Here is a 55,197-nt window from a genome sequence, read left to right as displayed (position 1 = left end):
GACGTACTTCTTCCTCCTATATATACCTACGTACCCCCAAACTATCAGATACGGAGCCAAAACCCTAATTCCACCGCTGTAACTTTTTGTACCCGTGAGATCCCATCTTGGGCCTTTTCCGGAGCTCCGCTAGAGGGGGCATCGATCACGGAGGGCTTCTATATCAACACCATAGCCTCTCCGATGAAGTGTGAGTAGTTTACTTCAGACCTTCGGGTCCATAGTTATTAGCTAGATGGCTCCTTCTCTCTTTTTGGATCTCAATACAAAGTCCCCCCTCTCTTGTGGAGATCTATTCGATGTAATCTTCTTTTGAAGTGTGTTTGTTGAGACCAATGAATTGTGGGTTTATGATCAAGTTTATCTATGAACAATATTTGAATCTTCTTTGAATTCTTTTATGTATGATTGGTTGTCTTTGCAAGTCTCTTCGAATTATCAATTTGGTTTGGCCTACTAGATTGATCTTTCTTGCAATGGGAGAAGTGCTTAGTTTTGGGTTCAATCTTGCGGTGTCCTTTCCCAGTGACAGTAGGGGCAGCAAGGCACGTATTGTATTGTTGCCATCGAGGATAACAAGATGGGGTTTATTTCATATTGCATGAGTTTATCCCTCTACATCATGTCATCTTGCTTAAAGCGTTACTCTGTTCATTTTAACTTAATACTCTAGATGCATACTGGATAGCGGTCGATGTGTGGAGTAATAGTAGCAGATGCGGGCAGGAGTCGGTCTACTTGTCTCGGACGTGATGCCTATATACATGATCATACCTAGATATTCTCATAACTATGCTCAATTCTGTCAATTGCTCAACAGTAATTTGTTTACCCACCGTAATACTTATGCTCTCGAGAGAAGCCACTAGTGAAACCTATGACCCCCGGGTCTATTTTCCATCATATTAATCTTCCGTCAACAAGCTATTTCCTTTTTCGTTTATTTTGCTTTCTTTACTTTGCATCTTTATCATAAAAATACCAAAAATATTATCTTATCATATCTATCAGATCTCACTTTCGTAAGTGATCGTGAAGGGATTGACAACCCCTTTATTGCGTTGGTTGCGAGGATTTTATTTGTTTGTGTAGGTGTGAGGGACTCGTGCGTGGCCTCCTACTGGATTGACACATTGGTTCTCAAAAACTGAGGGAAATACTTACGCTACTTTGCTGCATCACTCTTTCCTCTTCAAGGGAAAACCAACGCAGTGCTCAAGAGGTAGCACTGGCCCATGTCATTGCAATCACGCTTGAGCCGCCCCAGCTTCTGTTTTAGAGGTTTAAAATGGCTATTTTTCTTCAACATTAAGACCGCGGAGCCGGCATCCATCTTATCAGATGAATGTATTATCTCCTTTACCCAGTGCACCCAATGGGTCGTGGATTCACCTTCCTCTTGCTTGCAATTAGTCAAGTCCATAATCGACATGGGTTGCTTGCATGTATCTTTGAAGTTCTTAATAAACCGGGCCTTTAACTCTGCCCATGAGCCGATGGAGTTGGGTGGCAACCCCTTCAACCAAGTGCGAGCTGTCCCATCCAACATCATGGTAAAGTACTTGGCCATCTCTGCGTCACTGACCTTCAACAATTCCATGGCCATCTCATAACTTTCGATCCATGCCTCGGGTTGTAAGTCAGTCGTATAATTAGGCACCTTCCGAGGCTCCTTGAAATCCTTTGGTAAACGCTCATTACGTAGAGCCGGCACCAAGCAAGGGACACCTCCTGTCCTTGTGGCCACACTTGCTTCAACAGAGGTCGTTGGATAAACCGGAAAAGCTTGGTGAGCCGCCTGCTCAGCTGCCTATTGAACCGCCCGCTCAGCCTCTTGGCGAATCCTCTCCTGGTCAGCCAAGTTAAGAGCTCCATCACGCGCCGGGTCATGCTTGCGCGGCTGGTTATAGCATTGGGCGTTGCTTGACACGGTCGTTGAATTCATATGCCTGCTATAGCTTGGGCTCCGGCTTGGGCGAGGGGTTGAATAAATTCTGTCTCGACTATAAGAGTATGATTCCTGCTATGCCAGAGCCGTCTGAAGAAGTTCTCTAACCCTTCGCGTTTCGATCACCGTCGGAGAGTCGCCTTCCATGGGGAGAGCCGCCAAACGCGCCGATGCAGCGATCAGATTATCCAGAGGGCTAGGGAAGTGACCCGGTGGTATCGGTGTATAATGAGGCAGAGCAGTATTCACACCAGGGGGTTCCATAGCCCACGGCTGACCCGGCGCCCCAGCCTCGGGTGTTGCAATCCGGTTTGCCTCCAGCGGGTTACTAGGACCGGCTCCGGGTGTGTGGAAGAGGTTCCTAGGATCGTAAGTCAGGGGCAGACGTGATTGAGTCTTCTGGTGCCTCCTCCTCATGACCTTGTTTGATTCATTCAGATTCATTGAGAGCTGAAAAGCCTCTGATTGAAGCTGTTGAGCCCAAGCATCCAAAGCCGCCCGCTCTGTAGCCATCCTAACGTCCTCCGCCGCCAAGTTTTTCTTGGCTTGAGCTACCTCCCCACGTAACCGTGCCACCTCCGCATCATGCTGAGCCTTATCCGCCGGTTCAACCACGACAGTTAATAGGGCCGCCATTCTATCCATGAGATCCATCAACACTTGAGTCGGTGGGCGCGCGGGGTCTCCTGACCCGGCCGCTGCCGTCCCGGTGGTTATTGTTGTCGCAGTCGTAGAGTTTTGACCGGTCTGCGTACCAGTCATGAAGATCCCCGCTTTGTTCGGCGGCTCAAAGGGGTCCGGAATACTGCTGCCATCGGAACAGTCCCCAAGCCCGCCATCTTGTAGTTGATACAATGAATCCGTCTCATCTGTGGACGACTCACCGTCACAATAGATGGCCGTCTCACCGCCATCCACAGATCCTTCAAAGAACTCCCCTCCATGGATGCAACCCACGAAGGCATGCTTCACGGCGGGTCTCGCACACTGAGCCGTCTCGATGAGGTCGGTGCAGATGTCCGGCTCAGGGCCCGGCTCGCCGGTCCGGCCGATGAAGACGTGGATTCCGTCGAAGGGGACCCGGTATTCGTACTCAATTGAGATGGCGTCGGGGCCCCAGCCTGCGTCGTCGATGTAGAGTTTGCCGCGACGACTCTTGGTCATCCAGCCCACCGCGTATCCCTTGAGCCCTTCGAAACTACCCTTCAAGAACTCAAATCCACCGTGCGCTGGCCCCATGATGGACGCCAACTGTCGTGGAATTGTCACGGCAGATGTCCTGCTGAAAGGACTTAGTCGTGGAGCCATCGCAACTAGGAAGTTTAAAGGGGTTAATTGGGACAAAGGACACGAGAGGTTTTTATACTGGTTCGGCCCCTTGCGGTGAAGGTAAAGCCTAGTCCAGTTGATGTGGTATTGCTAGGTTTCGATGACCAAGGAGTGAAATACGCCAGCTTGGCTCTCGATCTGTTGTTTCTTGCCCTAAGCCGCCGCCGGGTCGTCCTCTTATATACACGGGTTAACGTCCTGCGGCCTACAGAGTCCCGGCGGGCTCATACAACGTGTCCGGCTCGGTGACAACTCTTACATGCCTTATCTTACAAGTCTTATTCATACATGGCGGTTTACGCTTACGGGCCTTAAGTCGCCTCTGGGCTTTGAGCTTACTACAAGCTTTATCATAAACCGTCACCTTGTATACTCTTTAGGCTTTCTTTGAAGTAACCCGCCATTGAGATTGACCCGACCCCTCCTGGGCAGGTCACACCTGGTAGTCATATCCCAACAGAATGGGAGGCCGTCGTCGACATTTCCTCCTCCAGTGGCACACAATGCATTCAGTCTCGACGTTTGGTCTTTGTCGGCTGAAGCCACGATGACAATTTTTTCCGTGAAAAGAAAAGAAAAGATTGTCAATAAACGTCAAAACCGATTTAGGTAGCCCATACATACTTTTAGGCCCAGCCTGCGAAGCCTGTAAGCTCACTCGGCCCATTAATGTGGGCCACCAACTTATTGGTCCAGAAATAACTTGTTTGCCCCGGTCGTCTTCTCCCTCGGCGGTGCCACCAAACCGGGCGAGCGAGCGAGCGGAGGAGGGGGGTTCAGATCAGCTCATCGCTCCCTCCCTTTCTTCCCCCGATCCAGCTGCTCCCGATCGAGATCTGCCCGGCGGGCGATGAGAGCATGACCCCCGCGCAGGACCCCTTCTACATCGTCAAGGACGAGATCCAGGATTCCGTGAGTGACCTCCCTCCCCATTTCCCCGCTCCTACACCCACCTGATTTCATATTTAATTTGTTTCTAGTTTCTACATTTCGCTATTCACGAATCTGAGATGTTACGCTCTAGCCATGATCTGCGATTCTTCTGGCTCCTACGAGGTCCGGTAATGTGGGCTACCTGTATTGGGGCTTTGTGTGTTCGGATCCCAGGTGCATGCGTTTATAGCTTGGATCCATTGCAGGACTTAATGAATAATATTGACGGTGTAAATCTGAGATGGGGAACCAAACATTTTGGGTGTGTGCTACCTGCTGCTTAGTTTACGTGCATCTTGTGCATGTTTGGTGTCCTGCAGAGAAGCTTGCCTATGATGTCTGATTGCTGCATATATGCATACATCCAGAGTTGTTTGTCCATTGGGTTTTGAATTTTTGTTGACAATAATGTTTCCGTTCCCTTCATGTAAAATGATTCTCAAGAATTCCTAGAACCAGTCCCTTTCTTTTATTCGGTGATGTCTATAACAACTTGTTTCCTTGCCCCATTGTCGTACAGATTGACAAAGTACAAGATACTTTTAATCAATGGAAGCAAGCACCTGAAAATACAGGAGAGTATGTTCATCTTACCAGAGAACTGCTAACCACCTGTGAGAGCGTCCAATGGCAGGTACACTAGCTTACAACCATATCTATGGCAAGATTCTAATCCTCTGTCCGGGATGCACTGAATCCCATGTTAGGAATATTCTTATTGTATTTGTCGTATTTTGGGCAATGATATCGTATCGATAAGGTTAAGAGTTGGTCGTTATACAAATCATGTGCTCTTCCTTTTGTCGTATTTACCGTGTTCCATTTCTGAGCTGTTTTCTGCTTTTAATGTTGCAATTAAGGTGGATGAGTTAGAGAAGGCAATTTCTGTCGCTGAGAGAGATCCAGCTTACTATGGACTTAACGAGGTTGAAATTGGGAAACGGAGGAACTGGACTAGCACCGCCCGCAACCAGGTATGTTATTACATAATATTTGCTAATGTTACTGCTAACATGAATGATTAAGCTACAACCCGAAGTTCAGTAGCAAATTTAGTATGATATAGTATGTAACAAACTTGAAATTGTTCTAGGTGGTAGCCATACGGAGGAATGTTGAAGCTGGAAAGCACAAGACTGCCTTTGGACGTTCAGTCAATCCTTCCGAACTAGGCAGATCCAAGCAGCACATTGCTCAGGATAACGATGACTTCATTGCTTCAGAATCTGATCAACAGATGCTCCTGATGAAGTAACTTCTATACAAACTTAGCTTGTCTCGTAAGATTTATGTTTGCCCGTATATCTATTGAGAACGAAGAAATTAAGATTTAAAGATAAGAACCTAAGACTTAAAGATGAATTGAATTTCTTCCTCACAGAATCATGATGTTGTAAGTAGAAGCTCTGCATTTTATGTAATGCTACCTTCCAGAGGATAATTCTAGTTTTTTTGTACTTATATGAGCTGCTCTTAAACTACCATTGATAAATGGTTGTACTTCTGCAATAGGCGTCAGGATGATGAGTTGGATGCGCTTAGTGCTAGTGTCCAGCGAATTGGAGGTGTAGGTCTCACAATACACGAAGAGCTTGTTGGACAGGTATTCACTAGCATTAAGAAATATGGGATGATTTAGATTTCCTTTGTTGGTTGCTTTCTTTTCCTATATTCATGAAGAGCCCGGTTAACTATATTGTGCCATAAGATGTCATGTCTTTCTCGCTTCGGTACTTATCTCCTTTTTTTACATTCATCAGGAAAAACTTCTAGGTGAACTAAGCCTCGACATGGAAACTACCTCCAACCGGCTCGATTTTGTGCAGGTATGCCTTATATCTTTTACAGAAATGTAGGGAAAGGCTGCGTACTATAGACCCAAAGTGGTCGGACCCTTCCCCGGACCCTGCGCAAGCGGGAGCTACATGCACCGGGCTGCCCTTTTTTATGCCTTATATCTCTTAGTGTAGCCCAGGACACGTTGTTTGGAACTCCGTGCATGTTTTTGCAACATATTACTGCAGCAAGCACAAATAATATATATCACCTAGTTTCTTTCTTCTGGATTCCAACGGACTGAAACTTCTCCACCGTTTTTGATTCGCAGAAAAGAGTGGCTATGGTTCTGAAGAAGGCCAGCTTGAAAGGGCAGATCATGATGATAGCTTTCTTGGTGGTTCTTTTCATCATCCTTTTCGTTTTGGTATTCTTGACTTGAGAGATGGAGTTTAAGTTGCATGAGTGTTTGCCATCAGGTGTAGAGTGCATAGCACATAAGTATAATTGATTCATGTAATTGTGTCTGGCCGTTATAGTTTTGTTCTTTGGGGATCTGCCTCTGCCAAGTAATATCAAAGTCATTTTTCGTGTAATATGGCGAATTTCAGTTGCATCTATAACAATCTCTACTCCTAATGGAGCAGTTGGTAGCCTCGTACGGTTTATTTTCGTCCCACCTTCCATGGGTTTTTGGTACCTCCTCTCACCTTCGCTGTTTTTTTTTGTCCCCTCTCTCCACCTTATTGGTTTATTTTCGCGTCACTCTCTAACACAACGAAAAAATCTGAGCAGATCAGAACTTTTCATAGTGGCGCAAGTTATTTAGTAATGTAGAATCAATCACGAACAATCTTTAAAAATAAAATCTAAATTAATTAACCTTACCTTAAATCACTCAATCACATTAATTAGAAAGCAAATATTTGATTTTTAGAAAAATCGTTCAATCACATTAACCTTATCTTAACTCACAGATGATGATCAATCTCCAAAAAAAGGAAACAATACATAGAGGGAGCAGTAAATAAACTTCCTTTTTTATGACATATATGATCTTTTCTTTCCTTTCCGTTGTCGAGTGTTCTTGATTCTTGAGACCGATACTTGGGCTGCGTCACTGGGTCGCGACGGTGCCGGAGGACGAGGACGGCGAGGCCAGGTGCCGCGGTACCGCGTTGGTCTGGCCGGTGAAGGGGGCGAAGAAGGGCGGCTTCCCACCTTCCATGGTTTTTTTGGTACCTTCTCCCACCTTCGTTGGTTTTTTTTGTAGATTTTTTTTGTCCCCTCCCTCCATCTCATTGGTTTATTTTCGCGTCACCCTCTCACACAACGAAAGAAATCTGAACAGATCAGAACTTTCCATACTGGCGCAAGTTATTTAGTAATGTAGAATCAATCACGAACAATCTCTAAAAATAAAATCTAAATTAATTAACCTTACCTTAAATCACTCAATCACGTTAATTAGAAAGCAAATATTTGATTTTTAGAAAAATCGCTCAATCACATTAACCTTAACTCACGGATGGTAATCAATCTTCAAACAAAGGAAGCAATACATAGAGGGGGCAGTAAATAAACTCCCTTTTCTTATGACATGTATATGATCTTCCTTCCCTCTCCATTGTCGAGCGTTCTTGATTCTCGAGACCGATGCTTGGGCTGCGTGACTGGGTCGCGACGGTGCCGGAGGACGAGGACGGCGAGGCCGGGTGCCACGGCACCGTGTTGGCCGCGGCCGGTGAAGGGGCGAAGAAGGGCGACTTTCTTGGCCGTGGCCCTCGGAGTTGGTGCGGTGGAAGCGGCACTTGAAGGACCCGGCGTGAGTGGCCGGCGTGCAGACGCACTTGGAAGCAGGCCCGTGGCCCGCGCTGGACGGCGCCGATGCCGACCCGGTCCACCTCCTTCGCGTATTCTTGGAGCTGTGGCTGGCCGATTTACATGAAATTAATTCCCTCAATTGTGGTGGCAAATATAATACATATAATCCATATTGTTATGCACTAGTGTGTGTATGAAATAGATGGATTATGGTCCTGTATCCAATAAGCTGGATATGTGTGTGTGTTAGAGAAAGAGAGAGGGAGAGGGGGAGAGAGTGAGGAAGAGTGTGTGTGTGAGGATTTGATGGTAAAAAAGGTCGCCAATGTAACTTGATATGTATGAGAATATTAATATTGAACTTTTTAAGTTAATTGGCCCCGTTGCAATGCACGGGTGTTTTATGTGTTGTTCTCCACTATATTCAATACAGAAACTCGCCGAAACAGAACAGATAGATAAAGGAATGGAGGTACCGCCCATCCGACACTTCATGTTCGATCCTGATACAATTGAAAATCCGACGGATGTGCTGCACTATATGCTATGCATGGATGGCTGGACGTATAGCGTCATATGAAAATCGCACACATACAAAGGCTTTTTCGTGTTGGGTTTGTGCTAATCTTTCCCACATCTGTTAATTCCTTCCTCTTCCTCCCCTTGCCGTGTCACCATATTTGGCATATCTTCTCTCGTGGACCTCGTTAACCCCTCATCCATCGTTATTGATTGTGCCATTCCCACCTTTGTCGTCATCAACTTCACCTCCTTGATATTCACCTCTCCTTTATCATCCTCCCGCCTTCTCCTTCCCTGGTTGACCTACTTTCGTCCCATCTGCTATCCGTAGCAATTGGGGAGCATGTTCTAATGCCCTCGAACATGATTTTTTGAAGAGAAAAATGAAATCACCACGGATGCCCATAGGAGACACACAATTTAAGAGTAGCTGTAGAGCCGTAACCAAGAATGAAAACTCTCATTTGAGAATAGAATACATTGCTTTTTCATCTTGTGTTAGTACTGCATATAACTTACAGACGTGAAGAAGTTCTCAACATAAAGAAAGGGAAGATGATTTTGGAAGCTATTACTCTGTTAGTGCTTTACAACTGCAAAATATTGAAAGGTACAATGGAGATGTTCGGTGACTAAAGCAGCCAAATGTGATGCTTAACCATAACATGGGATTCTATGTTGCACTTCATTTTTTTAAGGTAGACTTGATCTCCCATAAGAACCGTGTTATACCCATATCGAATGCCCTCTAAATGTATTTGACTCTGGCTAACAGGTTGACATCGTAACCAACTTGCGACCATTGATCTCCTATGCTAGGGATAAAGGTTACGAGATCAATCATACTACTGGTGACGGTCATCGAAGCACCATTGTGATACGCCTCACATGTTTGACAAACCCCTCAAAAACTCCTCGGTAGCCTTCTTAACGCTTCATCTACATGGAATTTCAAGAAGGACACTTATGGAGCGCTCTAGTGTGGGGTGGGGTGGGGGGGATTGAGAATTTAAAACTACAAGGTGTACTGACGTAGTCTTCTTCTTGCACACCTCTTGCAACTTACGCGGATAAAGAAGAACAAAACAACAAAATATCGATGAACTTTGAAATATACATTCATAGGCCCCCTCCCTTCTTTTCACCAAGAAGGCATTTTATGGGAAGTGACTCTTCAAAGCCCCCATATTCAGAGGTTTTTTCATAATAAAAGAAAAACTTCAATGATATATCTGATATTTTTAAAGGCAAATTCAGACTATCTGACGCGGCTTGGGTCGACATACGCCATCCACCCTCCCAGCTTGAGCCAGGCCTTAAAAATTTTTTTGGGAGAGAAAGCAGAGTAACCTTTTTTTTTCTAGGGAACGCACATTGGGCCGGAACCCACACGTAGAGCAGAGAAACGGGCCAGGCCTCATTAGCCCTAGCAAGATCCGCAAGGGGCATTTCCGTCCGACCGAACAAAACCCTCACCCCGGGGTCCCTCTTTATATAAGCTCTCCTAGGGTTTACGTGCCCTCCTCCTCCACACACACCACCCTCCCCCATCCGCCGCCGCCTCCACCTCTACAGGTAAACTGCGCCGCCTCCTCCCTTTCCCTCGTCTCTGCTCCCTTCTCACCGTCGACGGCGGCGGGCATTTCGTTGCCGCCAGGCTCTGCCGCCGCCGTTTCCAAGTCGTGAACTCGTGGTCGTTTCGTTGCGCTCTTGCGCTCTTGCGCTGCCTGGATCTGATGGGTTCCTGATTTGTTATCCACAGGGGAAGGAAGGGAAGATGTCGCACCGTAAGTTCGAGCACCCGAGGCACGGATCCCTCGGTTTCCTCCCCAGGAAGCGGTGCTCGCGCCACCGCGGAAAGGGTATGCCTGCTTGCTATAGTTACTCTCCACCTGCAGATGATAGCCGTGATATGCTCTGTTAGTATGTTTAGTCGATCAAGTGAGGCGAGCCGGCTTGTGAGTATATACTGTTTGGGTGCGTCGCTTTTTGTTGAAACCTGCTTGGGTTAGTGACCTTTTCGTGTGCAGTAGTAGACTCGTAACTAGGAATCCACGCCATAATTTGGCTTCCTTAGATTGCCTCCTGACCTAGTCCTCAGTTGGAGTTTTCAATTAGTTCCTGTGCAACCTGTAATCCTTGATTTGCACGTCTCAATGGTTGTTTTGTTGTTACTGTGATGCTGTTTTTCATGTCTATGTAAGGAACACAGCCAGTAAACTATTGTTGATAACATTTATAATAGATTACACTTGCATGTGTGCACCAGTTTTCAGTCAATTTTTGCTAGTCTTGAGAGATGCCAAACACTTGATGCACTTTCAGCAAATGTATACTTTAGTAAATTGCTTACTTTCAAATTCGTAGTGTTTTTAGCTTTTCCTGTGATTACATCAGTGGCATGTGGAACACTGCCTGTTTGATATTTTAATGCTGCTTCCAGTCATTGCGAAAATTTGACATTCCATTGATCTTGGTATGTCAATCTAATATTTGCCTGTTTAATTGCAGTGAAGGCCTTCCCCAGAGATGACCAATCCAAGAAATGCCACCTCACTGCCTTCCTTGGCTACAAATCTGGGATGACTCACATTGTGCGTGAGGTCGAGAAGCCTGGTTCCAGTATGTTTACTAACTCTCTGTCTATGTTCATATTCTTGTTTTACTCAATTGATTCCTTCCCACCATTATTGCTGTTGCAATGCCCTCTATCGTTACAGAAGTTGAATCATGAATCTGTTGACTCTATTTGAATTTGTAAATGGCTGTTGCATATGTGTGATAACACTCCATTTGATATTCCACAGAGCTGCACAAGAAGGAGACATGTGAGGCTGTCACCATTGTTGAGACACCCCCGATTGTTATTGTTGGACTTGTTGCCTATGTGAAGACTCCTCGTGGCCTTCGTACTCTCAACTCAGTCTGGGCACAGCATCTCAGCGAAGATGTCAGGAGGAGGTTCTACAAGAACTGGTGCAAGAGCAAGAAGAAGGCCTTCACCAAGTATGCTCTGAAGTATGACAGTGATGCTGGCAAAAAAGAAATCCATATGCAGCTTGAGAAGATGAAGAAGTATGCTACTGTTGTCCGTGTTATCGCCCATACCCAGGTCAGAAATTGTCTTGGTACTTTCTATCTTTTGCCCTTGTTGTTCACAGTAATGTTACTCATGTTGCTTTTCATGTGATTCAGATCAGGAAGATGAAGGGATTGAAGCAGAAGAAGGCTCACCTCATGGAGATCCAGATCAATGGTGGCACCATCGCCGATAAGGTTGACTATGGTTACAGCTTCTTTGAGAAGGAAGTCCCTATTGATGCTGTGTTTCAAAAGGATGAGATGATTGACATCATTGGAGTTACCAAGGGTAAGGGTTACGAAGGTGTTGTGACACGTTGGGGTGTCACCCGTCTTCCCCGCAAGACCCACAGAGGTCTTCGCAAGGTTGCCTGTATTGGTGCCTGGCATCCTGCTAGGGTGTCCTACACTGTTGCTCGTGCTGGTCAGAATGGTTACCACCACCGAACTGAGATGAACAAGAAGGTCTACAAGATTGGCAAGGTTGGACAGGAAACTCATGATGCCTCTACCGAGTTCGACAGGTGTGTTTTTGTTTTGTTAGTGTTAGTTTGTCATCTATGTACTTTCTGGTCTGAATTGTATCTGGTGATGATCCATTTGCACTGGTTTGATCTTACAGGACTGAGAAGGACATCACTCCCATGGGTGGCTTCCCTCACTATGGTGTGGTGAAGGCTGACTACCTGATGATCAAGGGATGCTGTGTCGGCCCCAAGAAGCGGGTGGTGACCCTCCGCCAGTCCCTGCTGAAGCAGACCTCTCGTCTGGCCCTGGAGGAGATCAAGCTCAAGTTCGTCGACACCTCTTCCAAGTTTGGGCACGGTCGCTTCCAGACCACGGACGAGAAGCAGAGGTTCTACGGCAAGCTCAAGGCTTGAGCTGCTGCCCCGCATCATCAGTTATATCATTTTGTCAAAACGAACATGTGATACTTGGTTACTTCCCCTGCCTAAGTTTTGTACTAGCTGATGTTTTCAGAATCTGGCTCATCTATGAATTCTTCGTGTCATGTGCTACTGTTATTGTGATTTAGCTGTTGAAACCTATTTAGAGTCGTACCTGGTTGCAAATTTTCTGAAATGAGTCTGCTTGCCTAAAAGGTTGTTATCTTGTTTTCTGCGAGCTTTGAAGGAATGTGTACAAGCCATTTTCATTGTTACCGTACCGACTGTTAAAATTAGGTCAGCTTGTTCGAGTGACCACATGAAGGAAAACGATTCACATCGGTCGATTGTAGCGCCGGTCGCTTGCTCGTCCTCATCTCTTGGTCGCACGCTCGTCGCCATCCTCACTCAGCTCCTCTGCTTGGATGCTTGTTTCTTGGCGAGCTCCCTACTGGCCACCTCCAACCCATCCTCTCTTGGCTTGTCTCGTTTCTTGGCGAGCTCCTCCCCTGTCCCCCCTTTGCTAACTCACGCTTGCTTCGCCATCCTCTCTGGCTCGTCTCGTTTCTTGGCGAGCCCTGCCCCTATTTTTGAACTCACGTTTGTCACCATTCTCTCTCGGCTCCTCACCGTTGATCTCTGCCATGAGTGCCTCCATGCCTGCTGAAGTGTGCATACTCACCGTTGATCTCCGCCATGAGTGCCTCCATGCCGGCCGGGGTGTGCACTTGCACCATGCTAAGCTACGGTCCACCATTGCTAGAACCAGCAAGTGGCGGAGCTTGTCACCAAAAGATGGGCAGGCCAAAGAGAAGAAAGCAGCCTACAGACTAGCCAGTGGAACCAGCGATGGCGAAAGTTGCAACCGGCGCCTGCATAAGCTATGATAGTGCCTGGTGAGGAGGAAGGGAAAACTGCAATCAACTCTCGTGGTAGCTACAATGTGCATCCTCACTGCTGATCTCCGCCACGAGTGCCTCCATGCCCGCCGGGGTGTGCAGCTGCACCATCCTAAGCTACTGTCCACCACTGCTGAAACCAGCGATGAAGAAAGCTGCAACCGGCGCCTGCATAAGCTACGATAGTGCCCAGTGAGGAGGAAGGGAAAGCTGCAATTAACTCCCGTGGAAGCTACAATGGGCATCTCACCGTTGATCTCCGCCGCGAGTGCCTCCATGCCCGCCGGGGTGTGCAGCCGCACCATGCTAAGCTACTGTCCACCACCGTTGAAACCAACGATGGCGAAAGCTGCAACCGGCGCTTGCATAAGCTACGTCAGTGCCCAGTGAGGAGGAAGGGAAAGTTGCAATCGGCTCCCATGGAAGCTACAATCATTTTGCTTCGATTTTTTTGCTAGAACCGACGAGATGGCAGGCTGCGATGAGGGAGTCGAAGTTACGACTAGCGTCCATGGATGCCACGATGTTGATGTCGAGATGCTGCAATGGGTCACCGCGATGCTACGATGGGAATCACTAGGAGCTGCAACTAGACGGTGACACCCGAATGTTGAACCAGAGAGCATCGTTGTTGTAACCAGCAATGGTGAACATGGGTGTTGCGATAGGGGGATGGGGGGCGAGCTAGAACCACAAACAACCAGAGATGCGTTGGTGCTCCGACGACAACGATGGCCGAGCAACATCAATACCACCTGCAGGAAAGGGGCAACAAAGTTGCAATCGAGCTGTGGCCAGGCACGACGTGGTGCTACCGACCAACGCGCAACCGTCCATCCTCCAACTCGCACAGGGGTAGAGGGTTGACCACACGCGTCTCTCGTTTTGCAAGAGGGTCGCGGCTAAGAGGAACACATCAAGCGGTTTGGATGTGGCTGGTCCGGAGCTCGCGTGAGTTGACCAGCGCGGAGCATCGCCCTATGAAGTACTTCATCCATTTTCATAATGTAGTGCGTACAGATTTTTTGCAAAGTCAAATATTGCAAACTTTGATCAAGTTGTAAAGAAAACTATTTTTCCTATAATATCAAATATATATAGAATACGAAGCTGCAACTCATTATGAATCTAAAGGTATATATTTGGCATTCTAGATGTAAATATTATTTTCCAGAAACAAACTTGATCAATTTGTGAAGTTTGACTTAAAAAAAATCTAGTGCACCGCTTGAGGGAGTATCGTTATCACAGGTGTCGCACGTGTCAGCAGGCAGGCCCTGTAGTGACGCGGAGCCCCTCCCGCAGTCCCACTTGTCGGCTGGCCTCAACTGACAGTGGCACGCAGTCCCTCCTTATCCTCGAACCAGTCCATCGAGGCCACACGCCCACGCAATCGCCCGAACGAACGTCTGGAGCGCCTCCACGTCACCCGTAGGGACGACCGTAATGCGTCCATGAACCCCAACACGCCACGGTAGGTTCCCCCTCCACCCCCGTCGACCTCGAGGACCCCTCCTCACTCCCTCCGCAGGCAGAGCGGAGCAGCGAGCCCGAAGGTGCGATCGATTCCTTCCCCCTCTCCTCGTCCCCCGTCGATTCTTCATTCGATTCGTGCGGCGGCGGCGGCGGCGGCGGCCAGGAGCCGATTCGACCCCTCGCCTCCGCCGGGGAGCGCGCGTAGGCGGCAGAGGCGACGTTGCCGGCGGGCCCCCTGTTCGCGCCATTCCGCGACGCGGAGCGGAATCGGTGTCACCGCCGTCACTCCGGCAGCTTCCTGGGGTCTGCGCCGCGGGCTGCTTTCCTGGATCAGGAATTCAGGGTATCGCGGGGCCATCTGCTCCTTCGTGTTCCCTTCTCTTCCTTTCGAAGAAACTCGCACCCTGCCGTCATGGCGTGTCTTCCTAGGCTTCTCATTCCGTTTCGCGTGGGTTTAGCTTCTCATCTCGTGCACCGTTTGCTGCAACCGACTGCTGGGGTTAGGGTTCTTGGGGGGTGTATGAGTCGCGGCCGGCGGTTATCCGATTTATCATGTCGCCTCTTACGTTTTTATCCTTGCGTCTCATCTCCTTTCATGTCTACTACCTTATTTCCGTGCACTTTATTCATGCTGCTGCTCTTGCCATGCTAAAACCTATCTTATTCATAGCCATGGATAGATACCAAAGGGTGGAGAAGCCTCGGAATGAGACACCGATTCGCGAGAATGAGATCAGAATCACTGCGCTCGGGAGGATGAGGAACTATATCGGCTATGGAATGTCGTTGCTTGAGGTGACTCCCCTTGCTATGCTTTGTCATTTCGTTTTGTCCTTATCTGGTGTTCAATAAGCAACAATTTCTTTGTATGCTATTTTTAACAATCTGGTAAATGCCTCGATAGTGGAGATATGTTCAGGAATACTGCTCAACATCCTATGCCTGCGCTCACATGTATTTAATTTATCATTAAGTGTTTCTATTTGCCACCGAGTATGATGTTAGATTTTTTATTTATAATTCTACTAGGTATGTGTCTCTGTGGTGCCACGGGGGAACACAGTAAGAGAATCATATGGGACAAATCTTGATGCAAAGCAAATAGACAAAATAACATTACATTTTGGTTACAAAGTATAGATTTCCAGCTATTTCTTAAACTGATAAAATAGATATGTGCCCATGATTAATCTGCTTTACTGGGTTACCAAATACTATATGAGTTCGATTGATATTTATTTACCTCTGGGCCGTGAATTTTATTGTTATTTATTGGATTACCAAAGATGACTGATCAGTACCAGGTTTTACCAGAAAAAACAATTTATTTATGGACCGTGGATTTATTGCTAATTTCATATACATAGATTTGGGTTACCAAAGATTGGTTTGATGAAATCAGAAGAGGTGAAAAACCAAAAAAATCGGTGGAGGGTGGGAGGTTGGACGAAGGATGGACAAAACTGAGTGAGAGATGGAACATTAGGTTCTTTTTAAGTAAAAAATAAATAAAGTAGAGACACCTGCCCGACTTTGGGTTTTCTTGGTTAATATTTTGTAGTGCTTCTTTGTCCACTACTTCTTGTTCGACCCTGACAACGGAACTTTGTGAAGCCTTTCAATTTGTCTTTGTTTCACTTACCATTCGATCTTGATGCCTGAAGTATCTGCAGGTTATCAGCTTATAATAAAATGATATGAACTCGTGTGCAGTTCACATGAATGTCGAAAAGCTACCTTCATATTTGCATATACCGCTTCAGTCATTATTTTATGAAAACCTGTTGGTGGTCAGTGGTCAACAGAATTTTTCAGAATCCCTAAATGGTGTTAATCTTGACTTCATTTTGGTTGAATTCATAACTGAACCACTTTTTTTTTCTTCCTCCTACTGTATATTTATTTGTATGCATTTTTTCAGGAAAATGGGCATGATGAGATCACTATCAAAGCCATGGGACGAGCCATAAATAAGACGGTCATGGTTGCTGAATTGATCAAGGTTAATAGTAACTTCTTCTGCCTTAAAATATCTGTTATTAATGTGGTTATTTGTTATTTGTTTTGCTAATTTGACACATAATGTTCCTCAGAGAAGGGTTGCTGGTCTCCATCAGAATACGTCTATTGAATCTGTTGGCATCACCGACACATGGGAGCCTCTGGAAGAAGGCCTTGTCCCGTATGGATGTACATATATTCTTTTCTTCAGAAAAAGAAGAAAGATTTATTGCCACACTAATGCACTTTTACCACAGGCTAGAGACAACTCGTCATGTATCAATGATTACCCTAACATTGTCCAAGGAACCATTGGATACGTCATCTCCAGGGTAAGGCAAACCCTGTCCTTTCACTCATTTTTGTACAACCAGATATTGAATCAGTTCAGATTCAGCCGCTTTGAGTTCCCTTAGCTGTCTATTGTTGTTCAATATTGGAAACTGGCCGTAATTTGTCTGCGTATTGTGGGTATATACCCTTAGGTACCAGCCACCCATACCAGCTGAAGAGGTGAAACCTGCTTTTGATTATGAACATGAAGGTGTTGCTCTGAGTTGATCCGCTCCACCGATTTTTATTTTTCACATGTATCACCATTTGATCACAACGTCCTTCATGGTAATTTAGGATCCTTTCCCTCTGCTCGTGGGAGAGGTCGTGGTGGACCTGGTGGCGGCCGAAGGGGCAGGGGCAGAGGTATCTTCTTTTCTCATGTCTTTCTGAGCACACAACTTTCAGACAGTAACTCATATGGCCCTCAGATACGACCGTATCTTTATAACATTAACATTCCATGTTGCCAAGTTACAGTATCTTATTACGTACTCCCTCCGTCCGGAAAAGCTTGTCCCTCAAATGGATGTATCTAGCACAAAATTTGGTGCTAGATACATCCATTCGAAGGACAAGCTTGGGACAAGCTTTTACGGACGGAGGGAGTAATACATAATACAGTTTACTCCTTTACACATGCATAGTGGATTTTAAATGTCACCACATCTAATTTATGACACGCTCAACCTTTCATACTATTTCTTGCCTTTTTGTTTCTACATTGAATAGTTTAAATCTTGAGGGTGAATTCATTGGGCACCATCTAGTTTTCTTGCATTCTAAGTTCGCAGTGCTTCAATCGGCTCCATTTTCTGGACTTGTTTTTCAGTCTACATTTATAAGTTTGTCCAGAGTACATGCGTTAGTTTCTTGCAACAAATCATATGGACAAGAAACTATGTTAATTCTGTGATGATAAACAAGTACAGCTATTAGCAATGGACCCCCTCCTTATGACTGGGGTGAAGAATGGGAGGAGGATGGAGACTATTACTACAATGGTAGAGGCAGAGGGAGAGGCCGGCTAAGAGGAAGGGGAAGAGCCCGTGGCTACCACGGAGGTGGTCGACGTGGTGGCTATGGCTATGATTACGGTTATGGTGGCAGGGGTGGCTACTATGAAGAGCGGGGTGGATACTTTGATGGCGAAGCAGATGAGTATCAACCCCCTCCAGGCCGTGGTAAGCTCAGTCTGATGTATCATTGTTTCTGTTTTTCATTTTTTGCATGCCCCTATCTCACATGGCTTATGTTCCTCATGGTTTCTCAGGGCGTGGCAGGGGAAGAAGAATGGAGCAGAGTGAGTACTACAATGGCGAACCAGATGAGTATCGCCCTCCTCCAGGCCGTGGTAAGCTCGGTCTCACATACCATCTTCCTGTGGCTTTTGCATGCCCTTTCCTCTCATGGCTCCTATTCTCCATGGCTTCGCAGGGCGTGGCAGGGGAAGATGGATGGAGCAGAATGAATACTTCGACGAACCTTATGAATACCCTCCTCCAGGCCGTGGTAAGCTCGGTGTGACCTATAATGTCGCCGTGCTTCTTGCAAGCCCCTACCTCTCATCACTAACATTCGTCGCTTTGCAGGTCGTGGCATGGGAAGAAGGGGAGGGCCATGGCGCGCCCGAGGCCGCGGGCGTGGCCCGATGCTAGATTGAACTGGGACATGCCAAGTGCAGCAAACCATGAAGCTAGCACTGCTGTGCTTAATTACCTGATGGTTTTTGCTTACCCTGTTGCTCCATGTGGGGCTCTCTGACGTGAATCTTTATGCGGTCTGATGCTGTACGACTTGCCGCCGGGCAAATTTTGTGTGGCTTACCTGTGGTTTGTTTAGCTAGGCCAGCCAGCAAAGTACCTCAACACCTAGTAGAACGTGTGAAATATGTTTCGGCCTCCCGTTTAGTTATCTCGGGTTTTACCTCTCTGTGGATGTGAATGCCAAGCAGGCTTGTTTGCTTCGAAGTCTGCCGTATCTCTTTCGCTTGTTGGAGCTAGACAGAGAGATTAGAGAAGGGAGATTAAGGTGAGAGTTTGGTAATGCGGGGGATCACACAATAATCTCATCTCGTGAACCTGTTTTACTGTTTGGTTAGCCGCTCTCCGTGTGAAATATGTCCTGATCTCTTACAAAGTTTAGGATCAAGAAGCAGTAAGTTCAACAGATTGCAGCCGTCGCAAACTAAGCACAAAATAGACGCATGTTCGCCTTGAATCTGAGGCGGAAGCCCGTCGAACACAAAGTATAATGTGACATCATATCAGGTTCTCCTTCAGTACTGAGTGTATTTTTTACTATCAAGTGCATCAAATGTACTCCAGAATATACCTGTGCGGACGCTCAAAAAAAAAAAGAATATACCTGTGCGTAAATATACACGGCCTGCAGAAGAGAGCGAGGAGACTGGCTAGTCAGCAGTCAAAGTCTTCCTCGCAGGAGAAATAGTCAACCGCAATCCGCCGAACGTTCTTGACCCCACGGGCGACTCTTCCTCTTCCTCCCACTCTCACGAATCAATAGGCCACATCTTCCTCCCCACTTCCGTGGTTACCCGGCCCTGCAGCCATGGACGGCGTGTACCAAGCGCTGGTCGTGACCGTGGCTGCCTCCGTAGGCATCTCCTTCCCCTGCCTCCTCGTCGCCTTCCTCTGCCGCCACCGCAAGAACCGCCTCCTCGAGCCGGACCACCGCTGCCCGTCGTCGTCGTCCCTCCCAGTCTCCGGCCCCAACGGGATATCGTCGGAGCTCTCCTCGTCGTGGTCTCTGTACGGATCGGCCGTCGACTCCTCGCTCAAGAAGCTCTCGCTGGACGACCTCGCCAGGGCCACCGGCGAATTCTCCCCGGACAACATCATCGGCGACGGCAGCTTCGGGTTCGTGTACCGCGCCGTGCTCCCGGACGGCGGGCCCGCGGTGGCCGTGAAGCGCCTCTCCGCGGACCACGCCGCCGGCGCCGGCAACCGCGAGTTCCGCGCCGAGCTGGAGGTGCTCGGCAGCCTCAGCCACCGCAACCTCGCGCGCCTGCTCGGCTACTGCGCCGCCGGGCGCGACCGCCTCCTCGTCTACGAGCTCCTCGAGCGAGGCAGCCTCGACGCCTGGCTGCACGGCGACGCCGCCTCGGCCGGTGGCCTGCTCCCGTGGCCCGCGCGCCTCCGCGTCACCCGCGGCGCAGCGGCCGCGCTCGCCTTCCTGCACCACGACCGCCACCCGCCCGTGCTCCACCGCGACGTCAAGTCCAGCAACGTGCTACTCGACGAGGGGTTCGAGGCCAAGCTCGCCGATTTCGGCCATGCGAGGGTCGTCACCGGCGGCCCTGCCGCGTCGCAGCTCAGCACGCAGGCCGCCGGCACAGCGGGGTAATGCACTGGCCTTCTTGCAAATCACTTCACTTCAGAGTTCACATTTTGCGCATGTTTTCAGTGTTGAAAGTAAATACCAAATCAAGTTTCAAACAGACCCGTAAACCTTTTAGAGCACGAATGCATCAGACGACATGAAATTCGACTGAATATAGTGAAAAGTTGGATGAGGCATAGTTTAAACTGACTTTTCAGTAGACCCACCTCGTCCTGCCGTCCTTTTATATGGAAAACAAATATAAAAATACGAGACTATCTAGGACTAGCCCTTGTAGGTATATTTCTATTGAAGAAACTCTAAGCACAACAAGTCGCCCCGTGACTCCGTGAAGCGTATACGGTGACAGTTGCTGCGCACCGATGTGATCTCAGTATCATACGATAAATCGGTATTCTTGATTATGACCAACAAGTGAATTTTTAGAACAAGTTCAATGACCACTAATGAGTTTTACTCAGATTTAAGTAGCCCAACATCGTTTCTATGGAGGCAGGAGTGGTACCACCTGCCAAGCTATGTTTTTCTAGGACGACCAAAATTATTATCTAACTACTTTGTGGTTGCATGTTTTGCATTTTTGTTCACATATGAATACAAGGAGTGGTTTAAAGTTATGCATAGAAGACAAGCTCAGTGCAGCGAAGTTGAGTATGTTGTAGTTACGGTAGTACGGTTTACGATTTTTAGGCAACAAAATACTAGTTAGATTAAAACATAAATGGACACATAGTTCGGTATTACAATGCCTTTCTTTGCAATAGCAAACACCACATTTCTCATATTTTAGACCATCGATAGGATTACTGTGCTTCAAAAAGGATATATGTGATCTTATGTTTATGCAACTGTCACAAAGGTACATGGCACCAGAGATACGTTAAGGCGTGGGAGCAAGCGTGAAAGCAGATGTGTACAGTTTTGGCATGCTAATGATGGAGACAGTGACCGGTCGACGACCAAGCTGGCCAATGAAGAACATTAGAGGTAAGGAAGTAGAACTATTGAAATGGGCAAGGGAAAAGGTTGAGGCCGGCATATCCTCGGAGATTGCGGATCATCGAATGGGTTTAGAAGGGGAAAAGGAAACAAAGGAGGTGAAAACTTTCTTGGACATCGCACAAAGTTGCACAGAGGAGTCTCCTAAGTATCGACCGACAATGAAAGAGGTGGTAGAGAGGCTCAATAGGCTGTGAAAGTTTCAAATCAAATGTTCTCTCTAATTAAGATTGAATGACAACAAGAAAAGCTCAGCGGATTGACTATGCCATGATCAATTTGAGTTCCCCTACTGTAACATATAGGTCTTATGCTAGTACTTAGTTTGTTTTACAAATTGTGCGTATTTTGTGTATGAGGAGCTGATGACATGTGTGAAAAACACATATGTATTTCGAGTTGTACAAGGAAAATGGGCGACCAATATGTCTTACACCCTTCTAGGCACCCCCCTCACCCCCGCTGTATACACACCACTACTCGATTCTAGCACCTCTAGTAGGCATCTTTCTTCATTACCAACCAATTCAAGTAGTCAATAATGATAACTTTAAGGTCTAGAGCATCATCCAGATTCCCATATCCATGCTCTAGCTATCAAGCAATAGAGGCGGAACAAGTCACAAGCTAGGTAAAACTGTTGAAACCATGTCGCTCATACACATAATATGAAAGATTTAGCAAGGTGGGAATGTTTTTCGAGCTATCTATTATGCTTGTTTGATTAAAGACGAAACCCATGTATGAAACTATTTACAAAGACTCTCAAACTGAACTATCTCTGTGCAATTCTAGTGTTGAGAGGGCATTTTCTTCAAACACTTGCGCATACAATACAGAATGCATTCTCAGAAGATGAGGGAGAGCATTACTTGAACGATTACCTAGTTACTCTTCCTATAAGAGCGTTCTTTATAAAGTATTGCATAATTCCATCCAATGGCGACATCAGGCCCTAGGTAGCCTGGGCTGCCACCTTGGGCATGGCCGAGAAATCCTTCATGGACTGTAGCTACAAGGCCGGTTTGGGCTGATCTTGACTCTGCCATTGTTTCCACCCTTTTCCTTCTAAGCATGAAAAATAGAGTTACGGTGTAATTTTATCTTTTGTTATGTATTTTATGCTATTGGTTTGGAAAGCTGTGCAAAATTGCCCCCTCTATCATTAAGAACCCGGATACAACTGTAAGGTTGGTTTCAAAGATGCAACACAACAGGAGTCATGTGGATGCCAAATTATTGCTAGAAAACAACTGAACAATTTCAAGTGAAAATTATAAAACATGAGAGTTATTCCAAACCATATATGAATTAATTTTCAAATAAAATTATATGCTCAAAATTACAAGTGGATTATGTTGCTCACGCAACAATTTCCCCCGTTGAATGATTTTCTCCATTCTCTTTTGTTAGACTCTTTCCCTCTGTTATGGAATAGATTTCTCCAAATTATTTTTTGGTAGCAGTGTGCTATGAGGTTTTGCTTGATTCTAAGAGGGGAAAAAATCTACGATAGTAAAATACCCAAGGGGATCCCCTCTTTCCATTGGGACATCTTCTCCACCAGGACATTATCTGGCAGTTAACGAAGGAGGTGAAACCCTAGGCGCAAAGTCCAAGTTTCCGAATAGCTTAGGCCTAACCTCATACTGGGTTAGCATATGACTCAAACTCACTTGTGGCTTTGTCCTCGCCTTGGGCAAAAAGGTAATACGAAGTTGCTACCACATGGACTATTGAGTTTATATGTTGGTGTGCACTCACTTTTATAAGTTAGCGAAGCTTATCACAACCATACTCACACACATGGGCCATCATGAGAAATGGCCAGGATGTCACTATGGGCAAAAATAATGATATTTAGAATGCCAATAGCATCTATATAGCCATTGATAGATTAGAAAAAGCAGAAAATAGATCCTAAAAACAATATAGAAATCCATAATAAATCTAGACATTTTAGATAAATCACAACTAGTATAACAAAAACCATAATTTTAACAGAAATAAATACAAATATGTGAATAATACTAGGAAAACATCAAATTTTATTAGTAGGGCAAGCAAGTTTCCAATTCATGTGCATGGGATTATGAAGACATGCGGCACACTAGTCAAACAAAGAACAAAGCAACACAACTCATCTCATCTCAAATAATGGTTTGAACATCATCTCTAGTCCTACTTACCAATTGACCTTTTCCTTTCCCTTTTCATGTAAAAAACTGCTAACTTTATTTTATTTTACCATAGAACAATTTTCCATGGTCTTTGCATCAAAATATGAGACATGCAAAGATCATAGGATTGGAGATGAATCCATCATTTCATAGATGAGAACAATATGAAATAGACAATCTCATTGACACATATACAAACATACCTGGAGACATGGATGAATATAGAAACACAAGGGAAATCATGGCATGTCCCATCCATGGAAAAGAAGGTCAAAAGATATAGGAAATGAACTAGGGGTGTAGGAGGACATCTATCAACGCGTAGGCATGTGTTTCTTTTCATACCGGGAATCATTCAACCACAAAGGACTAAATTTAAGATCCACCCTAAAATTGATTTTAGGCTCGCTCCGATTCCCTCCATGATGTGATACACATAGGCTAGTTTACATGATTTTGATTCTTGTTTGAACTTTCAACAAAAAAGATCTCTAGGTGGACATGGTGCTCCCGATCTCTCTGCCTCTTTGGATAGAAGCACCACACAAATTACCTCTGCTTGCTGAATACATGACCGTGCATTACACACATTGTTCCATCTTTTCCCTTGTGCGTCGTATGGTGTCGCGTGACAATATTCTCACGAATAACTTTACAACTATCCACTTTTGTTTCTCTTTCACGACCCCCATTTCATGACAACATAACCAGACTTAGAAATTTAGTCGGTTCTCACCTCCTCAGATGCTTCGGTTCGAATAGCTGTAAGAAGATAGTGTGCAATATTACAAAGATAAACCCATGGTGAAAAAATGCATAAGTTAGATTTTTGAGGAGCACAAGGGATCCCCTCGATGGAGAGATCATCTCCATCGGTACCCTGTGTCACACCCTGAAAATTGCATGAATTAACTAAAGCAGACACCAACCATTAATTGAGCCATCATTTTTAAAATGATATTGCCTTGACTGATTTCAAGTGTTTATCTTCATTTTTTATTGGATGTTTCAAAGTTTATCTTAGTTGTTTTATTTGGTGTTTCCATAGGATTATATTTCATAGAAAATCCTATAACTATCCTCTTCCAATCATATGGCCTAAACTATTCCCACTGATCATGGCATGTGGTTAAACCCCCATTTTTTGGCCAAAAAGCAATTAAGCCCATCTTCTTTTCCAACACTCCAAAGTAGAGCTTTGAACTATCTATATTTTTTTCCATAACATAAATTTATTAAATTCATTTATGAGGTCTATTATATATAAGATTACCATTCCCTTCAAAAAATATTAGTTCCAAAGATATTAAGTATTTTTTGGATTCTTTTGAAAGGCCAGAAATGGCACCCCCAAATTTTTGTGGAGATACTTGATTGATCTTTCTGGTCAACATATGTGAGTCTCACCACATGGTCGTGTGTACTTCCTGCGTCCATGAATAAGTGTCTATCTACCTTTTGTCCTAGGTCAAAGTTTTATAATTTTGACCAACTTCATACAAAAGAGCAGTGATATATATGACATCAAGTTGATATATTATGAAAGTACATTTCAAAATGGATCTAATGATACTAATTTAGTGCCATAAATGCTACCACTTTTTTCGATAAAGTTGGTCAAAATTTTAAAACTTTGACTTAAGACAAAAGTTGGAAGTACACTTATTGGCGGACAGAGGGAGTATCATGTTGCCCAAACATCAATCAAACGTCCTTGTGGTCAAACCTAGGGTTTGATGTTTTGCTCATTCCTCTTGTTGGTAAAATCCCTAGAAAATTACTAGAGACTCTCCTCATTACCCATGGCACGATGGTGTTTAACTAATGATGGGTGAATACTAGTTCCATGCTCGTTTGTGGTTAATTTTCTATGAAAATTGAGAAAAGTACATGAATGTATGAGAAGACCAATAAACTACCCTGGAGAAGATCTTGCTAATTGTACGACAATATGAAATTCACCCTAGAAAATATATTATATCCGAAGAGCTTCCTAGGCGATTCTTGGAGATAAGCTATTTTTCTTGCTCATGGGTTCTTCCCCTTTACCTCCTATTCAGATGATACCACATAAATGATCCAACTCTTTCGCATTGCTTCATCTTTTTCTGTATGCTAGCTCCTAAGTTTGGATATTCCGCACTGAAAAGAAAACATGATATGAGAAGCCATATCGACGCTCGAGGTGTGACGCCCCCGATTCAATCGTACACTAATCATACACGCAAACGTGTACGATCAAGATCAGGGACTCAGGGGAAGATATCACAACACAACTCTACCAATAAAATAAGTCATACAAGCATCATATTACAAGCCAGGGGCCTCGAAGGCTCGAATACAAGAGCTCGATCATAGACGAGTCAGCGGAAGCAACAATATCTGAGTACAGACATAAGTTAAACAAGTTTGCCTTAAGAAGGCTAGCAAAAACTGGGATACAGATCGAAAGAGGCGCAAGCCTCCTGCCTGGGATCCTCCTAAACTACTCCTGGTCGTCGTCAGCGGGCTGCACGTAGTAGTAGGCACCTCCCGAGTAGTAGTAGTCATCGTCGATGGTGGCGTCTGGCTCCTGGGCTCCAACGTCTGGTCGCAGCAATCGAGTATAGAAAGGGGGAAAAAAGGGAGCAAAGAAACCGTGAGTACTCATCCAAAGTACTCGCAAGCAAGGAGCTACACTACATATGTATGCATCGGTATCAAATGGATTAATGGTATCATATGTGGACTGAACTGCAGAATGCCGGAATAAGAGGGGGATAGCTAGTCCTTTCGAAGACTACGCTTCTGGTAACCTCCATCTTGCAGCAGGAGAAGAGAGTAGATGGTAAGTTCACCAAGTAGCATGGCATAGCATAATCCTAACCGATGATCCTCCCTTCGTCGCCCTGTGAGAGAGCGATCACCGGTTGTATCTGGCACTTGGAAGGGTATGTTTTATTAAGTATCCGGTTCTAGTTGTCATAAGGTCAAGGCACAACTCCAAGTCGTCCTGTTACTGAAGATCACGGCTATTCGAATAGATTAACTTCCCTGCAGGGGTGCACCACATAACCCAACACGCTCGATCCCATTTGGCCGGACACACTTTCCTGGGTCATGCCCGGCCTCGAAAGATCAACACGTCGCAGCCCTACCTAGGCACAATAGAGAGGTCTGCACGCCGGTCTAAATCCTATGGCGCAGGGGTCTGGGCCCATCGCCCATTGCACACCTGCATGTTGCGAGGGTGGCCGGAAGCAGACCTAGCCTAGCAGGCATTCCAGTCCAATCCGGCGCGCGCTGCTCAGTCGCTGACGTCATGAAGGCTTCAGCTGATACCACGACGTCGAGTGCCCATAACTGTCCCCGCGTAGATGGTTAGTGAGTATAGGCCAGTGGCCAGACTCAGATCAAATACCAAGATCTCGTTAAACGTGTTATCTTGAAATAACCGCGAACGCCGACTAGGGCCAGGCCCACCTCTCTCCCAGGTGGTCTCAACCTACCCCGTCGCTCCGCCACAAAGATCCACTTAGAGGGCCGTCGGGACAAACGTTCTTTCGGACCCAATCCGTGAATCACTCGCGGGTACTCCTACGAGCCGACCCGTCTTTAGTCACCACAAGTATCATATATTATGTATATAAGTATATACCCATGACCACCTCCCGAGTGATCACGGCCCGATAGTATAGCATGGCAGACGGACAAGAATGTAAGGCCACTGATGGCAAACTAGCATCCTATACTAAGCATTAGGATTGCAGGTAAGGTATCAACAGTTGTAGCAACAATGACATGCTATGCATCAGAATAGGATTAACGGGAAGCAGTAACATGCTACACTACTCTAATGCAAGCAGTATAGAGAAGAGTAGGCGATATCTGGTGATCAAGGGGGGGGGGGCTTGCCTGGTTGCTCTGGCAAGAGAGAGGCGTCGTCAACACCGTAGTCGTACTGGGTAGCAGCGGCGTCGGTCTCGGTGTCTAACGAGAGAAGAGGGGGAAGAAACAGTAAATATAATGCAAACAAAAGCATGACGATGCATAACATGACAAAGCGTGATGCTAGGTGTGCCCTAACGCGGTACAAGGTGGTACCAGTGAAGGGGGAAAACATCCGGGAAAGTATTCCCAGTGTTTCGCGTTTTTGGACAGATTAACCGGAGGGGGAAAGTTGCGTGTTCGCTATGCTAGGGATGCGTGGCAGACGAACGGGCTACATATTCGGGTTCGTCTCCTCGTTCTGAGCAACTTTCATGTTGAAAATAATTTAATCCGAGTTACGGATTAAAAGGTATGAATTTCTAAAGTTTTTATTAATTTCTGGAATTTAATTAATTATTTAATTTAATACGAAATTGGGTTTATGGCATCAGCATGATGTCATGCTAACGTCAGCAGTCAACATGAGTTGACTGGGTCAAACTGACGCGTGGGTCCAGTGGGACCCACCTATCATACACTGTTAGGTTAATTAGGGTTTAGTTAATCGATTAGGTTAATCTAATCAGGATTAATTAGTTTAATTAATTCTTTAATCAATTAATTAAGATTAATTAAGATTAATTAATTAATTTTATTTATTATTATTTTTAATCCTTTTTTAAAACCGTTCTAGGGGATGGACCCCACTAGTCAGTAGCACGAAGGCCTTAGCGGGGCGGGCACACGGGTTACAGGCACGGGCGCCCGATGGGGCGAGCCCGGGCGACGGGCGCCAGCCGCCCGACAGGGGAGGCAACCGGGGCAGTGGCGAGGCGCCGCAGCCGCCGACGAGTGGAGGCGGGCAGCAGCAGCCACCGACGAGTGGAGGTGGGCAGCAGTGGCAGCTAGCAGCAGGTTGCGGGCGCGCGCGGCGCACGGGCGCAAGCAGCAGCAACAAGGAGCGGGCCGCGGCAGCGCAGCATCAGGCACACGGGGATGCAGGGGCGCGCGGGGAGCGGACGAGGGGCGCAGTGAGCAGCTAGGTTGTGACGCCCCGAGACCGATGCTCGAGAAGACTTCCATATATTCCGGGTTTCGCCGTGTGTTTCATTTGTGCCTGCCCTTTTATTTTTGCATTGCATCATGTCATCATGCCATCATCTCATAATTTTTTTGCAACTCAACTAAATAAATGGCATGGATCTTTGATCCATTTAAACCGAGGGAATTCACATGGTGATTCTCTTTACAACATATCCTCTCGATATTTAGAGAGCTATAGTAAATATTCTAATTTTTTGGATTTACCGCAAACACGCTTGCAAAATATCCCAACGCCTTTGTTATCTTAAGTCTCGGACTCCAACCTTGTCATATATTCGTTCATCTTATTCCGGTGCTCCACCAAAAATCCGAACATTTTTGGACCTTCCTTACCCTCACTTCCTATTCAAACCATTTGATTTTAAATCAAATGAGTTTGAATTTAAAACTTTCAAAAATGCCCACTCCATTTTTCTTGGAACATGCGCATTTTTACGAGTCCGTGAAAATTATCCCCATGCCCAGATTCCATCCCTAACTTCTCTTTCTTTTCTTTCTCTTTTTCTGTTTTGTTTTTAAATGGAAAAAGATAATTTAAAGAAAGGAGAGAGAGGAGAGAGCCCAACAGGCCGGCCTCTAGGGCCCATCCCTAGGCCCAGCCGCGCCCCTGCCTATCCCCGCAGCCCATCTGCACCGGCCTTTAGGCCCAGCCTTTTCCCACCTAACCCTAAGCCTAGCCGACACCTCTTCTCTACCCTAGCCTCGCTCGACCCCCCTCTCCCTCGTTTCCCTGCGTGCGCCGCCACCATGTAACACACCAGGAGGATCCCCGAGCCCGATTCCCCAGCTCCTCATGCCCGAGGGCCTCGCGTGGGAGTTCGACCCTGAGCGCCGGAGATGCTCTTCCTCCCGCTGACTTCCTCCCAGCGCCACCCCTGTCTCGCACTATACCTCCTCCCTCTTCTCCATGTCCGCTGCGCCGCCCTGGGTCTCCTTCGGCGTCGGCCTCCCGCGTCGCCGGTCTGCCTCCCCATCCTTGCCGGAGCAAGCTCGTCGTCCGCCACCTCGCGCCCAAGGACGCACCATCCTCGACCTCCTCCTAGAGTCCGCCGACCACCTCTGCTCCATTCCCTCCACTGCACGGCGACCAGCCCTGCCTCCTTGTCGAGATGCCGGAGCGGTAGTCGCCCGAGCTCTCCCTCGAGCGTGCCTCGCTCCATCGATTCTTCTGCCTGAGCCCCTTTTCCTGCGGTCACGGGATCGTCAAGATGCAGGTCAACCCCGTCCAGATCCTGCTGGCCTCCGCTGCCCTTGCCCGTTCCCGGCCGATTCTGACCCCGATGGCCCATCCCCGTCGGAGTTGACCTCCACCATAGGCCATCCGCCAAGCCGCAGAAGCAGTGCCGCTGCTACCTTGCTTCTGCATAGTCCACCAAGACCCGAGGCCTTTTTGTGTTGTTCTGGATCTCGCCAAGGCCTTCTTGTTTTTGGATTTCGGCAAGCAGCATGAGGACCGAGGACTCAGAGCAACCGGTCCTTCAAGTTTCTCGGAGACCACGCGGATTCGCCAAGTACCACGACATCCGGAGCCCCATGGAAACGACAAGTTCGACTACTGTAGCGCCGAAGACCCTGGATGCACCAAGTTCCTCTTCGGACATGTACAACTACCATCCCGTGCAGGACACCAAGTACCACGACGACCATCGACATGTACCCCCTACACCGCACCGAAACGCCGAGTTCCTCGCCGTGACCCCGAACGTCTACAGAAACTTGTGCATCGATAAACATGTACCCCTACCGTCGCCGAGATCGCGAGAACCTCTACCGTCGATCCTAGAGCGTGCGAGAACGACTACTTCCACTACCACCGTCGCGAGAACATCTACTTCCTCTACTTTGCACCGAACGAGAACTGTCCCACTTGCACGCTTCGAAGGTATAACCTCGAGACGACGTTCGTGAACGAATGCTTGCGATGTTTGAGATGCTCGTGTTTGCACCATGTCCAAATTGTCACTCGTTTCCTTGTCGTCGACTCATGGGACACCCGATATCCGGGAGTGCCCCACCATCTTTTGCACGCATCCGCACACTTCTCCTTTGCATCGATATCTCAATCAAGTTACCGAAACCAGAACGTTGCCGTGGCACCCTTTTCGTTATCGTTGCCGTGGCACCCCTTTTCTTTCCACCACGGTTACAAATGCTTCATAATGTTGTTGTCAAACTTTTAATAAAAATTGCATAAACTTGTTCATGTCATCCGCATCATGATAACAACAATTAAAATGTTTAAAATTGTTGTTGCTTTAAACTGCTAAATGCATATGGGGATTTACCGGATTTGTTGTTGGTTATATCCAGCCTCATTTAAACTTGTCTAGATAGGTAGTTTTTGATATGTTTCACCTCTTGCCATGCTAATAACATTTAATATTGTTGAGTACATAAACGAGGTTGAACTAAATAAGTCATGTGGTGTTTCGTCAATATGCAACGGAGTTGCATATTGAGCTCCACTTAATTTGTAGGATTGTTTTTGCACTTTGCCATGCCATGCTTCATTAAACCGGACATGCATCATTCTTGATTGTGCATCATGCCAAGTCTATGTGATGGTTGTTTCTATGTTGTTTGCTTCTTTCCGGTGTTGCTTCTTCGAGTTAGTTCCGATAACGTCGCGTTTGTGAGGATCCGTTCGACTACGTCCGTTTATCTTCTTCATGGACTCGTTCTTCTTCCTTGCGGGATCTCAGGCAAGATGACCATACCCTCGAAATCACTTCTATCTTTGCTTGATAGTTGCTCGCTCTTTTGCTATGCCTATGCTACGATACCTACCACTTGCTTATCATGCCTCCCATATTGCCATGTCAAGCCTCTAACCCACCTCGTCCTAGCAAACCGTTGTTTGGCTATGTTACCGCCTTGCTCGGCCCCTCTTATAGCGTTGTTAATTGCAGGTGAAGATGAAGTTTGTTCCATGTTGGAACATGGATTATTGTTGGGATATCACAATATCTTTTAATTAATTAATGCATCTATATACTTGGTAAAGGGTGGAAGGCTCGACCTTCTGCCTGGTGTTTTGTTCCACTCTTGCCGCCCTAGTTTCCGTCATATCGGTGTTATGTTCCCGTATTTTGCGTTCCTTACACGGTTGGGTTATAATGGGAACCCCTTGACAGTTCGATTTGAATAAAACTCCTCCAGCAAGGCCCAACCTTGGTTTTACCATTTGCCTCACCACCACCTACATTTCCCTTGGGAGTCGCGCTCCCGAGGGTCATCTTATTTTAATCCCCCCGGGCCAGTGCTCCTCTGAGTGTTGGTCCGAACCGAGTAGACTGCGGGGCCACCTCGGGGCAACTTGAGGGTTGGTTTTACTCGTAGGATGTCTCATCTGAGTGTGCCCTGAGAACGAGATATGTGCAGCTCCTATCAGGATTTGTCGGCACATTCGGGCGGCTTTGCTGGACTTGTTTTACCATTGTCGAGGATGTCTTGTAACAGGGATGCCGAGTCTGATCGGATTGTCTTGGGAGAAGGAATATCCTTCGTTGACCATGAGAGCTTGTGATGGGCTAAGTTGGGACACCCCTGCAGGGATTGAACTTTCGAAAGCCGTGCCCGCGGTTATGGGCAGATGGGAATTTGTTAATGTCCGGTTGTAGAAAACCTGAAGTTTATCTTAATTAAAATACATCAACCGCGTGCGTAGCCGTGATGGTCTCTTCTCGGTGGGGTTCAGGAAGTGAACACGGTGTTGGAGTAATGTTTGACGTAGGTTGTTCTAGGATCACTTATTGATCATAGTTTATCGATCGTGCTTTGCCTTCTCTTCTCGCTCTCTTTTGCGTAAGTTAGCCACCATATATGCTAGTCGCTTGCTGCAGTTCCACCTCATAACTTTTACCCTTCCTATAAGCTTAAATACTCTTGATCGCGAGGGTGTGAGATTGCTGAGTCCCCGTGAATCACAGATACTTCCAAAACCAGTTTGCAGGTGCCGATGAAATCGTGCACGTGACGCAACCGAGCTCAAGGAGGAGCTAGTTGAAGACCTTATTTGTTTTGATGTTTCGCTTCCTTTTGATCAGTAGTGGAGCCCGGTTGGGATGATCGGGGATCTGTGTAGCTTTTGGGGTAGTCTTCTTTTATTTTGGTTCCGTAGTTGGACCTTAATTGTATCTATATGATGTAATGCTTTATTCATGTATTGTGTGAAGTGGCGATTGTAAGCCAACTATGTATCTCTTTCCTTTATGTACTACATGGGTTGTGTGAAGATTACCTCACTTGCGACATTGCTTTCAATGCGGTTATGCCTCTAAGTGATGCTTCGACACTGTGACGCCCCCGATTCAATCGAACACTAATCATACATGCAAACGTGTACGATCAAGATCAGGGACTCACGGGAAGATATCACAACACAACCCTACAAAGAAAATAAGCCATACAAGCATCATATTACAAGCCAGGGGCCTTGTAGGATCGAAAGTATGTCTAGAGGGGGGTGATTAGACTACTTGACCAAATAAAAACTTAACCTTTTCCCAATTTTAGTTCTTGGCAGATTTTAGCTATTGTAGGACAAGTCAAGCAATCATCACACAATTCAAGCAAGCATGCAAAGAGTATATTGGCAACGGAAAGTAAAGCATGCAACTTGCAAGAATGTAAAGGGAAGGGTTTGGAGAATTCAAACGCAATTGGAGACACGGATGTTTTTCCCGTGGTTCGGATAGGTGGTGCTATCCTACATCCACGTTGATGGAGACTTCAACCCACGAAGGGTAACGGTTGCGCGAGTCCACGGAGGGCTCCACCCACGAAGGGTAATGGTTGCGCGAGTCCACGGAGGGCTCCACCCACGAAGGGTCCACGAAGAAGCAACCACCCACGAAGGGTCCACGAAAAAGCAACCTTGTCTATCCCACCATGGCCATCGCCCACGAAGGACTTGCCTCACTAGCGGTAGATCTTCACGAAGTAGGCGATCTCCTTGCCCTTACAAACTCCTTGGTTCAACTCCACAATCTTGTCGGAGGCTCCCAAGTGACACCTAGCCAATCTAGGAGACACCACTCTCCAAGAAGTAACAAATGGTGTGTTGATGATGAACTCCTTGCTCTTGTGCTTCAAATGATAGTCTCCCCAACACTCAACTCTCTCTCATAGGATTTGGATTTTGTGGAAAGAAGATTTGAGTGGAAAGCAACTTGGGTAAGGCTAGAGATCAAGATTCATATGGTAGGAATGGAATATCTTGGTCTCAACACATGAGTAGGTGGTTCTCTCTCAGAACATATGAGTTGGAATTGTGTATGTGTTCTGATGGCTCTCTCCATGAATGAAGAGGAGGTGGAGGGGTATATATGTAGCCTCCACACAAAATCCAACCGTTACACACAGTTTTCCAATCTCGGTGGGACCGAATTAACAAACTCGGTCGGACCGAAAAGGTAAACCTAGTGACCATTAGAGATTTTCGGTGGGACTGACATGCAACTCGGTAGGATCGATATGGTTAGGGTTTGGGCATAACGTAATCTCGGTGAGACCGATTACACAAACTCGGTGAGACCGAGTTTGGTAATAAGCTAACCAGAGAGTTGGTCAGGTAAACTCGGTGGGACCGATTTGCTCTTTCGGTGAGACCGAAAAGTTACAAAAAGGAAAGAGAGAGTTTACACTGCAATCTCGGTGGGACTGATTCGCTCTTTCGGTGAGACCGAAAAGTTACGAAAGGGAAACAGAGAGTTTGTAATCCCATCTCGGTGAGACCGAGATCCCTATCGGTAGAACCGAATTGCTAGGGTTTGGCAGTGGCTTATGACAAGTGAAACTCGGTGGCGCCAGATAGAAAGAATCGGTAGGACCGAGTTTGGCTTAGGGTTTAGGTCATATGTGGATATGGGAAAGTAGTTGAGGGTTTTGGAGCATATCACTAAGCACATGAAGCAAGAGGCTCATTAAGCAACACCTCATCCCTCCTTGATAGTATTGGCTTTTCCTAAAGACTCAATGTGATCTTGGATCACTAAAATATAAAATGAAGAGTCTTGAGCTTTTGAGCTTGAGCCAATCCTTTGTACTTAGCATTTTGAGGGTTCCACTTTCACATCCATGCCATGCCAATCATTGAGCTTTCCTGAAATAGTCATCTTGGAATAGCATTAGCTCAATGAGCTATATGTTGTTATGAATTACCAAAACCACCTAGGGATAGTTGCACTTTCAATCTCCCCCTTTTTTGTAATTGATGACAACATATAGATCAAAGCTTCGACAAATGATAATAAGTATGAAATATATCGTCGCTTTGAGAAGTATGTGACAAGTAAGAGCTCCCCCTAAATTTGTGCATATTTAAAATTTTCTTTGGACTGCCAATGCACAAAGAGTTAGAGTCATGGGTTACTCTTCCATGTCACATACATCTTGGTGGAGCGCTTAAAATGATAAGAATGAAATACATGCACTCATCACCAAGAATAGTGAATGATCACATAAGATAGATAAGATGATAATATTAAGCAAACATTAAGTGTAGCTTATGATCAAACACATGATCATCAATGTCTCACGAGCAATGACATAGTATCTCACACAAAAGCAAACAAAGTTCGAAAAACCACCAAATAAAACAAGAGAGAATAAAAGCAACACTCTCTCTCGAAGCCTATGATCTATACATTTTTCTCCCCCTTTGGCAACAAGTTACCAAAAAGTTCCTAGAAAATGCATAGTGCTAGATCGACTCTCAGGCTTGATCTTCTGGTGGTGGTGGAGTCCGGATCACTCCAAGGACGAAGCCTTCTGTAGACATGGTTGGAGTTGAGGCTGAAGTAGATGCTGGAGCTGGTGGAACTGAAGCTATAGCTGGTGCAGAAGTGGTGGCTCTGGTGTCAGCAACTAGCACTGCATGTGATCTCTGAGCTCTTGGCACTCTGGCAAATGCATCAGTTGTAGTCTTGCCTCTCCTCTCCTGCATGTCATCCTGAAGTTGTTCCACTGCAGACTGAATCTCTGTTACTTTGACATCCAAGTCATAGAACTTTTGTTCCATGATCCTCTCTAAGCTCTGCTGATTCTGAGTGAGGGTGGCCAGTCCTTGCTCAATCCTCAGTGTGGATGCAATCAAGTAACCAAGATGCTCTTGTTTGGTTTTCAAGAAATACTCAGATGCCTCCTCTTGAGTTGGCATCTTGGCAGCTTTCTCCTTCCTCGCCTGCTCCTTCTTTGCTTGTGCTTGAACTGATGATGGTTCATTCTCATTCATCACAACTTGGTTGTCCTCAAAGTCTGGATGAATAGGCAAGTGTTCCTTGTCCAACAAGTATATGCCTGTGCCCATCTTCGAGTTGATTAACTCCTGAATCTGAGGGGCATAACCACAACTCCTCTTCTGATCTGCTGCAGTCCTCTTGATAGTTTCAATCATAAGGCTCATGACTTTGAATTTCTGTGGCACGTCAAAGATATGAAGCAAGTTGATCGCGTGGCCCCTGATCATCTTGTGATCTCCAGACTTGGGCAATAGGGTGTGCCTAAGAATCCAGTTGATGGTTGGCAGCCCTGACAGAAGATAGTGTACTGAGCCAAACTTGAACGTATCAAGTGCTTCATTTGGAATCTCCTTGTACATGTTTGACATTGAGTTGTGGTCCATCTTCTTCTTGGCATAAATGTCCAAGTCATCGTCATGCTCTTCTGGGGCATTAATCAGCTGAGCCCATTCAGCAACTGTAGACTGGTACCTCGTACCCTCTGACATCCATACAATCCTGTCATCTGGATAGAAATGGGCTGTGGAGTAGAACTGCATGATGAGTTCCTCGTTCCACTTTGTGAGCTTCTGCCCAACAAAGTCCTCTACTCCACATGCCTTGAAGCTGTCCTGCACTCCAGGGTAGTACTCTTCGTTGTCCTTGATGTATTGCCAATCAACCCATCTCATATCACAGACAACTGGCTTCTTGTCTAGCAGCACTGTCTCATAAAAGTCTTGCTGCTCCTTGGTGTGAAACCTGTAGTCAACTGCAGTCCTTCTCCTTGAAGCATACGGATCTGCTTCTCTCCACTTCCTCAGCCCTGAGTCTCTTCTGAGCTTCATGTCCTCAGCCACAGGATGAGCATCATTGTGGCCTGGGATCTTGGGCTTGAGCTTTCTCAGAACGTGCTCTTCATCATCTTCTTCAGCAGCTTCAGGCACTGGGGCCTTGTTCTTCTCAGTTGCAGGTATGCTCCTCATATTTCTCTTTGGGGCAGACTTGGGCTTGGAGGCAGCTTTGGGTGCTTCTTTGGGCTTGGATGCAGCAGCCCCTGTCCTGATAGCATCACCCATAAGCTTAGGTGCCTTAGGTGCTGGTGCAACAACCTCTTCTTCTTTCTCTTCTTCCATGATGGAAGCCTTTCCAAGCACTCTGGCTACGGTCTTCTTGACCCTTTCCTTCCTTTTCTTTTCTTCAGCAGCAACTGGCTCTATGGTTGCAGGCTTTTCAGGAATCTGAGTTGAAGCTCTGGCCTTTGGCATAGGCTGCCTACCTGCTGGCCTTTTGATTTTTAAGCCTGGCTTTGTGCCTTGAGCTGGCTCAACTCTCTTGGAAGTTGCTTCCTCTTCTGCCACATAATCCTCATCTTCTGAGTCTGAGGTTCTCTTCTTTCTCTGTCTTGTGGCAGCTTTAGGCAGATTGCTAGGGGTGCTCCTGCTGCCATCATCTGAGGAACTTGAGGGACTAGTGCCCTCACTCATCTGCACTTGCTGCTCTGACAAGTTCTGGCTATCACTTTGGTCTGACATGATGCAAACTCTGACTGCTGACCCTGTGAATAGGTTATAGATGAGATAGAGTGGATAAGCATCACAAAATGCAGAGATTTTTGCAAAAGAATAATTCAAAAACTTAGTTTTAGTTTCCCACTGAAAGCATCTCGGATCTACCGATTTCTAAACTCGGTGATACCGAAGCAGTTTTGGCACCTAAACTAGTGAACTCGATCAGACCAAGTCACAGTTCAGTGGCACGAGACTGCTAGGGTTTCATAGAGTTCCAAAATCGGTCACACCGATAAGTAATTCTCGGTCAGACCGAGTCTCACTTGTGCAATGGCATAAGCCAAATCGGTGGGACCGAGTTTTTCAACTCGGTGGGTCCGAGATGGTTTTGGCGGAAACCTAACCCTAAAATTTTCGAATTAAACCTAATCTACGAGTTCATTGACTGGATAGAAGTTTAACAAACGTGGCAAGAATCATGATGATCACAATGTGCTAAGAACCGGATTGGGGAATAGCACAAAGATCGAGTCCATACCCTAGTTCGGCGGAGACTCGCTACGGCGGCAACAGCGGGGTTGAATTTCCGTTGACGGCGACGGAGACCAGCGACTGGAGGCGGCTGGCGGCGAGGAGACGATCCGGAGACCAAGTTGGCAGAGCAGGCTATCGCGCGGGCGAAGGGGTTCGGAGAAATTTCCAAATTTTTGCCCGTGACTATATATAGCCCGACCCTGTCGGTGTGACCGAGTGGAACAACTCGGTGGCACCGAGATGCAAAACTGTATACAGTTGTTGCAACTCGGTGTGACCGAATGGTTCAAATCGGTTGCACCGAGATCGAAAACCTAGATCAACTTAATGATCTCGGTAGGACCGAAAGTAGGGTATCGGTCAGACCGAGAATCATAAAGAGGTTTTGAAAGTTTAAGTCTATGACGAATCGGGGACTCCGAGCGCTCCTCACACAGAGTGGTTCGAATCTGACTTGATCAAATTTTGTGATGTAGCATGAATAGAGTTTGAGACGAGAAAAGCATAGATAGCTAGAGGAGGTTCTTAGGCATTCTTGTCCATCCACTTGGCAAAAGGAAATAAAACCAAACAATCAAAACAACAAATGGATGTCCTCAAATGAGTAAAATATGCAACCAGCATGCTCACACAATAAGATGGCAAATGAAATATGTGACAAGGCATGCACAACCAATTCTAGCATCTATCAAGCAATTTGCGATGATAAGGTCATCTATATATGAGTATATTGACTTAGGAGTCAAGTGAGAACACTTGATCATAGGTCATACTCATCGTTTAAGCTCAAGTGGGGTTACCACTTTTACATAAAGCATTGTTGTGTTCACATCTTTAGAGTTGCTTTAGCTCAAGTCTTAGAGTAAAGCTCCCCCTAGATGTGATATCCCCCCTTAGAGGGATGAACTAACCTCGGGTTTTGTCGATGATGACTTCATGTAGATGTTGAAGATGTGGATGCTCAATGTTGATGTAGATCACTTGGAGCTATCCATTTGAGTGAATTGCACTTTCAATACCTACATGGGTTAGTCCCACAAGGAACAAACAAGGATATCCATAGACATAGAGTGATGCACACACAAGATGATGTCCATGAAAACTTTTAGGTTACCTTGTCCCTTGTCTTACCAACAAGAGGGTTTGTGACTCCTTGAACTAGTGCAAGATGTGGAAGTTGATTGCACTTGTTCTTGCCAAAATGATAAGAGTGAAGTATGTTGGCGGAGTCACCCTCAAGAACTCTCTAGTTCTTCTTCTTTTGGATCCACACCATCTTGATGGGAATCCTTGGAGTTGTAGTCGTACTTGATGAAGTGGAACTTGAAGTAGTCTTGGGAATCCAGTTGACTAAGGTCTTAGGAGCTTCTTCAAATGCATCAATCTCCTCTTGAAGCTTGTCCTTGCCTTTTTGCTTGTAGTCTTGTGGTGGAAGATCATCTTGAGCTTGTGTCCCCTTGAAAGAAGTATCATACTTCTCATGTTGAGGAACAAACTTTGTCTTGGGGTATTGATCTTCTTCCCACTCAACTCCATTGGCATTGAACTTTCGTTCAAAACCAACACCTTGATTCTTCCGGTGCATTCCTTGCTTGCGCACAATTTCCTCGAATTGCTTACTCCCGGCAAGGCTTTTGTACACTCCTTTCTCTATAATTCCCTTCAATAAGCTATTTTCTTGCTCAAGTGTAACTTGGCTAAAAGAATCATTAGTGGAATCAAGAGAACTACTAGAAGCAACAATATTGGATTTAGCATGATCATTGTTACTGCTAGAGGAAGAATCTTTCTTGTTCTTGTTACTAGACTTGACTTGAGGCATGTAAGTGGATAAGAGTAAACGCTTGACAATGTAAGAAGAACTTTTCTTGCGGAGATCATCATTGATTGCTTTTAAGAACTTATGCTCTTGCTCAAGATTGAGCTTTTCAAAGCGTAGTTTCTCATGAGCTCTTAAAAGTTCTCGATGATCTTCGAAGATAGTTTCATGAGCTAACTTAAGAGTGTTTAGTTCTTTAGTTAGAGCCTCAATCTTCTCCTTATCATTGCCATTCGTTTTATCTTGATTAGCATGATTAATTGACGTTTCATCATAGTATTCATCACTAGAGTTGTCAACAAGCAAATCATCACCTAACAAGTCATCTTCATCACTATTGAAATCAACATACTCGGGGTGTGTTACCTTAGGACCTTTGGCCATGAAGCATCTTCCAATTCCTTCATTTGGTGAGTCAAATATGTCGTAGGAGTTGGTTGGCACAAGTGCTAGACCGGCAACACCTTCATCTTGAGTATCTTCGGAGTCGGAGTGATAACTTCTTTCGGAGTGGCTGTCGGAGTCGGAACCGGATACCCATTCACCAACATGAGCTTGATGTCTTCGTTTTGTGTAGCTCCTTGATGATTTTTCATTCCTTTCCGAATCCTTGCTTCTCCGTGAGTATCTTCGTTCATAACGATCATCTCTACTCCTTCTCTCTCTTGGTGGTTATTCTTTGCTTCTTCTTTTTGGAGAATCTTCTCTTCTCTTGTAGGGAGCCGTACACTCATTGGAATAGTGTTCGGGTCTTCCACAACTGTAACAGTTTCGCTCTCGACTAGATCTTTTGTCATTGTAGGACCTTGACTTGAAGCTTCTATCTTTGCTTCTACTCTTGTAGAACTTGTTGAAGTTCTTCACCATTAAGCTCAATTCTTCATTGAAGTTTTGTTTCTCACTTGATGATGTAGGGGCTTCACATGAGACTTTGTAGGCACCACTTGATTTGTTGTGAAGTTCCTCTTTATCCTTAAGTGACATCTCATGAGCAACAATTCTTCCAATCACCTCCGTTGGCTTGAGATCTTTGTAATTGGGCATCATTTGGATCAATGTGCACACGGTATCATATTTTCCATCCAAGGCTCTTAGAATCTTCTTGATGATGAATCTATCGGTCATCTCTTCACTTCCTAAGCCGGCAATCTCATTTGTGATGAGAGCAAGCCTAGAGTACATTTCAGCGACACCTTCACCATCCTTCATTTTGAACTTGTCAAGTTGACTTTGAAGCACATCCAACTTGGATTCCTTGACGGAGTCGGTACCTTCGTGCATATCAATCAAAGTGTCCCAAATTTCCTTTGCATTCTCAAGACGGCTAATTTTGTTGAATTCTTCGGGGCATAATCCGTTGAAGAGAATATCACAAGCTTGAGCATTGTATTGCAACATCTTCAACTCATCCGCGGTAGCTTCACGGTTTGGTTCTTTCCCATCAAAGAAGTCACCTTGCAAACCAACACACACAATAGCCCAAACAGCGGGGTTATGTCCAAGAATATGCATTTTCATTTTATGCTTCCAACTAGCAAAATTACTACCATCAAAGTAAGGACCTCTACGGTGATAATTTCCCTCGCTATACGCCATACTCTCCTAGGTTGTGAAACCAAGGCTATGACCACCAAAAGCTATGGAGATCAAAGCAAATGGAGACCAAAGCTCTGATACCACTTATAGGATCGAAAGTATGTCTAGAGGGGGGGGTGATTAGACTACTTGACCAAATAAAAACTTAACCTTTTCCCAATTTTAGTTTTTGGCAGATTTTAGCTATTGTAGGACAAGTCAAGCAATCATCACACAATTCAAGCAAGCATGCAAAGAGTATATTGGCAGCGGAAAGTAAAGCATGCAACTTGCAAGAATATAAAGGGAAGGGTTTGGAGAATTCAAACGCAATTGGAGACACGGATGTTTTTCCCGTGGTTCGGATAGGTGGTGCTATCCTACATCCACGTTGATGGAGACTTCAACCCACGAAGGGTAACGGTTGCGCGAGTCCATGGAGGGCTCCACCCACGAAGGGTAATGGTTGCGCGAGTCCACGGAGGGCTCCACCCACGAAGGGTCCACGAAGAAGCAACCACCCACGAAGGGTCCATGAAAAAGCAACCTTGTCTATCCCACCATGGCCATCGCCCACGAAGGACTTGCCTCACTAGCGGTAGATCTTCACGAAGTAGGCGATCTCCTTGCCCTTACAAACTCCTTGGTTCAACTCCACAATCTTGTCGGAGGCTCGCAAGTGACACCTAGCCAATCTAGGAGACACCACTCTCCAAGAAGTAACAAATGGTGTGTTGATGATGAACTCCTTGCTCTTGTGCTTCAAATGATAGTCTCCCCAACACTCAACTCTCTCTCATAGGATTTGGATTTTGTGGAAAGAAGATTTGAGTGGAAAGCAACTTGGGGAAGGCTAGAGATCAAGATTCATATGGTAGGAATGGAATATCTTGGTCTCAACACATGAGTAGGTGGTTCTCTCTCAGAACATATGAGTTGGAATTGTGTATGTGTTCTGATGGCTCTCTCCACGAATGAAGAGGAGGTGGAGGGGTATATATAGCCTCCACACAAAATCCAACCGTTACACACAGTTTTCCAATCTCGGTGGGACCGAATCAACAAACTCGGTCGGACCGAAAAGGTAAACCTAGTGACCGTTAGAGATTTTCGGTGGGACTGACATGCAACTCGGCAGGACCGATATGGTTAGGGTTTGGGCATAACGTAATCTCGGTGAGACCGATTACACAAACTCGGTGAGACCGAGTTTGGTGATAAGCTAACCAGAGAGTTGGTCAGGTAAACTCGGCGGGACCGATTTGCTCTTTCGGTGAGACCGAAAAGTTACAAAAAGGAAAGAGAGAGTTTACACTGCAATCTCGGTGGGACCGATTCGCTCTTTCGGTGAGACCGAAAAGTTACGAAAGGGAAACAAAGAGTTTGCAATCCCATCTCGATGAGACCGAGATCCCTATCGGTAGAACCGAATTGCTAGGGTTTGGCAGTGGCTTATGACAAGTGAAACTCGGTGGCGCCGGATAGAAAGAATCGGTAGGACCGAGTTTGGCTTAGGGTTTAGGTCATATGTGGATATGGGAAAGTAGTTGAGGGTTTTGGAGCATATCACTAAGCACATGAAGCAAGAGGCTCATTAAGCAACACCTCATCCCTCCTTGATAGTATTGGCTTTTCCTAAAGACTCAATGTGATCTTGGATCACTAAAATATAAAATGAAGAGTCTTGAGCTTTTGAGCTTGAGCCAATCCTTTGTCCTTAGCATTTTGAGGGTTCCACTTTCACATCCATGCCATGCCAATCATCGAGCTTTCCTGAAATAGTCATCTTGGAATAGCATTAGCTCAATGAGCTATATGTTGTTATGAATTACCAAAACCACCTAGGGATAGTTGCACTTTCAGGCCTCGAAGGCTCGAATACAAGAGCTCGATCATAGACGAGTCAACGGAAGCAACAATATCTGAGTACAGACATAAGTTAAACAAGTTTGCCTTAAGAAGGCTAGCACAAACTGGGATACAGATCGAAAGAGACGCAGGCCTCCTGCCTGGGATCCTCCTAAATTACTCTTGGTCATCGTCAATGGCCTGCACGTAGTAGTAGGCACCTCCAGTGTAGTAGGAGTCGTCGTCGACGATGGCGTCTGCCTCCTGGACTCTATCTTCTGGTTGCAACAATCGGGTATAGAAAGGGGGAAAAAGGGGGAGCCAAGAAACCGTAAGTACTCATCCAAAGTACTCGCAAGCAAGGAGCTACAGTACATATGTATGCATTGGTATCAAATGAAAAAGGGTAGCATATGTGGACAGAACTGCAGAATGCCGGAATAAGAGGGGGATAGCTAGTCCTATCGAAGTCTACGCTTCTGGCCACCTCCATCTTGCAGCATGTAGAAGAGAGTAGATGGTAAGTTCACCAAGTAGCATCGCATAGCATAATCCTACCCGGTGATCCTCTCATCGTCACCCTGTTAGAGAGCGACCACCGGGTTGTATCTGGCACTTGGAAGGGTGTGTTTTATTAAGTATCCGGTTCTAGTTGTCATAAGATCAAGGTACAACTCGAAGTCGTCCTGTTACCGAAGATCACATCTATTCGAATAGATTAACTTCCCTGCAGGGGTGCACCACATTTCCCAACACGCTCGATCCCTTTTGTTCGGACACACTTTCCTGGGTCATGCCCAGCCTCGGAAGATCAACATGTTGTAGCCCTACCTAGGCACAACAGAGAGGTCAGCACGCCGGTCTAAATCCTATGGCGCAGGGGTCTGGGCCCATCGCCCATTGCACACCTGCACGTTGCGAACGCGGCCGGCGAGCAGACCTAGCCTCCCTTATACAAGAGCAGGCGTTGCAGTCCAACCCGGCGCGCGCCGCTCAGTCGCTGACGTCAAGAAGGCTTTGACTGATACCATGACGTCTAGTGCCCATAACTGTTCCCGCGTAGTTGGTTAGTGCGTATAGACCAGTAGCCAGACTCAGATCAAATACCAAGATCTCGTTAAGCGTGTTATTTTGAAATAACCACGAACGCCGACCAGGGCCAGGCCCACCTCTCTCCTAAGTGGTCTCAACCTACCCTGTCGCTCCTCCACAAAGATCCACTCAGAGGGCCATCGGGACAAACGTCCTTTCAGACCCAATCCTGAATCACTCGCGGGTACTCCTACGAGTCGACCCGTCTTTAGTCACCACAAGTATTATATAATATGCATATAAGTATATACCCGTGATCATCTCCCGCATGATCACGGCCCGATAGTATAGCATGGCAGACGGACAAGAATGTAGGGCCACTAATGGTAAACTAGCATCCTATACTGAATGAGGGAGTCCTGGATTAGGGAGTCTCTGAACAGCCAGACTATCTCCATTGGCCGGACTGTTAGACTATGAAGATACAAGATTGAAGACTTCGTCTCGTGTCCGGATGGGACTCTACTTGGCGTGGAAGGCAAGCTAGGCAATACGGATATTGATATCGGCGAAGTGGGAAAATATCCGGGAAAGTATCACCGATGTTTCACATTTTCGGACAGATGAACCGAAGGAGGAAAGTTGTGTGTTCGCTATGCTAAGAATGTGTGGCGGACGAACGGGCTACGTATCCGGATTCGTCTCGTCGTTCTGAGCAACTTTCATGTACAAAACATTTTCATTCGAGTTACGGAATATTTTATATGATTTTCAAAGTTTAAAGGAGTTTTCTAGATTTACCATAATTCGAAAATAATAGCAAAAATGCTAAGTGTAATGAGAGAAGTGTACTCAGCAGTGCTACAGAGAGGCTGACTCATGGGGTCCAGGGGATAAGTCATCTGGTACAGTCAACGGTTGAGCAGTCAATGTTGACTAATCAACATGGTCAAAGGGGTCCACATGTCATTGTCACATGTGTCAATAAACCATCTAACTAATTTAATGGAGGGGTCCCACCTGCCATAGACTACAAGCTAAACTAACACTAAGTACCCCTAACTATCTTTTAATTAGGCCTTACTTAATTAGGCCGCATGTACAGAAAGCCAACCAGCCTCACACACGACCGTGCACATAGCATTGACTAGCCACGCCCATGGCTCGAGGGTGCACATGTGCAACCGGAGATGTGCGTGGGCTGGGCGTCTACGACGCGAGCAGCAGCAGTGAGCATCCTTGACAAGCAGCAGGGCCACAATGCACGGGCGGTTGCGGGCGCGCGCGGCCAGGCGAAGGCGGACGCGGCCGCGGGTGGGGCAACCGCAAAGGCGGACGCCGGCGGCAGCGACGCAACAAGATGCAGCGGCAGCAAGCAAGGCAAGCGGGGACAGGGGCAGCCGTGGCAAGAGTAGCAGAAGCAGGCAAGCAATAGCATTAGCAGCAGGAGGTAAGCAGCAGCAGCCAAGCAAGCAGCGCCGTACAGGAAGCAGCAGCGCAGCAGCGGTAGTAGCAGGGGAGCGGCGGCGCGGGGCACGAGCCGCGGCAAGCACGGGACGGCCATGGGGCAGCAGCGGCGCATAGAGGTAGTTGGGGCGCGGCCAGGGACGCCTAGCGAGCGAGGCAGGGCATGGCCCGAGGCTAGGTGGGGCGCGGTCAGGGGCACGAAGGGCGGAGCTCCGGCCACAGCGGTGGAACGACGGCCTACGGCGACGAATCGAGGGGCAATTAGGGGGAACGGGGAGAGGAGTTCACCACGGTTTCGGGGACGAGCTCGAGGAGGCCGGGGGTGCAGTGAAGATGACGAATCCGTCGATGGCGTCGCGGTGGCCGGAGGTAGAGGACGAGGTGGTCGATGGTGACGTTGCGGCGGCTCCTCAGCCTTGACCCAGGGACGATGACGATGAAGAGGACCACGCCGGAGCTGCTGGACACATTGGCGGGGCGCGGGGACGGCGGTGGCCGCGGGACCGAGCGGTGCATGGCAACGCCGGCGGCGGGCGGAATACAGAGCGAGAGAACGAGCGAGGGAGAGGGAGTGAGTGGGCACTAGGGTTCGCTAGGGGGTCAACGAGGCTCTTATCCCCTCGGGGCACCAGTGGATGGCCGACGCGTGGAGGATCCGCGGCGTGGACGATGTGCGTGCGGCCACACATCTCTCTGTGAGCAGTAGGAAGAAGAGGGAAGGTGGGATGGGCTGTGCCTGGTCAATTTGCTAGATGGGCCATGTGCCCAGTAGATTAGGTCTTTGTTTTTCTCTTTCTTTCCTTTTTCTTTTTTTCTTTTTTCTTTTTTTTTCTTTTTTTTCTACTGTTTTGTATTTAGTTTGGGTACTAAATGATTTTAGTTAACATTGAAGCTCCTCACATAATTTCCTACTAATATTTTGGATGTTGTCCAAAAAGTTCGGGTTATTTGGAAATGTTTGAATATAAGTTCATATTTTAATGGGCATAATAGGTGATGCTTGACCACTTTAGTTATTTCTAGAGAAAATTTAAAAACCCATTTAATGTTGGTTCTTACATGTTAATTACCTAGTGAATATTTGCAACCCAACGAACATTTTTATTTGACAGTTTGAAGAAATAAGAATTTGACTTGTTATTTGATATTTGAATTGAAACGTTTTTGAACCATCTCAAGATCGACAACAGTAATCGTGATGACGTGGCATCGTTAGCATGGTATTACTGTAGCATAACTATCTGGGCGTTACAGACACGTGGGAGATATAGCCATATCGAGGGCGTTACAAGTTGGTAATCAGAGCCTTCCCCGACTTTAGGAGCCCCCTGCTTGATCGAATCGTTGGCGTTGTTGAGTCTAGAAAAATGTTTTGAGTCTTATAGGATTATATATATCAGAGAATAGGATTCTTTTTACTCCTCAGTCCCTTCGTCGCTCTGGTGAGGCATCCTGGCGTAGAGTTTTGACTCTTCTCTCCTCAAATTTCACTGATTTTTTTAGGATCACGCGGGTATCTTGGAATCATTCCGATGGTTTTGTGACGAGAACATTGTTCTTGGTTCCTCCTGACATTTAGGGGTTGTGCCAGTGTCCCGGGGAGTTGAGCTCCGAGGTGTTGTCGTCACAATTTTATCGTTGCAGTTCTGGAATACCTGAGTTTCGCCGACATCGAAAATCTCTTTTATGCAGTTGTTGGTGAGATAACCTCGACGCCACCCAGTACTGGGGCGGGAGTTCGGGAGTATTGCCATAACTCGTATAACGGATGCTTTTCGAAGGTTGAGGTAAACGATTTCCGAAGGTTTCTTTGTTATGTGTTGAAGGATGGATACAGGTGGATGTAGGATTTGCTAGTTTTGGGTGAGATATTATGCTTCCCCTATATCCCCAACACCTGATTGCATAACCGGAAAGTTTCGGAAGTTTATAAGTGGGAATTCAAGTAGCTCTTAGGAAATCTTTCCGACAGATGTATGACATGAAATTGGGGTTCGACGTCTAGTGGTCCGCCTATCCACGGTTGGTTTTACAGTGGTCTCTTTGTGTCTTAAAAAGTCCTTGGCTATGCTAACTCGGGGACGCTTCGTATGTCATGTGCACTGCCTTGTACATGATGGTGATGTACGATCGAGCCCGTGTAGGCCCCACCATGAAAACTTTGGACTAAATCTCTATCATATGTTTGTTCTGGCTTATTCTACAAGCCAATCCTTGTTTTGTTTTGAGTTGTGGTATTTGAGTTGCTTCGAAGTCAAATATTGATTCCATACCTTTATTTTTAAGTGGTGTTCTCATACTCCTATGTGAATACCAATCCTTCATGATAATCGAGATTGTCATGTCAATCCTTTTCAACCGGCGTGTCTCTCTTCAAGTGGATCCGTTCATTTTCAACATTCCGCAAGATCAACTCAAGTCTTCCCAGCGTTGTTTGTTTCAATAGTCCCAAGTTGCCTTTGTTTTCCCCACCCTCCCAACCCTTTTTCCTTCAAGGATTCAGATTTCTTATTCAACTATCATGTTATTGATGCGAAGCCTCTCCATCCTTTTCCGTCAATATTCTTATCCGGTGATTATCAGGAAGATAGTAGCGGAGTTTCAAGTTCATCATTATTCGTTCTCTTTCTTCTCCGGTGGATTGAAGTCAAGCCTTGTCGATCATATCTTTTCCTTGTTCCAAATGTTTTCTCTTGCCGTTGCACCTCTTTATTATTTACTTCTCACTATTCATTTGTCCTGGAGTGTTGAAGATATCTCAGAAGATTCAAGTTTCCATTCTCAATTCGTCCAAGCTTATGCGAGGATGTTACCTCATTCAAAGCCATTTAATTCAATCGGTGCAATCTCTCTTTTCAAGTAATCATTTCAACGGTGTATCTTTTGAGTGGGCCCTAACCCACATGTCTTTTCCAGGATCTTACCTGACTCTTCTTATTTTCCCGGAGTTATTCTCAATTCTTTTTCGAAGTTTGACATAAGAATGAATTATCATCAGTCAAATGCCTTTCTCCAAAATCTTTCAAATTCTTTTCATCGTTGGCTCAACCTTTCCATTCTTCATTCCGGAGTGCCTCAACAATTCATGGTGGTGTTTCTCATCGTCTTTTTCAACATTTGAAGACCGAAGAAGATTTTTCCTCTAAATCTTGCCCCTTTCTCTTCAAGATTCATGGTTCTAGCTTATTGCCATTCACTCATCATTGTATTCGATTGTGACAATTCTTTTCACCCATCCGGAGCAATTCAGGAGTCTTTTCAGTTTGATCATCCGGAGCCCATCATCTTAGATTTATTCATTCCAGCTTTCAGCTCTCGTTCTCCAAATCTTACCGGTGCATCGATCAAATATCCTCTAATCAGTTCTTGATCTCTTCGTTTCGCTTGTATCTAAAAAATTCTCTCAAGTATCTTCATTCATTTTCAAATTCTTCCCGGTGAATTGTGCTTTTGCTGCTTTTCTTGTTCAATTCTTATGGTGGTTGTTCAAGAATTCTCTTTCGTTGCTATTCTATTTATTTATTCGTTGTTTCAATCCTACCGGTGGTTCATTGAAGACCTTCTCAAGTTTGCGCTATATCTATCTTAATCCTTTTTACTAGAATAAGTAGTATGCTCAATCCGTTGCTTGTCATCAATTTAATTGGTGAAGGATAAGCATAGTATAATTCTTATTCTTGTTTCATCGAGTAAATTCAATTCTTTATTCCGGAGGCTCATCAAATTCTCGGTTTCACTTGATTCATCTTTCCTTTTCCCGGAATTCCAAGCTCTCTCAATTTTTTTCTCGTCACGAAGATTCATCTAAATCATTGCAAGTCTTCACCTTGTGTTTTCAACTTCTCTTTCATTTCGATTGATCATTTCTTTTATTATCGGAGTTCTCACGAAGTTTCTACATGATGGTTCATCAAGGATTCAATTCCTTCTCGAAGTGTTCATCAACATTTCTTTTGAGAGGAGCTCAAGCATTTTTCATCTTGCAATCCGGAGTGCAATTCTTTCTTCCGTATCATTGGAGGTGGTATTACGTCATTCTTGATAACTTGAGTTCATGCTTCATGATTCACATGTTGTAAGAATGAGGTATTTTAAATCCATCAACCTCTTCGTTGGAGTTATCTTGTGACATGTTACACCTAAAGCCTTCCCTAAGGGTTGTTGCTATTTATGGTGCTCGTAAATGACCCAAGTTCTTCATTTATCCTCCCGGTGAGATAAGTTTTCTCGTCTCCTTGTTGATATCAATCCAATCTATTGGTTCCGTTAGTGGCAGAATTTCACCTCATAGTTTTGAGATGTTTTCCATAAGCCCACTACAAACTTATTCATTTCGTTGTTGGTTTCCAACAACTCCATTTTAACCTTCTTGGAAGGGTGCTTTCCAAACTCATTTAGGGTAGAAGTTTTCATTTTCTTCTCCATTTTGTTATTCCAATGGTTTATCTTCTATTCTTCCTTCCGGAGGCTTTGTGATGTTGTTCTATTCAACTCATCATCTCGTTTTTGTCAAGATCATGTTCTTTCCTTTTCTTTATCCATTCAACTGGAGTGTCGTGCCCACTTTTCAAGTTCTTCCATCTTATCAAGTTTTACCTCCATTCTCAACCGGAGTGCTATCTGAAATCGTTCTTACCCCTTGTGCCATTTTTTTCAATAGTTCCGGAGGCAGTGTGTTGTTGATCTCTTCATGTATCCTCTCATCTTGTCAAGTTCTTGTTCAATTCCTTCCATTTTCAGTCGAAGTGCTGCCCAAATTGTATCAATTTTATTCCTTCTTCATCTCATTTTTACCGGAGTGCTTGCATGTGCTTCTCGTCCATTGCAACCCTTTTCTTATGTCTTTCAACGTACAAGGTTCTAGTAATGTTCCTTGTTCCTCTTTCCTAACGGAGTGTTTTCAACTTCGCTCATCTCCGTTGTATTCTTTTCTCGAAATGGTTTAACTTTTCTAGGTTCTTTGGTTTCACTCATTTGTCAAAGAAGCAACTTAGTTTAACCTCTTCTCTTTCTCTTCCATTTTCCCTCCGGTGCCATCCTAGATCTCGGGACGAGATCCTCTCGTAGTGGTGGAGTGTTGTGACGCCCCGAGACCGATGCTCGAGAAGACTTCCATATGTTCCGGGTTTCGCCATGTGTTTCATTTGTGCTTGCCCTTTTATTTTTTCATTGCATCATGTCATCATGCCATCATCTCATAAATCTTTTGCAACTCAACTAAATAAATGGCATGGATCTTTGATCCATTTAAACCGAGGGAATTCACATGGTGATTCTCTTTACAACATATCCTCTCGATATTTAGAGAGCTATAGTAAATATTCCAATTTTTTGGATTTACCGCAAACACACTTGCAAAATATCCCAATGCCTTTGTTATCTTAAGTCTTGGACTCCAACCTTGTCATATATTCGTTCATCTTATTTCGGTGCTCCACCAAAAATCCGAACATTTTTGGACCTTCCTAACCCTCACTTCCTATTCAAACCATTTGATTTTAAATCAAATGAGTTTGAATTTAGAACTTTCAAAAATGCCCACTCCATTTTTCTTGGAACATGCGCATTTTTGCGAGTCTGTGAAAATTATCCCCATGCCCAGATTCCATCCCTAACTTCTCTTTCTTTTCTTTCTCTTTTTCTGTTTTGTTTTTAAATGGAAAAAGAGAATTTAAAGAAAGGAAAGAGAGGAGAGAGCCCAGCAGGCCGGCCTCTAGGGCCCATCCCTAGGCCCAGCCACGCCCCTGCCTATCCCCACGGCCCATCTGCACCGGCCTTTAGGCCCAGCCTTTTCCCACCTAACCCTAAGCCCAGCCGGCACCTCTTCTCTACCCTAGCCTCGCTTGACCCCCCCTCTCCCTCGTTTCCCTGCACGCGCCGCCACCACGTAACACACCAGGAGGATCCCCGCGCCCGATTCCCCAGCTCCTCGTGCCCGAGGGCCTCGCGTGGGAGTTCGACCCTGAGCGTCGGAGATGCTCTTCCTCCCGCTGACTTCCTCCCAGCGCCACCCCTGTCCCGCACTATACCTCCTCCCTCTTCTCCTCGTCCGCTGCGCCGCCCTGGGTCTCCTTCGGCGTCGGCCTCCTGCGTCGCCAGTCTGCCTCCCCATCCTTGCCGGAGCAAGCTCGCCGTCCGCCACCTCGCGCCCAAGGACGCACCATCCCCGACCTCCTCCTAGCGTCCGCCGACCACCTCTGCTCCATTCCCTCCACTGCACCGCGACCGGCCCTGCCTCCTTGTCGAGATGCCGGAGCGGTAGTCGCCCGAGCTCTCCCTCGAGCGTGCCTCGCTCCATCGATTCTTCTGCCCGAGCCCCTTTGCCTGCAGTCACAGGATCGTCAAGATACAGGTCAACCCCGTCCAGATCCGGCTGGCCTCCGCTGCCCTTGCCCGTTCCCGGCCGATTCTGACCCCGATGGCCCATCCCCGTCGGAGATGACATCCACCACAGGCCACCCGCCAAGCCGCAGAAGCAGTGCCGCTGCTACCTTGCTTCTGCATTGTCCACCAAGACCCGAGGCCTTTTTGTGTTGTTCTGGATCTCGCCAAGGCCTTCTTGTTTTTGGATTTCGGCAAGCAGCATGAGGACCGAGGACTCGGAGCAACCGGTCCTTCAAGTTTCTCAGAGACCACGCGGATTCGCCAAGTACCACGACATCCGGAGCCCCTTGGAAATGTCAAGTTCGACTACCGTAGTGCCGAAGACCCTGGATGCACCAAGTTCCTCTTCGGACATGTACAACTACCATCCCGTGCAGGACACCAAGTACCACGACGACCATCGACATGTACCCCCTACACCGCACCGAAACACCGAGTTCCTCGCCGTGACCCCGAACGTCTACGGAAACTCGTGCATCGATAAACATGTACCCCTACCGTCGCCGAGATCGTGAGAACCTCTACCGTTGATCTTAGAGCGTGCGAGAACGACTACTTCCACTACCGCAGTCGCGAGAATGTCTACTTCCTCTACTTTGCACCGAACGAGAACTGTCCCGCTTGCACGCTTCGAAGGTATAACCTCGAGACGACGTCCGTGAACAAATGCTTGCGATGTTTGAGATGCTCATGTTTGCACCATGTCCAAATTGTCACTCGTTTCCTTGTCGTCGACTCATGGGACACACGGTATCCGGGAGTGCCCCACCATCTTTTGCACGCATCCGCACACTTCTCCTTTGCATCGGTATCTCAATCGAGTTACCGGAACCGGAACGTTGCCGTGGCACTGTTTTCGTTATCATTGCCGTGGCACCCCTTTTCTTTCCACCACGGTGACAAATGCTTCATAATGCTCTTGTCAAACTTTTAATAAAAATTGCATAAACTTGTTCATGTCATCCGCATCATGATAACAACAAGTAAAATGTTTAAAATTGTTGTTGCTTTAAACTGCTAAATGCATATGGGGATTTACCGGATTTGTTGTTGGTTATATTCGGCCTTATTTAAACTTGTCTAGATAGGTAGTTTTTTATATGTTTGACCTCTTGCCATGCTAATAACATTTAATATTGTTGAGTACATAAACGAGATCGAACTAAATAAGTCATGTGGTGTTTCGTCAATATGCAACGGACTCCACTTAATTTGTAGGATTGTTTGTGCACTTTGCCATGCCATGCTTCATTAAACCGGACATGCATCATTCTTGATTGTGCATCATGCCATGTCTATGTGATGGTTGTTTACTATGCTGTTTGCTTCTTTCCGGTGTTGCTTCTTCGGGTTAGTTCCGATAACGTCGCGTTTGTGAGGATTCGTTCGACTACGTCCGTTTGTCTTCTTCATGGACTCATTCTTCTTCCTTGCGGGATCTTAGGCAAGATGACCATACCCTCGAAATCACTTCTATCTTTGCTTGCTAGTTGCTCGCTCTTTTGCTATGCCTATGCTACGATACCTACCACTTGCTTATCATGCCTCCCATATTGCCATGTCAAGCCTCTAACCCACCTTGTCCTAGCAAACCGTTGTTTGGCTATGTTACCGCTTCGGCCCCTCTTATAGCGTTGTTAGTTGCAGGTGAAGATGAAGTTTGTTCCATGTTGGAACATGGATTATTGTTGGGATATCACAATATCTCTTAATTAATTAATGCATCTATATACTTGGTAAAGGGTGGAAGACTCGGCATTATGCCTGGTGTTTTATTCCACTCTTGCCACCCTAGTTTCCGTCATATCGGTGTTATGTTCCCAGATTTTGCGTTCCTTACACGGTTGGGTTATAATGGGAACCCCTTGACAGTTCGCTTTGAATAAAACTCCTCCAGCAAGGCCCAACCTTGGTTTTACCATTTGCCTCACCACCACCTACATTTCCCTTGGGAGTCGCGCTCCCGAGGGTCATCTTATTTTAACCCCCCCGGGCCAGTGCTCCTCTGAGTGTTGGTCCGAACCAATTAGACTGCGGGGCCACCTCGGGGCAACTTGAGGGTTGGTTTTACTCGTAGGATGTCTCATCTGAGTGTGCCCTGAGAATGAGATATGTGCAGCTCCTATCGGGATTTGTCGGCACATTCGGGCGGCTTTGCTGGACTTGTTTTACCATTGTCGAGGATGTCTTGTAACCAGGATGCCGAGTCTGATCGGATTGTCTTGGGAGAAGGAATATCCTTCGTTGACCGTGAGAGCTTGTGATGGGCTAAGTTGGGACACCCTGCAGGGATTGAACTTTCGAAAGCCATGCCCATAGTTATGGGTAGATGGGAATTTGTTAATGTCCGGTTGTAGAAAACCTGAAGTTTATCTTAATTAAAATACATCAACCGCGTGCGTAGTCGTGATGGTCTCTTCTCGGCGGGGTTCAGGAAGTGAACACGGTGTTGGAGTAATGTTTGACGTAGGTTGTTCTAGGATCACTTATTGATCATAGTTTATTGATCGTGCTTTGCCTTCTCTTCTCGCTCTCTTTTGCGTAAGTTAGCCACCATATATGCTAGTCACTTGCTGCAGTTCCACCTCATACCTTTTACCCTTCCTATAAGCTTAAATACTCTTGATCGCGAGGGTGTGAGATTGTTGAGTCCCCGTGAATCACAGTTACTTCCAAAACCAGTTTGCAGGTGCCGATGAAACCGTGCAGGTGACGCAACCGAGCTCAAGGAGGAGCTAGTTGAAGACCTTATTCGTTTTGATGTTTTGCTTCCTTTTGATCAGTAGTGGAGTCCAGTTGGGATGATCGGGGATCTGTGTAGCTTTTGAGGTAGTCTTCTTTTATTTTGGTTCCGTAGTCGGACCTTGATTGTATCTATATGATGTAATGCTTTATTGATGTATTGTGTGAAGTGGCGATTGTAAGCCAACTATGTATCTCTTTCCCTTATGTATTACATGGGTTGTGTGAAGATTATCTCACTTGCGACATTGCTTTAAATGCGGTTATGCCTCTAAGTCGTGCTTCGACAAGTGGGAGATATAGCCACATCGAGGGCGTTACATAGGTGGGGAGCTGCAGAGGAGGGCGCGCGCGGCTGGCCGGGCAGCGGGAAGAGCAGAGGGCCGCGGACGGAGCGGGGCAAGGCACGCACCGGGTGCGTGCGGGCAGGCGCGGTTACCGCGCGGCGAGCGCGAGCGTGCGCAGAGGGGGAGCGGGGTAAGCGCGTGGGTGGCCGCGGGC

General features: G+C 46.2%; 3 protein-coding genes and 1 pseudogene across 6 annotated transcripts; all 4 read left to right on the top strand.

Moving 5' to 3' along the window:
- Positions 1-3,991: 3,991 nt before the first annotated feature.
- LOC119286406 (syntaxin-61-like) lies at positions 3,992-6,643 on the top strand. Its single transcript, XM_037565778.1, has 7 exons — positions 3,992-4,189; positions 4,731-4,844; positions 5,071-5,184; positions 5,304-5,461; positions 5,723-5,813; positions 5,971-6,036; positions 6,318-6,643. Exons 1-7 carry the CDS (start codon positions 4,136-4,138, stop codon positions 6,426-6,428), a joined length of 708 nt encoding a protein of 235 aa, XP_037421675.1. The 5' UTR covers positions 3,992-4,135; the 3' UTR covers positions 6,429-6,643.
- Positions 6,644-9,826: 3,183 nt separating this feature from the next.
- On the top strand, positions 9,827-12,526 carry LOC119286405 (60S ribosomal protein L3-like). The gene is made up of 6 exons (XM_037565777.1): positions 9,827-9,907; positions 10,095-10,194; positions 10,844-10,954; positions 11,140-11,444; positions 11,528-11,937; positions 12,036-12,526. Exons 2-6 carry the CDS (start codon positions 10,110-10,112, stop codon positions 12,292-12,294), a joined length of 1,170 nt encoding a protein of 389 aa, XP_037421674.1. The 5' UTR covers positions 9,827-9,907; positions 10,095-10,109; the 3' UTR covers positions 12,295-12,526.
- A 2,085-nt stretch (positions 12,527-14,611) lies between these two features.
- Positions 14,612-18,979, top strand: LOC119286404 (heterogeneous nuclear ribonucleoproteins A1 homolog). 4 transcript variants are annotated; one of them, XM_037565772.1, is made up of 11 exons: positions 14,612-14,755; positions 15,346-15,470; positions 16,597-16,677; positions 16,769-16,857; positions 16,934-17,008; positions 17,162-17,220; positions 17,307-17,375; positions 17,942-18,193; positions 18,283-18,363; positions 18,447-18,521; positions 18,602-18,979. In XM_037565772.1, the coding sequence occupies exons 2-11, from the start codon at positions 15,348-15,350 to the stop codon at positions 18,670-18,672; spliced, it is 975 nt and encodes a 324-aa protein (XP_037421669.1). In that variant the 5' UTR covers positions 14,612-14,755; positions 15,346-15,347; the 3' UTR covers positions 18,673-18,979. The 4 variants fall into 4 exon arrangements, with proteins under 4 accessions (XP_037421669.1, XP_037421672.1, XP_037421670.1 ...); XM_037565775.1 differs by lacking the exon at positions 18,283-18,363; XM_037565773.1 differs by lacking the exon at positions 18,447-18,521.
- Positions 18,980-19,493: 514 nt separating this feature from the next.
- Positions 19,494-21,902, top strand: LOC119286403 (annotated as a pseudogene).
- The last annotated feature ends 33,295 nt before the right edge of the window (positions 21,903-55,197 follow it).

This window comes from Triticum dicoccoides, chromosome 4A (assembly GCF_002162155.2).
Source record: "Triticum dicoccoides isolate Atlit2015 ecotype Zavitan chromosome 4A, WEW_v2.0, whole genome shotgun sequence".
Taxonomy (NCBI): Eukaryota; Viridiplantae; Streptophyta; class Magnoliopsida; order Poales; family Poaceae; genus Triticum; species Triticum dicoccoides.
The sequence above is the reverse complement of the archived record's forward strand: the minus strand, read 5'-3'. Positions and strand labels throughout refer to the sequence as shown.

Excerpts from the sequence above, each read along its gene's own strand:
- LOC119286406 (XM_037565778.1), top strand. The coding sequence starts at position 4,136 with ATGACCCCCGCGCAGGACCCCTTCTACATCGTCAAGGACGAGATCCAG. Across the intron at positions 4,190-4,730 it reads AGGACGAGATCCAGGATTCC|ATTGACAAAGTACAAGATAC; the intron begins GTGAGTGACCTC and ends ATTGTCGTACAG. Across the intron at positions 4,845-5,070 it reads GTGAGAGCGTCCAATGGCAG|GTGGATGAGTTAGAGAAGGC; the intron begins GTACACTAGCTT and ends GTTGCAATTAAG.
- LOC119286405 (XM_037565777.1), top strand. The coding sequence starts at position 10,110 with ATGTCGCACCGTAAGTTCGAGCACCCGAGGCACGGATCCCTCGGTTTC. Across the intron at positions 11,445-11,527 it reads GTGTTATCGCCCATACCCAG|ATCAGGAAGATGAAGGGATT; the intron begins GTCAGAAATTGT and ends CATGTGATTCAG. Across the intron at positions 11,938-12,035 it reads GCCTCTACCGAGTTCGACAG|GACTGAGAAGGACATCACTC; the intron begins GTGTGTTTTTGT and ends TTGATCTTACAG.
- LOC119286404 (XM_037565772.1), top strand. The coding sequence starts at position 15,348 with ATGGATAGATACCAAAGGGTGGAGAAGCCTCGGAATGAGACACCGATT. Across the intron at positions 16,678-16,768 it reads TGGTTGCTGAATTGATCAAG|AGAAGGGTTGCTGGTCTCCA; the intron begins GTTAATAGTAAC and ends AATGTTCCTCAG. Across the intron at positions 18,522-18,601 it reads ATACCCTCCTCCAGGCCGTG|GTCGTGGCATGGGAAGAAGG; the intron begins GTAAGCTCGGTG and ends GTCGCTTTGCAG.